Genomic DNA, 72,089 nt, shown 5'->3' with positions numbered 1-72,089 from the left:
TGCCATTATACAACTTTTGTACTTTTGAAGAAAATATATTTACATTTAGGCAAACTTTTTGATACTCTCAACAAGTAAATCAAGCTCCCGAAGCGCTAATGGGCTTTTCAGGAGAATATTTTGAAGACAAGTTCCCTCTCTAGGCCAACCAGAGCTACATATATCTTGCTATTGGCTAATGATTCACAGTACTGTCCTCTGAAACAGCAATAATTCCCACATGAATGTATGCTTCTTATATTTGTAGCGTAGATATACACCATGGAGGGCATAATTGCTTAGAAAACTGAATAGATTCACCAGCAAGTGCACACTATTGATAAAATATTTTAATATTTGATGGTTATCGTCCATTTTCTTTAAAAAGTTCAGCAGTTATCGTTTCCCGTCTTTTTTTTCCGGTTTCTTTAATCAATAAATTGGTACTTTGCTGACTAATGACTTGCGGCTCTATCGATACCATGCAAAACCAATTTCTTAAGACTCTAGAAGAGTGCAAAAGTGTGTTTTTTCTAATAGTGTCGCTAAAGTAAGCTGCTTTCTAAACAATTTGCAAGTACTACAGGTTCTGCCTTACATCGTAAGTGCGTGACGTATCTCTGCGATATGGTCACTTATTGGCAATTATGATTACTTTTAAGCAAAGTAATAGTATTCACTCATTGAATGTGGCATCAACGGCGCATGTTGCAGATTTTATTTGATAACATCTCTATCTTAATAAAATTTTGAGCAGAATTCTAAGACTGAGAATCCGCAAGTCGTATAAAAAGCCTACAATCGTTATGTCGCTTCTAAAGGTGAGTTTCAAATCCGCACTGTTCCACTTTTCTCTTTCGGCAGTGTGTGCCACTGAAGGTACAAAATGTGTTCGCAAAAAAGTTATTAAAAAAGCGCCAGTCTGTCAAAAAATGTTGTCATTTTTATTATCTAGGTTGAATATGCCCTAGTTGTGGCCTCTGCTTATAGGTGAAAATTCAGATATTTCGATTATTCCTGTCTTGTTGACACTGTTAGCGCCCCGCAACAAAGACAAGTGCGCTCATTCATCGCGCATAAGACCCGCCCTCCTCCTTTCGTCATTTTTTTCAGAGAGAAGAGGGCGGAAATCATGTCGTTGTACGTCTAACCTCCTACTAACGTGGCAAACAAAGCGATCAAGAAGTATTTAGAAGTGCCAGTTTAGCAGGAAAACAGAAAAGCAATGGGTCAGCTGGATATAGCACCCCAACCCTCAGTGGACTGTCGCGCTGTAATTTATCGACAACGAGGTCAGCTTCTCGAGTTTGCTTTTTCTTTTTTCTATGGTGACTTGTTTTTCAGAGATTCATTGCCATCTCGAAGACAAAACGTCCAAATGATGAAACAAATACAAGTACAAACTACAAAAATCATCTGTTCTTTGATGCTTTGACAAACATGAGGCCATAATGATGGGGAATTGTTCTCGAATCATCGTAGGATATGTCAAAGAGTGTCTAGCAGGTGTAATCAACGTGCTTCTAGAAGAATTATTCACCGAATGCATGGACGTTCGAGTGCTTTGAAGCCCACTTACGCAATTAAATGACATTGTTATAATCACACCAGTAAGCGGATTGTGTACATATCACTATTTGTCATCGCCATTGGTCAGAAAATAGACACACAAGTGAGGGCTCAGTGCAGCAGACATAGGGAGGCTTGACGCCAGTTTAGCAAAACAAACACAATCGGTTATGTCTTTATATCAGTATGTGGACATCCATATTCCGTGTGCTGTTTTACAACGTAGATGTACGGAAAAAAATCAAGCAACCTCATCGGCTGAGACATATGAAGGGAAGATATATCCTCGAACTGACCGAAATGAAAGCTGTCTTTTGAGAGCACTACATTACACTACTCACGGTTTCAAACGCCACATCAATTTTCTGTAGCATGGCAACCAGTATGCGGAATGGCTCGAGATAACCACGTCTTTTCGCGAAAAATATGGCCCCTAAAAAAAAACTTTGGCTCTTACATAGGCGTTTGAGTCAAACTTACGCCAATATAACCCGAACTGACAACAGCAGAAATGAAAGTATGAGCGTTATTTAGCCCTAATTCGTCTTCATTCATCACCGAGTGCTATACATGCCTGCTTCTCTATTCGGTGAGGACGTGTAACCACACCCCTGTTGTTTGCTACCTGCGTTTGAACTAATACTTATAACAGAGATCATTTCTTACAATGTCCTAAGGTGAAAAATTTACCATATGAATAGGATTACAAGGCTTTTTCATAGCTACGTAGAATTCGTTCCGTTTCAAATGTTGTCGAAACCTTTTGAAAATTTTACTCGTTCCCGCGTCAATTGCGAGAAGATTTCTCCATTCCGTGGTACCTACCAGAACGCGAAACCTCACCCCTCTCGTATATGACCTTTGTCAATTATATCAGCCCTGTACAGTCAATATCCGTTATATCATTTTCTCTCCGAACAATGTGTACCCATACACCGATGAAACAATCACTGCGACTGATGACAAATAACTCTTCAACAGTCATGCGCGAAAGCAAACGCTGACGCGTTGCGAAAGCGATAATCCTATTTGGCGCACTATGCACCCTGTAATGTTCTTTTGTGTCCAACACCGGACATGTTCTTAATATATTGTGCACTTGACAAATTGGTATTGCAAGAGTCCATCGAGTGTTTTCTACCTGTGCTTGCACTTCAAAATACCAGCAAAGGTCTTCTTTTTGCTAACCTACATACAAATGCATAAAAATGCGTAATTTTTGAGCACAATACTACAAGCAGGATGAATTATGATTGGTCTGCAATGTGGAGATGCTGGATGTCACCAGCCAATAACCCCGCTTTTTTCTTCCTGCTGAAGGAGGGTAATATATAAACGTAATAAAATAATGGAGTGACGTGACAAGTGCACTGTGGAAATGAGTGGCTAAAGGCTCTATTAATAAAGTTGTGGAACGATGATAGAGCACGAATGTCTCTTCAACGCCCTTGTTTCGAAGGGCCGCGAGACAGGTGCTTTATAGAGTATCGACCCAGCAGCGACCTCACTTCAGAAGTAGAGCTGCAGCCTGTTACCAGGATAAATAACATGAAAGTGATGAACATTTCTTAAGAACGCGATCAGTAGTGACTGATGTTTGAAGAGTTGATTGCTACCGACGAACATGGATGGATGCAGCAGTATTTGCTTTTGGTAGGCTGATGTGAAGTGTTTTTTCATAAAGTGTGTAATTCCTTGCATTGAAATAAAATATGGATAATGGTGAGTGAATCACCACATTTCCCACACAAGGGTGGATTACCACCAGACACAAGATATGAATGTGTACTTTGCGTGTCCTAATCTAGCCTTGTAAGTGTTATGTCTGTGTGGCTGACTTTGATACCGGCAGCCAGTTACCAAGGTGTGGCTTGATAACACGTAGTATATTTTCTGTTTTCGATATCCCATTTCCTTTGCCAATAAGCTCTGATTTGTCGTTTGAGAAATGGTTTTAGGTCAAGTGCAAGGATGACTGTAGATGTATTGGCAGTGCTTTCGTGAACGAATCTGCCAAGCTGGTCCGCCATTACGTTGCCTTAGATCTTGCGATGCCCTGGCACTCAGCCCTCTATGACAAGTTTCAGTGCGTAGACTATGTGTACAATAATGTGTAAAGCGAAACAGGAACTAAACTTTTGTGTTTTTGAGAGTTTTCGGAACTTTTACCAAGCCTAACGAACTTGTGTAAATTACTGTCTTCGGTTGTTTTGATTGCTTGATGTGTTTAACAGCCGCAAGTATCGCGTAGCTTCTGCGGTGAAGAGGCTTGTAATAGAATGCAGTAAGCCGGCTTCTGAAAAAGAAGAACCAACTGCTGCATACGATTCAGAAGTGTAAGACTTTGAGGCATCTGTAAAAGAGGTCAGTGAAATTGTATTTGTGTGGAAGTTCCAGGAAGTACGTGCAGATATGTGCTACAGGTGCACGTTTGATCACTTCCACGAAGCACACATCACATTCTATGACCTGCCCTTGCCACAACGGAAGAAACGCGGCAGGAGCCATCAGACACTGATCAAGATGTGGCACTCCAGTTTCCTCAGCGAGGCCTCTCACACGAAGCGAGAAGGGCTGTCGACGGCAACCAAACAGTGTGGAACTGAATAAGTCATAGATTGGGAGTGTGAGGGGTGCTTCTTATCGGCGGTCACCTTGAGGTAATACACAAAAAAAGGCACGTAGGTCCTCTGCAGCTGCAGCGACTGCTTGTTGAATTCGGCATAAAGGCTTTCTACAGGACAGCGAAAAGCACCTGTAGAAAGACGTATGCCCTCAATATGAACCGGGTCAACCATTTTCTGAGCGCTTGGTGCCGCTTCCTGGTAGAATATTGCCCCGTAATCTAAGAGCGAGCTTCTAGCACTTTTATAAAAATTTATCGGACATTTTTATCACTGCCCCATTGTATCCACGACAAAACCTTCAGTATATTCTCAACTTTCAGGCACTTGTCATTACGGTTTTTCATGTGAGATAGGACTGTCAACTTAATGCTGAAGTTGTGCCTATACATTTTTGTTCACTTTCCAGAGTCAATCGCGTTCAGTGAAGGGGAATGATCGGGTCAGGTTGGAGAAGTTTCCTTTTTGAAATTGAAACGCATGCGCTTATTTTGTGGGTTAAGCGTGATTCTACCCTCGTCTGTCCGTTTCGTAACTTTATTCAAACCGAGTTGAAGCTGCCGCTTGCACTTTGTGAGATAGCAGGATTGAAAACCGATCTGCACATCGTCAACATATGTACAAATAAACAAATTGCGTGGAATCATAGGATTGCAAAGGATTCATTTTTATAATAAACAGTCCAGACTCCTTGACACTCCAGACTCAAGACTCCTGGACTAATGTTCGTGACAAAACATTCCCCACCTGGGATACAAAAAGTACGGTCGGACAAATAGCTTTCGATTAAGCTCAACATGTTACCTCGGGAACTTTTATGTGAGAGGTCTCGCAGTCTGCCAAAGCGCCATGCGGTGTCGTATGTCTTTTTTATATCCAAGAATACGGAAAACAAGAACTGTTTTTGAACAAAAGCATCGCAAATTCGTGTCTCGATACTAAGAAGGTGGTCAGTGGTAAACCTGCCCTCGCGAAAAACACACTGGTAAGGGTCCAGTATGTTGTTTATTTTGAGAACATATAGTAGTCGGCGGTTATTCATCTTTTCGAAGAGATTACACATGCAACTTGTTAGGGCGATTGGCCTCCAACTCGCTACAGAGAATAGATCCTTGCTGTTTTTCATAATTGAAATTACAATGGCCTCTTTCCAAAAAGCAGGCGCCTCACCAGTAGACAATATGGCATTACACAGAGAGAGTGAAGTTTTTGGAGTTTCGGGAGGTAAGTTTTTCAACATCTCGTAAACCACGCGATCAGAAGCAGGGACGAATCACTGCAGCAGCCCAGCGATGTCTGTAGCTCAGCCAAGCGAAAAGGCTGGTTGTAAGCCTCATAATTTGTACACATGTCGTCTAGTTTCTGCTTTTAAATTTTTGCTTTGTTTCTTTGGAAGCCTTTACTATAGTGTGACGAGCTGTACACTTGTTCGAAGTGTGCACCGAGGAAGTTTGCTTGATCTTCCAAGCTGTAACCTTGTGTGTTTACGAGAGGGAGTGAATGTGCTTGTCGTCCTGCTATTCTGCTAATCATGTTTTATACTTTAACCTCCTGTGTATGTGAAGTTATGCCTAATATAAATGTGCCAACTTTCCCTTCTGGCCTGTCATGGCATCCTCTTGCCTTGAGACTTCATGCTTTTAAATATTCTCCACTGTCAGAGAGTCCTGAAGCAGCCTACATGTATTTTTTTGCTTTCTACGCTCACTTCGCCACTCACTATTCTACCAAGGGACGCGTCGCCTGGCGTACAGTCCAGTTTGTGGGATACACTTTGTTTCAGCATCAATAAGAAGTGCTTTCAAAAAGCCTACAGCTGCATCTAAGTTTATTTCACGTATGTCCAACCGACTCAAGCGAGTGGCTTCTCTGAACTTTTGCGAGTCCGCTTTGTCTGTCTGCCATCTGGGGACCTGTGGATGACCTTTGTCCGCTGATGTCTATTGATGGCCCCTCACCGACAGGTGAGGGGCCATCGGCAATGTACAAGAACCAGTTCGGGTATCTACCAGGTGATGGACTATCAGGTGAGGGGCCATCAGCGATGTACAAGGACCAGTTCGGGTACCTACCAGGTCCTCCAGCGTCCACGATGGCCACGTCCAGAAAGCGAATCAGACCTGATTGCAAGAGTGAGGCACTGATGTCTAATCACCGGCAGGTGAGGGTTCATCAGCGATGTACAAGGACCAGTTCAGATATCTACCCGGTCCTCCAGTGTACGCGACGGCCACGTCCAGAAAGCGGACGGAACCCGACTGCGACAGCAAGGACACTGATGCCTACTCACTGACAAGGTAAGGGCCATTAGTGATCTACATGAACCCGTTTAGATATCTACCAGGTCTTCCAGCATCCACGATGGCCACGACCACGAAGCGGATAGGACCCGACTGCGACAGCGAGGACACTGATGTCTACTCACTGACAGGTGAGGGGCCATCTAATGATGACTTCGAAGTTATAACGAGCCGAAAGACAAAGAGACGTAACAGCAGGGCCTCTTCATCCCCAAACACACCGAATGAACTAGCTCCGCGAAGGCCAGATGTCAACACCATTATGTTCGTTCCTACTACGCCCAGCGGCTACATGAAGCACCTCAAAAGGCAATCTATTTCGGCGCTGCTCGAGCGACTGGCACCAGATGAAATCATCAAAATCAGATTGAACCTGCGAAAGAATATCTTGGTGATTTTCGCATGTTCTAATCAACGCCACAGAGGTGGGTGGTATCAACGTTCGCTTATACATACCAATGAGCTCAAACATCGTCACCGGTGTGATCTACAACGTAAACGCTGCCATTCCCAACTCGGATTTAAGTGGCCTGGTCAAACCACCTCTTGAAGCAAGTGTCATTGTCAAGGTTGTTCGTTTGGGTACCTCACGCTGCGCGAAAGTCGATTTTACAGGCACCTCTCTACCTTCTCACGCAAAGTTGGGCCACTTCGGACACTCTGTAAGACCGTCCCTTTGTACCGAAGCCGCTACGATGTCGCAACTTCATGAAGCTCGGTCACGTTAGAAGCGTATGCGAAGGCAAGAGTATGTCCTTCATTCCGCCGCCACTTGTAAAGCCAGCGTTCTCAAGTGTTCAAGTTGCAATGTACCTCACGAAGCTTCCGCAAAAGATTGCCCGAAAATAAAAAAAAGACAGCTGTATTGAGGCAAATGATGAAAGACCATACATCGCATCGCGAGGGCGCCGCCACCGTTAGAGAAGAGCGCCGGCGGCGCCGACGTTCGTCAGGAAAATCCAATGTATCTGCAACCGCAGCGGTCACTCGACGGCCTTCTTCACCATCTCCTTCTCCACCCGGTATATACTTGGCTGGTATGAAGGAGAACGCTGTGAAAAGCGTGGTGCCTGCGGATTTCACTTTGCCTAAATTTCTAACGCCGCAGTCACATGAATCAACGATGGTCGATACCAACAAGACCACCGTGGACACAACTGACACAGTTTGGCCATCGCTGCCGAAGTCGCAGCGTCAAGCTGACTGACAGCGCACCTCGGCAATGCCAGAACACAAACCTATCCTCTTCAATCACTTCTCGGCGCACTTCAAGTGTTCGTCGGCAAGCTGAAATAACCGCACACTGAGGCCGTAAAACAGGTACTGGACGTTCTACGTCCACTGCTTGCAAGCCTTCAGTAGGCATCATAAACCGATGAACTACGGTGATTGATTGATTTGTGGGGTTTAACGTCCCAAAACTGCCGGTGATCATGAGAGATGCCGTAGTGGAGGGCTCAAGAAATTTCTACCACCTGGAGTTCTTTAACGTGCACCCAGGTCTGAGTACATGGGCCTAAAACATTTCCGCCTCCATTTGATCCCGCGACCTTCGGATCAGCAGCCGAGTACCTTAGCGACTATGCCACGGTGGCAGGGCACGACCTACCGTGAAACGTGACACGCCTCAAGTCCTGCGTCCACTACTATAGAATGCAGCAGTGTAGTTTAAGCCCACCTGTTTGTTGTTTATTTATGTTCTCTTCTTTCTGCCTCTCTCTTTTCATTCCTCAATCCCTTTCTCCCGGTGTAGGGTAGCAAACCGGATGCTTGACTGGCTAACTTTCCTGCATTTCCTTCTTTACCTTCTCCTCTTCCTTAGATTGATCGAAAAGTAGCCACTCCCGAAAGAATTGTTGATCACTTTCCATTGAAGCAGGCGTACAAGTGATGGCGACACAATGCTGAGATCTATGCATGAGTAGGTGTTGTTAGTAAGGCTAAAGTATGTTGTCCTTTCCTAATAAACAGACATGCACCCAAAAAAAGAGGAACTGTTCGATTTGGTGACCTCATGCATCGCAGCGAGAGTGGCCCCATAGACCATTACGTGCATTCTACTCACCAAGGGCCACATAAGGTTCCGGTAGTTCATCTATCAAGAACTGGAGTTCATGTTTTTCAAAACGGTACTGTGGAGGTATGAAAAGAGGGCCGATTGTGATATGTTTGTTGAAAAGAGCTGCTCGAACAGTCACTGCCTCAAGGAATGTTTGTAGTGGTAGATGTGTATACGTTACGCTCTGATCCATTATAATGGCTACACCATGAGATGATGCTCCAGCGTCATTTTGATCCTTTTTGAATATTACATAACGACGAAGGAAATTGGTGTTTCTGGAATTTAAGTGTGTCTGATTTACACACAAAACTTAAGGTAAATATTTGTGTAGGAGTTCTTGGATATCGCAAAGGTTTCTAAGCAGCCCTGTGACGTTTCATTGTATAATTTGTTTATTCATTATGAGTTTAAATGAGTGTTGTGTGTACTAAAGAGCATTGGGCTGAGTCAGGAGCCCTTGTCGGGCCCAGTTATGATGAAGTTTGACTTTCTGGCGTGCTCCGAAAAAGCCGCGCCTGCCCTTCAGCGCTGAAGACACCGTTGGACTTGCTGTGGTGCCCATCACCACGGACGAGGTGCTGGATACCCGCTCGTGGTTCACGTGCGTGGGCGCGGAAATCTTGAGCTATCTGTCAAAAATGGAGGTCCTGGGGCTTCAGGTCCGGATGCCTGCAGACCTTTTAGTGGCGGAAGAGCATGTGCTACTTCCGCAGAAGGGGTGAATGGCGCGGCCGCCTTTCCACTTTGTGTGGTACTTGCGGGCGCCTCGGATTTTAGTGGCACTGCCCCCTTTCGTCCTGCAAACGTAGACGCTTGCACGCCTCTCTGAACAAGATGTCTTTATTTACTTTGATTGTAAGTATTTCTTTTTTATGCTTCTATCGAGGACATGTTCGAGAGTAAGTGACGTGTCCATCATCACAGTTTGCGCAATGGGGAGTTTCTTCTTCACAGTTGTCTGAAGCGTGTTCGTGCGAACTACAATCTGCACAGGTTGGACGACCGTGGCAGCTCTGAGAGCCATGGCCGAAACGCTGGCACTTAAAACAACGTCGGGGGTTGTGCATGTAGGGTCGGAACTTTAACTTGAAGTAGCCTGTTTCAATATATTGTGGAAGTGCGCTTGTGCAAAATGTAAGAATTAGGTAGTTTGTCAGGGTTTCTTTGTTGTCACACATGATCTTAATTCTCTGTACATGCGGTACGTGCTGTTTTTTTCAGCCCTCGGAAAGCTTACTCTCTGTCAAGTTGATTAGGTCTTCATCAGATACTACGCCTTGGGAACTGTTCAGGGAACGATGTGGTGTGATAGATACAGGTGTGGTTCCAATAGAGGCAAGTTTTGTGAGGTTTTCGTACTGGGCCTTGCTTTGATCTTCAAGAAGAAGGTCGCCACTAGTCATACGTGTAGCCTGATAATCTGGATTAAGAGTATTGGTGAGCCATTTCGAAACGACAAACGGAGAAATTGTTCTTACATTTTTTTCTTGTGTTTCACAGTGAATCACATGAAAGCGCGGGGCAATTTCTTTTAGATTTAAGAAGACATTAGGTGTGGCTTCAGAGCGCCCCTTCTTGGGGGAGGGCGATCAGAGATTTTGAGGAATGGAAATACGGCCATAAAGTATATATAACTTCAGCTACCATGCCAACCGCCCACCATGGAGCCAAACATGGGTACGCAGCAGCACAATTGTCAAAAGGCTTGTCAGCGCCAGCTGTACAAAGCCAGTACAATCCTATAATATGTGAACAATAGAGGACGCATACCGTCGACGGTTAACCATCGGCGCCTGGAAGATGGAAGTAAGCAGACGGGAGGAGATGACAGAAGAGATTGAAACAGAGAAACACTGGCCCCGTAGCTGCATGTTTCACTGCAAATGTCATCGAAAGACAATAGTCTTGCGTGTGGAGAGAGTGACCAAAACGTTTATTTGATGCTGTGCGCGAGAAAATTGGTTACTTGTATTCTAGAAGCGTTGCGTTAGAGAGTCTCAATCCGTGCAGCGAAGGCGAACGAGTGCATAGAGGCACGTTAGACACGAGCACCATCTGGCAGTTGTCTTCAAAAGTGAAGAAAGGCGTGCGCACCCACGGAGAAAGATGCGCGCCTGTCTCGGAGGCGATAAGTTGTATAACGTAAAGCGACGGGCAGTTGCCACCACCATGTCGTCTTACCAAATCATTGGAAACACTTGCCTTTTTAAGCATCGCGTTCCACTGTCAGCGCAGCGTGATTGACGCTACGGTCCTTAAAATTAGTTATGTGTGCCTTCTCCAGTATAAAGACTCCCATAACAAATATCAACGTGTTGTTATGGTGCCTCAAATACGCACAATAATTGCTTCCTAATAGACAATTGCACAAATAAGAACGCTAAAACTTCAGCAATATTGGTGGGCGCTGCGGATGGGGTTGGCCATTTGGCGTATCGTTTAGTGCCGTTTGGGGCATTGTTACTACGGACAAACAGACAAATGTACGGACAGACAGCTCTGCCGCGGTGGTATAGTAGCTAAGGTACTCGGCTGCTCACCCGCAGGTCGCGGGATTGAATCCTGGCTGCGGCAGATGCATATCCGATGGAGGCGGAAATGATGTAGGCCCTTGTGCTCAGATTTGGGTGCACGTTAAAGAACCCCAGGTGGTCGAAATTTCTGAAGCTTTCCATTACGGCGTTTCTCATATTCATAAGGATGTTTTGAAACGTTAAACCCAACAAATCAATGAAATCAATCAACACCATCATGATAAATCAACAATGAAAAGGAAGGGCAGCGGTTTTAAAATTTTGCTGAACAACGTACTGAGATATTGAAGGACCTCCTATGAGTGACGGGTTAAAGTGCATCTCACTCATTTATTACACACGCGCTCATGTGCCACATAACTACGAGTTCCAGTATGATTATCAACGTACAAAACCTTTACTGGCAATCATTCAAAGGTTTTCATAACTTTGCTGGTTTTGTGTGAAAGCTTGTATGAAAATGTATAACAGCGTTTTTTGATGAATACTTATTTTCTGTCTTTTCTAGTGATAGGAATTTCGAATAAGATGAATATTTGGTCACCCCGCTTGATTTCTATTGCAAAATTTTCACTGTTATGATATCACAGCATGCAATGCAGGCGTATTTTCTCCAGCTACATTACATTCAATATTAAATGCACAGGCGTTGACGCGTTTCTGCACATGCTCACCTTGATAGACAAATTACAACGGGCGGAGCCAGCCGAAAATCGCAAGTCATGCAGAGAGGGCACTTGACGGCCTTCAGTGCGCAAAACGCCATGGGGTGTTCCGGACAAAAAGTTGCCTGGCTGCGGAAGAAACTGCATAATCTTATCTACCAGACGCGCTCACGTGCACTCTATCACGACAGAAATCAGCGGATAAATCATACATCCTGTACTTGTTGTACTCTCAACCCTTCATTCCGGTTGAAACAATACACATTGTGAAGACCGCTTCGCTCACTGAAGCAATGGCGTTTTTTTAAAGCAGCGTTTTCTTTGCATCAAGTCAAGTAGAATGATAAAAAAATGCGGTACTAGCCTACCTTTGTATGAAATTCTCTGTAGCTCCTATCATGTTACAGAGCACATACGCATGTACGCATACAGTAAATGACCATCAATCTCTCTTTCTTCTCCCTATTTCAATCTCCCCCCCCCTTTCCACGTGTAGGGTAGGAAAGTAATTAGCTTAGACTGATCGACCTTCCTACATTTCCTTTTATACCACTTATAAATTACCTAAAACGTTCATTCCTTCAGAGTTCTGATAGGCTTTCCGTTGTGGCAACTCATTCTTACACCGTGGTTGTGGTTTACTGCAATTTGTGTAGCTTGTCGAACGTGCGAGTTTTGCGTGGTTTATAGCTGCGACACCGGCGGTATGTGAACTGGAGCCCCATACACTGTCTGGCGATTGTTCATAACAGATGAGTCAAGACGATAAATGCTTGCTCCCACTTATTTCACCGCAGCATAGAGCCTGTCATTACCACTTCCATTAGGAATGCACAAGGAAAGCACGTCCAAAAGTTTGGTCGACAAAACTTCGGCGCAGGTTCCTAGTGATGTCTATTTGTGCTGAGGGGACCTACAATCTGTCACGAAAACACAATGAAGTCAAGCGTAGGGTAGCATTTTCTGCAAATGGCACTCAAACGTAGTGCTTCGCACGTTTGTTGTAGGTCAGATGCAGTGCACATTTGTTTACTAACCACGCATGAATAAAATTCAGCCTCCAATCAGCAACACCGAAAATCTACCTATATCGATGAAGTGGATGCTGCTGATGGAGAGAAGCTAAGTTCTGAGCTTTCTAATGCCTAGGTTGCACTCACCGACTTGTATAAAGGACAGACAGATGGAAGTACGAACGGGCGATAGCACGCGCACGCAGGCACGCACAGACCTGGACAGATGGTCTATATTTAAAGTAATGTGCGTTCTGTAGAAATCTGTGCGCACCGATGTGTTGCAGCTATATACGCTTCGACTGCACATGACGCATGGTCAGCTTGAAGCCAAATAAACATCCTGACGTTCTAAGGAGCTGCGCTCCTTAAAAGCCACTCTGACACGGTGTGTGGTTACTTTCGAGGATGTGTCACAAACTTCACGACTTTCTAGTTGACAAATTCTGTTGGCTCAAACTTGGTACAGTGTTTTGCTGACGCAAACACGAGAAGATATTATTGGAATGCTGACGCGACACAATATTCATCCCTCTGAAGCGGTGAAGAAATTAGAAGGCCTTGCGCATGCTATGTAAAATCAAATAGACAACACTGACCGCGTAAACTTGATGTTTCACAACAAGCAAGCTTCGCGTGCTTCTTGGTTTTTTTTTACGTGCTTGCAGCCGTGGTATCTTTTTAACCGCATTATCTTCTTTGTTCTGAGGTCTTCAACGTTGAAAACTCATTTCAGGAAGGATGCTCTTAAGAGTGACTGGATCATCTGCTAACGGCGATGCTAACAAGGCTATTTGCAGGGCAGTTACTATTAAGACTGGATAAGGGGTCCACACGAACAAGTGCATACTGAGGAAACGCTAACACTACTTGTGTCCGTGTGTGTGTGCGCCGCTTACCAAGTCTTAAAATCAATAAATACCAACTACACCAATATTACGTAAACTGACTCTTACTTACCTCGTAGGCGCACTTGGTATCAGCCATGACATCTGCATGTTGCACGCCCTTTTAGAATAATATGTTTTCGGTGTCAGTGCAAAACGTGCGAACATTTTGCTACGACCGTAGATCTACGCCGCCCTCACCAGCTTGCGGGTTATCATGATCCTTAGTTTCAAGAAACACTGGTGTGCTCAAATCGAAGACAAGGACACATATAAGAAAGGAGAGCGACAAGTGATCTTTTATGTGTACGTCTCTTCAGTTTTCGCTTACCTATCTGTCTTGAAATGTGATATAACTCACCGAGCCGCAAGTTTTACTGAACCACATTTCTTTGTTTGCATCTCTTTCTTTCTTTATTCTGTAAGAGAAAGTGAGCCCGTAAAAAAATACAAGCTCCCCTCCCCCCCCTCCCCCACAAAAAACGAATGCACACATGCGTTTCAACTTTTGAATTCTTTGACGAGAGGCGAGAGTGGACAAGTTAGAAGTTGTGTTTCCGAGCGCAATGTCACGTGTTTGCGTACGCTCTGTTAGGGGCTTCAAAGGTAGCAAAAAGGACGGAAAAGGCAAATGGTAATTCATGCCCGAATTAGGTACCACTTGACAAGCAGCATCTGCAGCAGCGGAATGAACGACTGTCCATTGGTTGCCACAGAAAGATCTAACGCTCGATATGGCGCACGTGTGCTTCAGAGGGATGAAGCAAAATAAACTTACTAGTGTGCTCACTGCATTTTAATGCTGAGGACTACGAAATAAGTCATGACTTAAGCAATGCGAGTTACGTGGCATTCAAGCTACTGCTTGCTGAAAACTCTGTTATGAAGGTCTTGTCAGCATGCCGCTGTCAAATATGAGGGAAATGGGAGAATAAGTCAATACTTCCGTTTCTTTTTTCAAAGAAAGGTGTATTACGTTTCACGACCGTTGATGGGCACAGTGTTTACGACGTTTTCTAACAAAATGACGAGTATATTTGCAATGAGCGAAAAATCGTAGCGCATGAAACCGATGACGATCATATCCACTGTAGTTGTGTTTTTCAATGCAGGATAGTTCCACTTGTTTTTGTTTTAGCAGTGCTTATTTTCTTGGTTCTCATGCTGTGTTTCACCTTTCATTTCGTTGTCATCCTTGAGGTGCCTCTCATGCAATTATAACTAATATATAAATGGTAATTCATTGCAATAATAGTACCATTTTACGAAAAAAAAACACTGCCCAAAGTTAACGAAAAATACTTTTACCTCATCTAGGTACTTCTTTTCTGTTCTTTAGTTCTTTCTATCGCAAAAAAGTTAGCCGAAAGATCTACATATTATTCTTGTGACTGCTTTTGTGGACCATCCCTCTCCACTCCTCAGAGCCAAATGAGTATTCGGGTGCTCTCTGCACGACTCTTTGAAAGGGATGACCACTGAACCATCGTGGACCACACAAGTGAAACCACAAAGCTAAGAGAACTTGATCTTGTCTCAGTTATACGGCATGACGAACCGGTGGCGCCAACACAGGCTGGCCGAATAATAGACGCAGAAATACACGCACCCACGTGGGCCATCATTATTTCCACTCCGACCTCCGGATCGCATGCTGCTGACCAAAACCGCAGGGGTATTCGCACGGGGGACAAATCCTCTCGGTACACAGGCGAAGCCTGGCGACGTCAGCCTGCTATGAAAATTCCCCACCCATACTCTCCCGCTCATGCGGATGAGGTGAACTGGGGTGGAGGCCACTGTTACCCGACTACCGTCTGCTGGCGTGTACCGCCCAATTCACCAATAGCTGACGACGAAACTGTCAGCGCTGTGCCACATTCTGCAGGAACAAATACCTCCCTGAAATTCCACTATATCCATCACTGAGTGATGTAGCTTGTCTGTGAAAAGGTCCCCGTCTCCTCCCGTGGGACGGGGCCACGTAATCCGCAATCCTCACTAGTACCCGGGAGGTTTATCTCGCACTTGAGTCCTCCTTACGCAGCAGTATTCGAGTATTAAGTGCCTCACTGTAGTTATAACTTTCACGAAAAACTTCACATTACAGTGCAAGAAGTAGCAGCCAATGAAATGCACGAAATTAAGGAAAATAGGAAGCATTTTTGGATTCGCAATGTCGCCAGATAAATCAAAGTGCTGGCGTAGAGCCAACCACAGTAAGCTTGGGGAGTGAAAATGTCACAAGTCCTTTAAAAGCGGATGGCTCGAATCACGTTAACAGTTCGCGGACCACTAAAATGTAATTTACTTTCAAAGTGAGCATTTTTTGGAACGAAAAAAGCATTACAGATCTCCATAATACTTATTTGAAAAGTTCCTGCCGAGCTGTCATTTGCGTATCGTGTCTCTTTAACTCTGTTTTAACTGTTTGAGAAAATGCGTGGCTAGTGCAAATGTGAGGCTAACAATACTTTCATTGCTTCCAAAGCATTATGCTTGTTCACAGGTCAAAATACAGAGTGCAACATTACTTGATATTTTCAGCGGATATAGCTTCATTCATATGTGATGGTCATGTTCATAGGTTCGAGAGAGAGAAAGAGAGATATAGATGCAAGACGATACAGAGAGGTAAACCAGACACACGCCCGGTTTGCTACCCTAAACTGGGGAAGAGATGAGGGGGCGAAAAGAGATAGGAAAGAGTGAAGAAAGACACACAATCACGAGCACACAAAGGGAGGGAGCACACAAAGTCTACAGGCGGTCGCTCAGGTTTGTTGTGTTCAAGTACTGTAGTAGCACGTTAGTCGCTTTTTGTGCTATTGAGGCACATGCCCAAATTCTCAGAATCACCTGCACAGAGTCCGGTACGTTCTAAACTATACGGAGCTGGCATCGCTGGGTGTCGTAGCAAAGGCAGCTGCACAGGACGTGTTCGATTGTCTTTTTCAGCTCCGCAGATGTCTCATGTAGAGGCGTCTGCCATACCAATGCGAAAGGAAAACGCCTTTGTGAATGCAACAACCAAGTAGAGGTGGCATAACAGTGTGGCCTCAGGTTTCTATTTTTAAGTTTTTATCATCCCAATAGGCTGGAGTGTTCATGAAAGTGTCGTTCATATTCCTTTTATTTTTTTTTTGAGTTTGCTTAAGTAGGTCACAAGCCCGTTCACAAGACAACGCAGCTAGTATATACTCAGGTGAATTGATGTAAAACAAACGACATGAGGTCAGATATCCACATTGTGATGAGCTGGTGCGAGAACGCCAAGGCAGCAACGCGATTTTTCTTTCCCGTTCGCGTCTTTGTAAGAAGTAGGCCACAACTCAAGCAAAAAAGTTTGCATGCCAAACGTGCCTACACACTTCATCCTATTCATTACTAAGCATTTATGTATACCCTCATAAAATCTGTGAAGACCGATGATAATCATCAAAAAGAACATACAAATATTATTGTGAACGTAATTACACTTCTCTGAGTCAATCAAACACCAACAACATAAATGAGTTATCAACGCGTCTATAAATTCCGATTTTAGTGTATCCACGGCCTAAACCGCATATACAATAAATCACTGCTGCTACCAAGTTCGGAATTAATTCTGAAGAGTGCGTACACGCTTCTCTTTATGCAACGTTTGCCACAGCTACAGCAATCAGGCCAACAAAAAGCCACTAACTGATACCGACTCACTATCGTGGCCGTTGATAAACGCGAACGAAGTATAGGCCATTGTTATAGTGCTTTCTTTGACGTGTGGATGCGCTGATTTCACATGTGGACAATGCTCTTATATATGATCACCTACAAGTGCCGCAGTCACATGCCTTATCACAGGGGCGTACCTCCATCACGCCGACAGATCCGCTAGATTGCTATTCGTTTCTTCTATTTAAAAGGGTCCAGGGAAACGGACCGCAACTGTAGGCTGCAAATATGGCGCAGTTGCGGTACATTCTTCTAGCGTTAGCCGCCGTTGCGTCAATTGTAGGTGCTGCCTCCCAGAACTTCAATGAACGCGACGACCAACCAAAGCTCTGGGCCCTCCTCGTGGCTGGTTCAAACGGCTTCTATAACTACCGGCACCAGGCCGACATCTGCCATGCCTACCACGTGCTGCACAACCATGGCATTCCCGACGAACGTATTGTGGTCATGATGTACGATGACATCGCCAATGCTACTGAAAACCCAACGCCAGGAGTGATCATCAATCACCCTCAGGGTAAAGATGTTTACCAGGGCGTCCCTAAGGACTACACGGGAGACACGGTCACCCCACAGAACTTTCTCGACATTCTCGAAGGAAAGAAGGTCAAAGGTGGCAGCGGAAAAGTTATAGCCAGTGGGCCAAAAGACCACATCTTTGTAAACTTCGCGGATCATGGAGCGCCCGGTCTTATTGCTTTTCCGAACGAAGACCTTCACGCCAAGCCATTCATGAAAGTCATCAAAAGAATGAACAAGCAGAAGAAGTTTGCAAAGATGACCATCTACATCGAGGCCTGTGAATCTGGCTCAATGTTCGACGGCCTCCTCCCTGGCAACGTCAACGTGTACGCCACGACCGCGGCCAACCCTGACGAGTCTTCGTACGCTTGCTATTGGGACGACAAGAGGCAGACATACCTGGGTGACGTGTACAGCGTGAACTGGATGGAAGATTCTGACAAGGAAGACCTACACAAGGAGACGCTTATCGACCAGTTCAACATAGTAAAAGAGGAAACAAACACCAGTCACGTCATGGAGTATGGTGATTTAAGCATCGGAAAGCTTTCAGTCAGTGAATTCCAGGGCAAAAAGGAGGCAAAGCCAGTTGTGCTACCAAAGATACCGTATGACGCCGTCTCCAGCAGGGACGTCCCTATTGCTATTCTGAGGAAGAAACTTGCAAGTGCGGTCAAGCCTCATGAAAAAAAGTCTTTGAAGAGAGAGCTGTTGCAAGCTCTTAAGAACCGATCATTCCTGAAGAATAAAGTCGCTGAGATCACCTCTTTTCTGGCTCAGCTTAACCCCGTAGACGGGGAATCGTTGCTCACTTCAAGGAGGCGGCTAACCAACTTCGACTGTTACGAGAAGACAGTACGCCACTTTAGCGATCGGTGCTTCAATCTTTCGAAGAACCCGTATGCTCTTGGGCATCTGTGGGTTTTGGTGAACATATGTGAGTCATCATACAATTTTCCGCAGATTGCTGAAGCTATGGACTCCGTATGCACGCACGCAACCACAGTAGGTATTATGTAAAAGAATTATTTTTAATGTCTATAGATGCGCATGCGGTGCAGCCTCTCTCTGTATGTGATTCTAAAGGGTTTTTAAGATATGGTGAGAAATTGTCATTATCATACTGCTTAATGTGGCATACTTTACTGTGTCCTCCACACTGTGTGACATACAATAAACATTGTCCTTAATGATTACCTCTTTATATGCGTCTTTGTTAAATATATGGCAAAACCAAACAGTTACTTCTGGATAACTTCCATGATCACTTTAACTTAAAATAAAGGTTACCTCCTTTCTTCTCAAACCACATCATCACAAAAACTCATTATATGCTGACGCACCATGATAGTGCTACAAAAGTTGGTTTGTTGGTACTTCAACATTTTGGTGCAGCCTACTCCGGGGCATAAACCATGAATGAAACGGTGCCTTGCTTAGTAAATTATTTCACTTCCTGAGCGAGTGGTTTGATAATGATTCGTTTAGGTTTAGCTAAATGGGCATAACTTCCTGTAGAAAAAGATTTTCATATCAATATTCACGCCCTTTAATTTTTATATCACAAATAATTGTTGCCAGTACCATAGCAATTTTACACGTTTTCCAATTTTCTTGAAAAAATGTTGATTTGGCCGCATTTAATACTACAGAACATTCGGTAGATTCGTATCTGTATCTATTTCAAATCTTCCCACCTTTTGTATAGTTTTCAAACGTGTAACCTAACTACTCACCTTCGTAATAGTGCATTGAAATGGGATATTGTAACCAAGCCTCTTGCCACTAACCTGAAATTCTTGCATATAGCTTTGGTTCTCACTGCATGCCTCAACCGCGCCGCAAGAAAACGAACGTCTGCGCGCGTAGCACCAGCAGTTTTAAACTACCCTAAAATGCACATGGCAAGGACAGCTGTCAATTGTCCACTACGGCGTAGGCATTCGGCCCCCTATGTGTCCGTAAGGCAATAATCGAGCTGCCCACTTTGTTGGTGCGTTTGCGATTGATGGTCATTAAGCGTTTATGATCGCTTTGTAATGGGTGGGCCTTTCAAATATACCCACTATTTGCTTAAATTACATGTTTTGACACCTTGTGCCATTTCGTGCCTCTGCCGCGTAGTATTGCGTAAGTCGCCCCGCCGCAGTGGTCTAGTGGCTAAGGTACTCGGCTTCTGACCAGTAGGTCGCGGGTTCGAATCCCGGCTGCGGCGGCTGCATTTCCGATGGAGGCGGAAATGAAGGGAGGCCCGTGTGCTCAGATTTGTGTGCACGTTAAAGAACCCCAGGAGGTCTAAATTTCCGGAGCCCTCCACTACGGCGTCTCTCATAATCATATGGTGGTTTTGGGACGTTAAACCCCACATATCAATCAATCAGTATTGCGTAAGATACAGAGACTGCTTTCCAAACATAACACTCATAAGGTAGTCTTTTGTTGTTGTCGTTGTTGACGTGACGTTTCAATGCTGTTTCAAGCAATATTTCGGCTCTGTTGTGGAAGACCTATTTGCTACGCAGATGACCTGCGTTCAACTCGCACTCACACTGAAGGTTTTTATCACGAATTTCAAAAAACATCGTTCTCGATCTTTGGCCCCAGACAATATTATAAGAATTCTTTCAAAACCAATCATATTGACGCCCATGCACACACAGAAATTTCTGCAAAACGACTCTTTAACGTTGTCGTGGCATGATATTTTCGTTCGCACCTAAATACTTGCCTTGGATATGAACTTTCATAATAATATTCGTAACGTCGAGCACTCGCAAAAAAGTCTCTATGTAATCTTTTTGTGACCACGAGGCTGCGGGTCGATGCGCTTAATGCGCATTATATTACCTATAGCACCATACAACTCAGTGCACCTTGCGTAAATAATTTTATATGGCCATTGCCATGATGCTGTTGCACTCGCTGAGGCACCTGGGGTTTTTCAGGAGCTCAGGGGCAGACGTCTTGACTGCCCAGGCGAACGAAACCACTGCATTCGAATTATCGTCGAGTATACTGAATTGTAAGCTGCGAAATTCTTTACCGAATATCCTGATTTTCTATTGGCTGCGCTGCGATTTTCAGGTGGGAGGTTGCCTCTACACCTGAGTGCAACAGCACTAAAACTACACACAATAACCACGTTTATAAAGCTGGCGATGACCAGAAAAGTCGTTTGAAACGCATTCTTCAAAGTGTACAAGCTCGCCCACTGATATATTCTTTTACTGAATGGTTCTCTTTTACTAAGGCAACACGGCTTTCGAAAGTTCTTGTGCGAGTCGGCACGGCGTTGTTTGTGAGTGTGAGTGAGTCGGCATGAACGATGCCTTAGAAACATTACTTGCATTTGTTCAAGGCCTAGAGCAGTTAAATGACTGGCAGCGCTGTTCATAAAACAAAATTAGGTCTGGTGATGTAATAACAAACTTCATGAAGCTCGATCACAACAATGGAAGGCACAAAAAATAGCGACGATTTGAAGCAGCAACCACGGTGCTTTAACTTCGCAAATCAAGGGTCTATAATAAGGCACAACTGTTCCGTCCTACCTTTTTTGTTTGTACCTGGCGTCAAATCTTCGCACCGCCGTGGTTGTCTAGTGGCTAAGGTACTCCACTGCGGACCCGCAGGTCGTGGGATCGAATCCCGGCTGCGGCGGCTGCATTTCCGATGGAGGTGGAAATTTTGTAGGCCCGTGTGATGAGATTTGAGTGCACTTTAAAGAACCCCAGATCGTCGAAATTTCCGGAGCCCTCCACTACGGCGTCTCTCATAATCATATGGTGGTTTTGGGACGTTAAACCTCACATATCAATCAATCGTCAAATCGTCGCCAATGCCAGTGCAACTGCTGGTGAAAACCACAAATTTTGAGGAGCCGCAGACAACGCTTTTTCTGCTTACTGGAAAGCTTGTTTTTTCTCTTCATTGAAGGACGGGTAGCGTTAAGTTGTTGGACACAATTCGTTATCTAACTTGCTGCTGACAAGACCCGATAAGCGCACAGAAGTTGGTGGCGAGGGGGGGTGAGAGGTACTAATCTTCTTGGTACACAAGCAAGTTAACTGCAGTTTACGACCAACTATGGTTACCCGCGATTAAGTGCGGTTAGCGTAAAACATTATTTGCCAATGTTGCACAGCGTCGCAACGTCCTCGGTAAAGGCGGCTCACGGCACCTTAGTAGACACTGCCATTTCTTCGGTTTACCACTAAGCCGAGGTTGCCAAGTTGGATTTCTCATAGCGATGATTAGGGTCACAGGCGCGGTCTCCTGCACCGTGTAACATGAGCGAACCGAGGTTATACAGAAGCGCATGTCATGTGGTCTGCCTGTGTACCAAGAATATAACATCTCAGAACGCGGACTCAAACCAGAAAGTCGGAAAGTAACTGCTCCGCCTGCGTCCCCGGTTGGCTAGTGCCCAATTTCTTATCATGACGTGGCTTTCAAAAATAGCCGCAGATCACGCAAGACGTTAAACATTGTATCTTTAACAAATATTGTCACGAGCAAAAACAAGACCTGCAGCCAGGAGTTCACCCGAAACAGAGCAACGAAAATGTTCTCTTCTTATTCGTAGCCCAAAACGGGTATGAGCCACAGCGGCTCGTTCATCAATGGTGGCATTACCCCCTCTCCTAAGAAGCATCGTCTCGATGCTGTACATGAAGGCAAAAAAAATGAGATGAAAATTTCCATGCAAGCAAAATGAATTGCGTAAGGCGGAATAACATAGTTGGTTGTGGAGCCAAGAGTTAAATGAGAAATATGAAAAATATGAAAGAATGTAAGGGAGAGACGAATAAAGTCAGTCACTCACTGGCGATTCAAAGCGCGAAAAGTATGGTTTCAGCCGTGAAACGTGAACGACTTCAGTTCGCGGGGTGAAACGGGAACGTCTCGAGGTGCCTTCTGGGAGAACCTCGTATGTGACGTCGCTGAGACATCGTACGACCTTGTAAGGGCCGAAGTAGCAGCGAAGAAGCTTTTCTGAACGGCCGCGTTGTCGGATAGGGGTCCACACCCAAACTTCATCACCGGGCTTGAAAATAACTTCACGGTGACGAAGATTGTAGCGGCGTGCGTCTGCGGTTTGGTGATGTTGGATACGGTGACGAGCAATTTGACGGGCCTTTTCTGCACACTCCGCGAATTTGGCGGCGTCAGTGCGGTATATTCCTAAGTTGTCCGGCAGGAGCATGGCGTCAAGCATCGTCGTGACCTCGCGACCGTGGACTGAGCGAAAAGGTGTGAAACCGGTACTCTCTTGAACAGCAGTATTATACGCAAAAGTTACGTAGGGAAGTATGGCGTCCCAGTTCTTGTGATTGATGTCCACATACATTGACAGCATGTCTGCAATTTTCTTGTTGAGTCGTTCAGTCAGCCCGTTTGCTTGCGAGTGGTAAGCCGTTGTTTTACGATGTTCCGTGCCACTTAATCTCAAGACTTCCTGCAGCATATTCGCGGTGAAAGCTGCCCCACGATCAGTTAGGACGACAGCTGGAGCACCGTGGCGTAAGACGATGCTGTTCACGAAAAATTGGGCGACATCTGCTGCGGTTGCTTTTGGAAGCGCCTTCGTTTTACAGTAGCGTGTTAAGTCGTTGGTAGCGACCACAATCCATCGGTTTCCAGACGAAGACGTGGGGAATGACCCCAGCAAGTCCATGCCAATCTGATGAAAGGGCGCCTTTGGTGGGCCTATTGGTTGCAGTAGTCCCGCTGGTCGTAAAGGTGGAACCTTACGTCGCTGACAGTCGCGACATGTGCGAACGTAATGCTTCACAGTCTTTGCGAGACGTGGCCAGTAGTAGGAGCGTTGAATTCGTTGCAGCGTGCGCGTATAGTCGAGGTGTCCGGACGATGGCTCATCATGACACGCACGTAAAGTGTCACCACGAAGCGTAGTTGGCGCAACAAGCAGATACATAGCTTGTGTAGGATGAAAATTCTTTTTGTAAAGCACTCCATCGTGGAAACAAAAGGAGAATAGCGAGCGTGCAAATCTTTGAGGAGGGTGGTAATTGCGTCCTTCCAGGTTGTCAATGAGCGGAATGAGCTCAGAGTCGTGACGCTGTTGCTCAGCCAAGGGTGTTGCTGATACGGCAGAAAGAAAAGTGTCGTCGTCTACAAGGTCAGTGTTGGCATTTTCGACCGGTGCACGTGAGAGACAGTCGGCGTCGGTGTGCTTCCGCCCAGATTTGTGGACAATGGTGACATCGAAATCTTGTAGCCGAAGGCTCCATCGTGCTAGATGACCTGAGGGATCTTTGAGATTTGCGAGCCAACAAAGGGAATGGTGGTCGCTAACTACCCTGAATGGACGGCCATACAAGTATGGGCGGAACTTTGTTATGGCCCAGAAAACAGCGAGGCATTCCTTCTCGGTTGCAGAATAGTTTTTCTCCCGCTGGGGATAACGTTGTGCTCGCATAAGCAATCACGCGCTCTACGCCATTATGCCACTGAACTAATACCGCTCCTAGTCCAACGTTGCTGGCGTCAGTGTGTAATTCCGTGTCAGCGCTTTCGTCGAAATAACCCAGTACAGGCGGAGCCTGGAGGAGGTTTCGGAGGGTGTCGAACGCATGACACTGATCGGGATCCCAAACAAACGAGACACCGTCTTTTGTAAGGTTGTTGAGGCGTTCAGCAATCTTCGAAAAGTTTTTGACAAAGCGCCTGTTATACGCACAGAGCCCTAGAAATCGGCGTAGGTCGCGCTTATTTGTGGACACGGGAAAGGCGGCAACAGCGCGGGTTTTCTCCGGATCTGGGCGGATGCCGGCATGGCTCACAACGTGACTAAGGAACTTCAGTTCTTCACATCCAAAATGACATTTCTCAGGTTTGAGAGAAAGCCCCGCTGTTCTGATTGCCTGAAGTACTGCATGAAGGCGTTGGACGTGTTGTTCAAACGTGTCAGCAAAGACCACGACGTCATCAAGGTAAACAAGACATGATTGCCATTTGAGCCCCGTGAGAACCGTATCCATCATTCTTTGGAAAGTAGCTGGCGCTGAGCATAGACCGAAAGGCAACACTTTAAACTCGTACAGGCCATCGGGAGTAATAAACGCCGTCTTTTCGCGGTCGCGCTCGTTCACTGCGATTTGCCAGTAGCCGCTGCGCAAATCCATGGGGGAAAAATATTTAGCGTTGCGTATACGGTCCAACGAGTCACCTATCCGGGGTAGAGGATAAACGTCCTTTTCGGTGACCTTGTTCAGTTTACGGTAATCAACGCAAAAACGCAACGTACCGTCCTTCTTCTTTACTAGCACAACATGCGAAGCCCAGGGACTGGTTGATGGCTGGATGACGTCGTCCTGAAGCCTCTGCTTGACTTGGTCACGTATAGCGTCTTGCTCTTTTTGCGACACCCTATAGGCGTGTTGTCGGATGGGTCTCTCAGTGGGTTCCGTGATGATACGATGCTGAGCAAGTTGTGTCTGTTTGACCTTTGACGTAGTGGCAAAGCAGTCTTGAAATGAGCCAAGTAAACGCAAAAGGCTTTCTCGTTGTGACGAAGGTAGTCTCTCGTTTACGTCGAAAGTTCTCGCAAAGGCCTCGTCAGGGTGGCTATTCGATGAAAATAAAGCTAACGTGGGCGAACCATCGGCATCGGCAAGTTCTTCACAATATGCAATGGCAGTGTGTCTCGTTAGGTGGCGATATTCGTCGCTGAAGTTCGTGACCAGCAGGTGAACACGCCTATTGCTAGGCTGAATGATTCCTCGGGCAACACAGATTTGTCGTGAAATAAGAAGAGACAAATTGGCCTCTGCAATTACCGCGTCAGGCATGTACTGTCCCAATTCTACTTCGACAAAGAGGCTGCTTCGAGGTGGGAGAGTCAGAGAATCGTCGGTAACACAAAGCGCTCTTTTCCGGAATTGTGTACTGTCAGTTGCAGCGCACAAAGGATCCTCGAACGACACAAGTAATTCACGGAGGTCGATGACGGCGCTGTATTCACAACAGAAATCCATTCCTAGAATGACTGGCCGAGAGCACACGCGCAATACGAGGAAAGAGCCCGCAAATGTCGACGTACGTATACGAATGCGTGCCGTGCACATACCGGTAGGCATCACCAGATGGCCCCCTGCCGTGCGCCACTGGGGTCCTTGCCATGGTGTGGTAACCTTCCTCAGTTCAGATGCCAGTGCGGCACTCATTACGGAATAGTCTGCGCCGGTGTCGACGAGGGCGTTGACAGCATGATTGTCGACAAAGACGGCGATTTCGGCAGAAACGGTCTTTCTGCGGTCAAAGAACACTGCAAAACCGGAATGGTCCTCGTCTGGTCGTTGCGTCGAATGAGGGTCTTTTACAGTTCGCCGGGCTGCGACTTCACCCCCAGAAGTCGCCGTTCCTAGTATCCCCTGCGGGGACTCGGTGACCGGCTCCTGAAAGGAGCGGAAGACGATGAGGGCAAACTGGGTGACGTAGACCAGCGAGGTGACGGTGATCTCGACTGGTGGCGCTGAACAGTCGAAGGTGTTCGCTGGCCCGTGAGATAGGCTTCGAGTTCGCGGGGGCGCTCACCATAGCGCGGGCATCGAGCATCAGGATGGAAGCCGCGGAGACCTAGTTGCCGGTATTGACAGTTCCTGCCGGTATTGCCGGTATTGACATGACCCGCTTCGCCGCAGTGATAGCAGAGCGGACGGTTATCCGAGGTGCGCCACGTGCTTGCCTTGCCACCACTTTGTCTTGAGGTAGACTGCAGATAGGTGGGTGTGCTCGGGAACCTTGGAGAGGCGGGCTCGAAGCAGTGGCGTGGAATGACTGCATCGCCTGGTACCTGGGTCGCATAGCAGGACCTGTAGCCGGTGGCACAGGAGATTGCATTGCCGCTGCGTATGTCAGGACTGGCGCCTCGGGGATCGGTGGTGTGATTGGGGTCAGGGGGGTGACAGCCTACCGGACTTTTTGTCTGATTACATCCGCGAGGGCAGACACAGGTAGATGGGATCCCACCACCTGAAGCTGTCGCAGTTCGTCCCGAACAATACTTCGAATGAAGTCTGCGAGGGCCTGTCTCTCGCTATCAGAGCCGATAGAGTATGCGGTGGCCGGGATTTCGCGTTCGTATTGTGATGACCGCTGCTGCAGCGTACGTTCCATAGTGGTCACCTCACTGATGAACTGGGCGACTGTCGTTGGTGGATTGCGCACGAGCCCAGCGAAAAGCTGTTCTTTTACTCCACGCATCAACTGCCGCACCTTCTTTTCCTCGGGCATGGCAGGATCCGCGCGCTTGAAGAGCGGAAGCATGTCCTCGACAACATGGATACTCGTTCGTTCGGCCGCTGGTTTCTGCAGGATATGGTTTGTTCAGCCCTCTCCTTCCTCTCGGTGTTCCGAAAGGCGTCACGAAGCTGACGGCTAAACTCTTGCCAGGTTGCAAACGAGCCCTCGTGGTTCTCGTACCACGTCTTCGCAGAATCCTCCAAGTAGAAGTAAACTCGGCGCAGCTTGCGAACATCATCCCATTCGTTGATACTGGAAACCCGATCAAAGTGGTAAAGCCAGTCATCAACATCCTCGAAGATATCTCTATGGAACGGCTTTGGTGTCTGTGGCGCATGAAAAACATGGGCGAGAAGAGAACCATGGGCATCGCTGGTTTGGACCGCCTGGCTTGTCATCGGAGTTGCCATCTTTTTGGGTGTCGATGTCAAGGGACCAAATTCAGGGGGTAACCCACGCAGGCGGCGGCTGCTTCTTGCTCTGGGAGATGTAGCTGTCTCCACGATGGCCGACACAGCCGAAGTACACGTACCCAGCACCTCCACCAGTAATGTCGCGAGCAAAAACAAGACCTGCAGCCAGGAGTTCACCCGAACCAGAGCAACGAAAATGTTCTCTTCTTCTTCGTAGCCCAAAACGGGTATGAGCCATAGCGGCTCGTTTATCAATGGTGGCAATATTTGGTAGGAGATACGGTAATGTAAATAGAAAACAATAATTGAAGGTTTTAACGCCATTTTGAGTATCGCTTGGCTTGAATGTTCGTTGGTACCATTAAGTTGTGTGCAACATATAAACGAATGCACAAATCCATTCTTTTGCAATAGTTCTTTCATGGCTACCTGTCTCGTCAAAGCATTCGTCATGCCTTCAAGTAGCACGAGCGCCAACACTAGTTAGCTGCCAGTGCGATGAAATTCCATGGGCTAATTGATGCCACACAGCAGATGAAGTGTTCCGCACGTGTCGCTTTAGCTACCAGTGGCGTTGAGTCATCAGGCCACAATTACACGCGCCGGCATACCCAATACCATGCCTGGTGCTATAAAGGCCGTCAGAACACAATCAGGAGATCATGAAATGTGTCATTCGAAGTTTGTGAGTTCGGACTCAATTAGAAACGAGCGTTTTTACGACCGCTTTAGTTGCAATCTTCTTATATCACAATGGCTGAACCAGGGTTGAAAAAGTACAAATATTTTGTAATAAAGTTTCATTTCACTCTGTTATGCCTAAAATTAAAGAAGCTGCTCGAACACTAGTATTCGTTCTCTGAAAATATTGGTCACGCCTGAAAAATGTCTGAATTCGTTCTTTTTGCAGCTAAGATTTGCCAAGATTTGCCTCTGCCAGAATTGCCAAGAGGCTGTCATCGGCAATTACCCTATTGGAAAAATTGCCATGGTGGATACTGTAAAACATGGTGGGCGTAGTGGAAATAATAGTGGGCATGGTGGAAATAATAGTGGGCATGGTGGAAATTATGATGGCTATGGTGGGACGTAGTGGAAAATATGGTGGTTATGCCGGGACATACTGGGTGGTATGGTGTACAGATGATGGGTAAAGTTGAAATGATGGTGGAAAGCAGAGGCTAGATAGTGGGCAATAATGGGCCACTCTGCCCACCATTGCGATAATGCTGGGAAGCCCTAAGCATATGGTGGGTGGTGCTTATTATGGTGGGCTACATGGTGTACCAAGCTGAGAAACTCTTCCCACCATTGCGATAATGCTGGGAAGCACTAAGCAGATGATGGGTGCTGCTTGTTATGGTGGGCCACATGGTGTACCAAGCTGAGAAGCTCTGCCCACCATCACGATAATGCTGGGAAGCAGTAAGCAGATGATGGGTGGGCTTATAATGGCAGGCAAATTATATAGTGTACCAAGCTGGGATCTGTACACTACATGTTCTACCATCATGATTTCCACCAAAGGTTAGGCCTACTGACCGAGCCCGTACAATTGTGTTATCCGTGCTTCCGGGTTTCAGAATACACGATTACGACGATTAAGTATGACAGTACAGCGCAGCCATATGACATCAATTAACCTAAATGAAGCATATTTCATTGTGTATGCTGTTCGCTCAAGAAGCAACAAACATCGATGCGACGCAATTAAAGCACTCCCAGAGAACGTAATTTAGTGTCTTCTCACCGACAGCCGCCGGTCGCACTCGCCGGCACTTCTCTAGCTTTAGTACGAGAACTCAGACGTGGCAATTCGTGTGCTTGGTGAACCATTATGATAGCGTAATGTTTCCGGTACACTGCATTCGTTTTGGCCAAGCCGTTATGTAGTTGTTGCTTTAGCGAAAGAGCAACAGCATTGCGCTGGCGCGACCGCACTCTACATTGCGCGAAAAGCATCCCAATACTCAATCAAATAAATTAGGCGGGCGTATCTATGAAATGAGCCTAGAAGCGTCATAAAGCGTGAGCAGATGTCGCCCTTTAGAACGAGCGCGAAACGGATATTAAACTTGGCAGACCCCGCCGGTAAACTGTTGCTGCTCCCCAGTCCACTTGGTTTTTTTTTTCCTTTAAGTTGTGAATTGTAAAAAAAAAATAGCGCTAGTGCCAATAACATAGTGGCAATCATTACTGGGCGCAGTTGCTTGTGTTTAATAAATGTGCAATTTTTAGTAGCAGGTGTAGATCTTGTCTATGTTGTGTACACGACAAACATAAGTTGAACCTTAAGTTTGTACGCAAACTAAGTATTTAACACGCAACCACCGTCATGTTGGTGTGGCGCAGTGGTTAGCGTCTTCGAATGGGAATCCGCAGGTTGCACGTTCGATCCTCCGTGGCGCCTTGTTTTTTTTTTTTTTTACGGGACGGGTGTTTTTTTATACCGTTTTTATAGAATTCTTTTTTATTTTTTGTGGCAGCTCGTCACGGTGATTCTGACGTCATTTTGCGCTCAAGTGTTGCCGGCACTGCAGCACCCACCATACCCACCATGCGCCATGGTGGGTGTTTCCCACCATTCACCCACTACATTAATCCACTATATTGGTGGGTGGTGGTTTCCACCATGCCCACCATTCGTTTTTTTCCGATAGGGTACGCTTCATTGCGGGCACTCTGTGGCACTTACTTGGCTCACAGCCGTGTACTTTTTTTATTACGCACGTTTAAAGACCTTAGGTGGTCGAAATTTCCGCAGTCCTTCCTTAGATCACTTCCCATATTCATATTGTGGTTTTGGGCCTTGAATTCTGGGCACTAATGTCAGTTCGCGCTCGTCCAGTGTATCAATCTTCTCTTGTTTTGCGTGTACCTCTCGGTGTTTTAGCAGCACGCTCTCTATGTCGACCTGTCACAGGTGTTAGCTCACGCTCGTCCTGTGTATACACTATTCGTGCGATCTTTTTGCTTGAGGAGTGAGCAACAAGTTTTGAGCATTGTCCCTTGAAACATCGCAACTTTTTGCTACAGCATTTGTTCATTTGTCCATGTGGAGCGAAAATCCACAATAAATGATCAACTGCCTCCTTGCAGACGCAATTTACTTCCATACTTTACCGTTCCTTAAGACAGAGATCTGTCACATTTTTCAACACATTTCTTCGTCCCAATGTTTATGAATTTACGCCCAATGTATATATAGCATCTTTAACAAACACTGCCTTATATTTCGGAATTTTGAGTATCAGATAACCTACCTTGGTTTGGGCGTAGCACAGGTAAATGTTTGATAAAATAATGCGGTGACGACAGATAGCAGTCACGTGTTTGTTCAATAGTCACTGATTTTGCTGGCGCCAGGGCATCACATACGAAAACGTCGCTACAACTGGCGTTGTCCGAAGGCATGTGTCCTTTTCTTCTTGTACATTTGTGGTTTTCTAGCTTGCTTTTCAAGTATTTTCTGAGAGCGCAGCCACCGTGTGGCTCAGTATACTTTTATTCATAATTCTTTGCAGTGGTTGGAAGCTAGCAAGCAATGACAGGAAACTAGCACAAAGAACAACATTCACTAATACTAAACAACCTGATTCATAAATGCATGTTTTTTACTTAGTATTTTTCCTTGAATCTAACTATCTGATACGCAACACTGTTTGAAACACTGATTCGCTGTGCATGCGGAGGTCACGGAGGAGCCTTAAAACTCTTAGTAATGAAAGGAAAGTCTTCATAAGAAATTTCATTTACAGACTTGCTAATCTGTACTCAATTTATCAAGAGTTTTATCAGCGTACACAAACCATTCTGTAAGGCTTCTAAAAATTACGATAAGTACATTAGTCGTCGAAAATTGTGCGATGACCGAGTCCTGCTTTCTGCCTCAGCGGCTAATAATTTTATCAGTTGATCACCACCGCATTCATGTTTCTTATTTTGGCAAAACCATATTAAAACAGCTCGCTCAAGTTTTCGATGATTAACTACGCTGTTTTCTTACGAAAGCTATCGCTTTTTCACGCATTGTAGTGCTGCTCTCTTATAAAAGAAAAGAGCTCGTCTAACTACGCTGATTCGATGGCTGTGACATACTGTCTGCCCGAAGAGGATTACAAAAAAAGGCTGTAAGGACCAGCACAAGACATCCACTTTCAACGGGAATTCGCCAAATTCTTCTCTTGCGTCAAGATTTTTGCAACAGTATACATTTAGCAGCACAAACAAATAATTTCGTCGATGCAAGACCAAACACTTAGCGGACCTTAGCTTAGATTGGCCCAATGAAAGTGAAGTTCCCCAAGCAATACTGACCTATTTAATCTTTTTACATTTGCACAAGAAAGCGGCATGAAGTTAAGGAATTATTAGTAAAACTCTTTTGGCAACGATTCACGCATTTCCGCCGCCAGAGTGACGTTCATAATTAATGAATTGTACTAAAAACATGTATGCAATTTCAGTGCTTCGGTAAGTAGCGTAATTTTTCATTGTCTGCGTGGTTCAGCACATAGCGCCTTCAGAGAATATTTGCACATAAAAGCTACCGTAAGCACAAAAACATGCACTCAGGCTTCTTATCAATATAGGTTGGATCCGGAAGCTATTGCCACAGATCTTCATTTTACCGCACTTGTTAATTACGAAGCCGCAACTCCTGATAATGTTTTGGGGTAAAGAGGCTGAAGTAACCTATCGCAAGTGTGACAGCTTTTCTGTCGGACAGCCCTTGAAAGTCTACTGACCATCATAATATACTAGCGGCTGTAAACAATCACTGATACAGTTAAATTCCCTTATACATATATCCCAGTCAATCTGAACTTAAAGGTCATTCTAACAGATGTAAACGTCACGGCACAGCCCTGTTTAATTCCTGGGACGGGAAATGACTCTCCTGAGTACCCCTTTTCAACACCTTCTCTCAAACTAACGTTTTCTTCTTGCTGTTGTACTGGATAATTCGAAAACGTCAGTATGTACCACGGCAATTCAAACTGGGAGTGCCTGGGTTCATCTCTCCACACAGAGAACGGCCCAGAGGGAACACAATGTGCTGCAAAGCGAATCCCAACCAAATTTATTATAAATTTGCTATAAAAACGAAAAGGTGCACATATCAGGAGATGAGAAACTGGATGCTGCGATGGAGCTCTTAGTCAACCTGAAAACAGCGCTCATATTCAAGCCCCAAAGAATCACAAGCAAGAGAAAGTTGCCGATTCCATAAAATCTTGATTGCGTTAACTTCGCCATGTAAAAAATGTGTTTCGGAGCGTAACTAGCACCACATGCCCCCAGGACATGGCTCACTGCTTAACTCAATGCATGATGCTGCTTGCTTAATGCGTATCACTGAGTCACCAAATCATCACCGCCGCGTTGGCTACATTGTTAGAGCATCCACTTTCAATGCGGCAGGTGTCGGGCTCGATTCCCAATGATGACCTGTAACCCACACGCTTTTCCCAATAAATAGAGGAGTACACGAACCTGGCATTCGGTTGTTTCTGGGTACACGTCTTGAAAGGTATATCCCCATAAGGTTCTGCGAAGGTCCTTGGGCGTACCTTAACCAACCCCAGCCTTGATGAAATAGTCGAGCATCCACCGATGCTGTGGAAGACAGAGAATTGTTGCCGCCAGGTGCCTACTGTTTAAATAGGTAAAAGATCACTTCTGGCCTGGTGTTGAGCAAAACGAAATTGCAGTCGACAGGACGCCGACCAAGAGGACGTCAAATATACAATAAAAGACGTTTAGGTTTCCGCGTGGAAGCCGAAACGTGTTTTATTATATTTTCACGCCCTCTCTGTCGGCGTCATGTCTTTTTCCTTCTACTATACCATTACTTCCCGACAAGACAAGATTTCGTCCAGTTCTCGACTTCGAAATTATAGTCACTACGAAGGACACCCACCACGCAAGAAATTGGTGGCGTGGAAGCGCCAGATCTAAAAGTATGGTCATTTTCTTTGTTTCTGACACTAAAGAGTAGTTGCTCTTAATATCTTATAATAATATCAGAGCTGAATTATTTAAGTCCTCTCATTAGAGCACCCTGCCAGTAATGTAAACATCACTTATCTTTGAGCAATTTTGTATTCCGCATTGAATTTAAATTTGTTAACCTTTACTGTTAACACAAACCGATTTCGAGGCTGTACCACGATGCATCTTGCGTGTTCATCAATTTGTGAAAGCAAAATGTGAGCTATTGCACATATCTTAAGAATGCGAAGTAGTGATAAGCAAAAAGCAACCATATCTGTACAAGCAAAACAAAATGACAACAACGCCATTCAGCTCTATTGATGTAACGTTTACTACAGTCGTCACAACCAATGTTCAAGATAGCTATATGCTGAGTACGACTCATTGTCTCACCAAACGGTAAACAGTCCCTAATCTTGGATTATTCTTACAGTCTTTCGCACTGTCTACTGACATCTTGTTGACTTGCTCGAACAATGCTGTTTTTAACGCCAACCTGCGATTGTAGGGCTCACGTGGCTTATCGAATGCGTATAAGGTCATCAGGTCAGGAAGTAAAATAGCTGACAAGCCATGTCTGCTGCTCAAAAAGCTCTGACGAGCCTCAAAGATATGCACACAGTAGTAATGGCCCTGTCGTGCTACAACTTTGTAGTGTTAGTCGCTTTGGGGTCCATGGTCGCTGCTTCCCGCGAGAAGTCTGAGAAAGATGAGGACAAAAATAAGCTTAGGCTCTGGGCTCTCCTCGTCGCTGGTTCTAACGGTTATGACAACTACAGGCACCAAGCCGACATCTGTCACGCCTACCATGTGCTACACAACCATGGCATTCCCGACGAACGCATCGTGGTCATGATGTACGACGACATCGCCAATTCAAGAGAAAATCCCACGCCAGGTATTATCATCAATCACCCTGAGGGTAATGATGTTTACCAGGGCGTGCCCAAAGACTACACAGGAGACCAGGTAACCCCGCAAAACTTCCTTGACATTCTCCAAGGGAATAAAGTTCAAGGCGGCAGCGGGAAAGTTATAGCGAGTGGGCCCAATGACCACATCTTCGTTAATTTCGTCGATCATGGCGCACCTGGTGTTATTGGGTTTCCGAATGACGAGTTGCATGCCCTACCATTTATAAAGGTAATCAAAAGTATGGAAGAGCAGAAGAAGTTTGCGAAGATGACCATCTACATCGAGGCCTGTGAATCTGGTTCCATGTTCGACGGCTTGCTGCCTGACAACGTTAACGTCTACGCCACAACTGCAGCTAACGCTGACGAGTCTTCGTACGCTTGCTATTGGGACGAAAAGAGGCTGACATTCCTGGGTGACGTGTACAGCGTGAACTGGATGGAAGATTCCGACAAAGAAGACCTGCACAAGGAGACACTCATTGAACAATTCAACATAGTAAAGGAGGAAACTAACACCAGTCACGTCATGGAGTATGGTGACTTGAGCATCGGAAAGCTTTCAGTCAGCGAATTCCAGGGCGAAAAGGAGGCAAAGCCAGTTGTGCTACCAAAAGTACCGTATGACGCCGTCTCCAGTAGGAACGTCCCTATTGCTATTCTAAGGAAGAAACTCGCAAGTGCGGTCAAGGCTCATGAAAAGAAGTCTTTGAAGAAAAAGCTGTTTCAAGCTCTAAAGAACCGATCATTCCTGAGGAACAAAGTTACCGATATCGCACTGTCTCTGACTCGAGATAACCCAGATGACGTGGTCTCAGTGCTAACTTCGAAGACGCGACTAACCAAGTTAAACTGCTACGAAAAGGCAGTGCGTCATTTTAATGATCGGTGCTTCAAGCTCTCGAAGAACGCTTACGCTTTCGAGCAGTTGCGAGTTTTCGCGAACATGTGCGAGTCTTCATACAAACTCTCGGAGATTATTGAATGCATGGACTCGGCTTGCACGCAACCAACTGTAGTAGGCATTGTGTAGAAATATTTTAGTATTAGAAAAAAAGACTTGACTTACATGAACTCTGCCACGCTTATTTTTTGGGAAGTTGCCAAACTGCTGTACAATACTGTGACACTACTGGCAACTCCTGAGATTATGGGTTGTTGCGTGTGCGCGTTCATTGCTCAATATATCGATAATTTTATATCACTATGGCGCCACACAGCTGGCATAAAACTTGGGGCTGTTTATGCATGTTATGTGCCTTACACATTACTGTAGTGCCATCAAGTTTTTGTTTGGGTAACAACGAAGGCGCTATAAAATATTTGAAAAGCAACATCATTGAACTGCCTACTTCAAAATCCACGTCAGTGGTACAATGTTTACGGTTCTCGACAGGTGATCCGCAAATGGCCCATTAGATCTCCGCCATGGCGGCCGCATTCCGATGAAGAGCAAATGCTAGACTTTCTTGTACGGAGATATTGCACTCCTGGCTAACAAAAATAAAATGTTCAAACATTTGTCAGCTCTTTGCAACAGCTTGCCTCATAATAATATGGCACTATTGGCTCACAAAAACCTATATTTTACTACTGCAACTAGTTCTACTACAACTACTCTTAATATTAGTAGTCGTGTTGTTACTCTTAACATTATTATTATGCCAGGGAAACCACAACATCGAAGCTTCATGTGAAATTAGATGTCCCGAGATTGTTCAGAGTCAACACACCGCCTCCTACTATCTTCCACGAAACAAAGAAAAAAAGCTGGCATTGTTTTTAGGTATAGTATTGTTCATCTAGGAATATACAAGTATTATGTTCAAAATATTGGTGAGATGTTTAGAATTTTTCTTTCTGCTGTTGCTGATTCTGAGTTTGATCAGAACGAATTCACTACATTCCTCCCATAAGCATTTTCTCAGGTTTTTTTTTCTTGTTTCCATTGTGCCACGACCGCTTGTGAGTGACCCGATGATATGAAGCAAACGTGTCAGTATGTGTTTTCAAGCTTGGTGGCCTCCAATTCAAAAGTACTCACATTTAGGTCCTAAAATCAATAGCGCATAATACATAGTGTCAGTTTCTTGCGTTTATATCAGGCGCTTGCGATTTTATGTGATACCATCCGACCATTAAACCTGGCACGTTCTGCGGCCTGGCTGGAACGATAGCACTAATACTAAACAATTACTATTTTGGAAAAAGGTGAATTCTTGTGGCGATCATGTCAGCGATCCTGCAAAACACAGTTGAAGTGACAGCTTACAAACGTGTTGAATGGGTTCATTTTAACAACCACAGCGCTTCTCCGACTTTCACCCTCGAAACGGCCAAAAGATCACTAAACAGAACGTATCAAAAAAACTGAACAAATGGGGATTCTAAAAGTTATTGTGGTAGCTTTGCAGCACAGATTATTTTTGGTATGATTGGCGTTGTCTGGAGGTCAGAATTATGTACTATCATTTATTTATTACTTGAAAGAGTTGCGTATTATTATAGAAAGTCTCTAAAACAGCCAAGCATTGAAATGTCGATCACTCGGTAGTTCCTCGGAAACGAGAATTTATTTCATATATGTGTATTTCAGCCTTGCGAGACTTTCCCAGGGTTCTAGTTGGCAAACCCTACAATGACAAAACAAGGCACCGTGCACTGAGCAGGAGGATCAGTTGTTAGTAGCATAGAAATGTAATTGAGGAATTCGTAAATTTTAACGTGGCCGGGCAAAATATTTTTTGTTCTACATTGTGGAGAAATAAATTAAATAATCAATAACATAGGCTGTGTTCTAATTCTTAGACAGCACGTAGACAGTATACGCAGACTGCTTAGAAGACAGCACCGAGCCCATGCTGTCCAAGAATTGAAACAGTTCTGGAGAGAGAGAATAAAACATTTATTTGTGACAGAGAAAGGAATGTCGGTGAGTGGTATCCTTAGTCCGGGATCCCATTGGCACGGGCCGCTGTCCTCGCTCGTCTCACGAGGGCCTCTTGTGTCTTCGGATCCGAGCAGGACAGAGCTGCCTCCAACCCAGCAGAGTTGTGCTCGGTTCTGGGTTGTAGAGGTGGATTGTGTGGCGGCTTTTACGCGACGATGCAACACCTCACGCTGAGAAGAAAAAGCTATAATAAAAAAACGTTACAGTTGTACTTTCTGACCTATTTGGTGTTCAAATCAAAAACAAATAAACGTTACTCACATTGGGCAGCTGGGAAAGAGTCTGCTTGTGTGCAGATGACCATGCCGGTGAGATTTGATTTATCTGAGCGACTCGCTGGGCCACCATCTTGTTTAGACAGTAAAATAGCCTGAATCGTATTTGTCTACGATGCGGTCATCTCGAAGCTGTCTATTTTGCCGGCTACGTGAAAATTAGACATAGACTAAAGATGGCAGCCGTTCATTTAGCTGTCTATTTAGCCGTCTATGGTGAGTATTGAAACACACCCATAATATCGGCTATGTAAACACTAATATTCATCTGATTATGATCTCCTGCTGATATTGGTGGCCGTCAGCCCCTCGGGCGTCACTAAGGAGAAGCAATTAGAATAGAGCAAGCAAATTTAATCTGCAGGCACAAAAAATGTTTCTATTGGGGCAATATCAATGAAATACTCTTTTCTGCAGGGGAGAAGAAATATTCAAGTGCCCGAAACCTCGTCTTAATGGCTTTTACAAAGAGCAGAACATGCTTCTTCTTCTTTTCGTATAAATTAAGAACCAAAAATCTTTATTTAAAGATGAATATTTCGATATATCAGAAGTGTGTGCAGCTGAAGAAAAGGCCAGCCCTGCGCGGAAGGCGCAGTACAGTCATAGTGAAAGCTTCAGAGCCTTTTCGAAACACTCATTGGGTAGTTACTGCATGCACACTTGTTTGATACCCACAAAGTCAGTATTCATAAATTTATTTGGGTAGTAGGCCAGCGTTCCCTATGCTATTTTTTGTCATTCTTCAGAGAAGCGTGGTATATTCGCTTAACACTTGCAAGGAATTTTGTGCCAATTGCTCATGCAGGGGCTGACGAGAATGAGGAAATATGGCTGAAGTGGGTATGCGTCACAGTTAATAGGGGAACAAGAACAAGCTTTTGTGATGGGTTGGAGCATTGGACGGCCCTACGCTATTCGCACTGTGCGATGACTGGTTGTTCTTTCACTGTTTTAAAATGCTTTATAAGTCGTATTAACGCGATTGCTTTCCCGACATCAAGCCTGCCTAAGGCAAGTTTGTCAACAAGGTACAAGCACCGGCATAACTCAGTGGTAAAATACTGGGCTGGTACCCAGCGGACCCGGGTTCGAGCCACACAGTGTCATTGATGCTAGGTCAAGCATGCTTAAGTTTGGCAACAAGGTACAAGCACCGGCGTAACTCAATGATGAAATACTGGGCTGGTACCCAGAGGACCCGGGCTCGAGCCCCACTGTGTCATTGGTGCTAGTCTTTTTCTACTTTCGCATGATGTAGTTACGGACACCGGCGATGGCGGCGGACAACTGTGCATGACCCAAGTTGTGATCTCATAACAGCTTTCGCTGTGAAACTAAGACAATGGAAGGCACATAAACCACATAGACTGATGCTGACTTCCATCTCGTTCATTTAAAATCATGACCCTTGGTTTATACAAGTGGACATGTTATCGTCCACTCAAGATGCTTCATGGGTTAACAACAAAAAACTGTATTTCTTCGTCGCATAAATACACAATTGGCATACCTAATCTCTTAATACCAGATTTCCTAATGTTAACTATCTATATTATACTTTATTTTTTCATTTTGCAGGACTGAAAAAGATCGCGTCATCAAATTGTGGACTGCATTAACATTTGTTGTAATGATCTGCAATATGTCCGCCTGAATGGAGTCTTGTAGTCGAAGAAGGCTCGTGTATACTATGATCTACAAACCTTGATCTGTCTGAACAAAGTATTCTTTGGCTTAATAGAGTGGTAGCTTGAGTGCCAAAGGTGCAAATATCAGTGTAACGATGCGCATGTTTTTTTCACAGCATTTTTAGTTTTAGTTGGTCAGCTTAGCGCGAATGTACGCTAACTTGCATGGCGCGGGAAAGAACACTTAAACTTAAATCTGTTGCCAATTTTCATACGATTGTGGGAGAACTTGCGAATGTATGGTGTGAGCAGCGGTCTTCAGTCATCGTAATACTTTTGTAGGTCAGGTTCCTTTTCCATAAAGCTGTAAAGCTGATTCACAAACAACCTTGGCAAGCAAAAAGGTAAAGCCCGCAGCATGATAACGTTGCAACTTATTATTGAGACTATCTGAAGTGGTGTGCCGGCAGTTTCTTTTTAGTGCAGATTTCACACGACATCGCAAGCCCGCTTTTAACAAGCTTAACGTGCGCACTCTCATAAGACAAAAAAGATGTTCTTTGTTATGGTCCCTGCATATAATAAACATGGCATTTGCAAAAAGTTACCTTGAGGTGTAAAAATTGCATCCTCTTGTTACTTTGTCTCTCCCGGATAATGCTTTCACCATGTGATTCAATAGTAGAAACTCTATCAATTATCCAGATGACTTTCTATAGTCAGCGCCACGGAACTTCACACAGCGTGATTCCCCGGCAGCTTCTCGGCGCACGCACAAGAAACGTCATACTACGTAAACGTGGACTCCGAGCCCTGAGCGTGTCCGCTCGGTGCGGTTGCCATGAAGCGTTGCTTCGACGATCATTCAAAAACAAAAAAACAAAAGTGAGCTCGTGAGCCGGGAACGACTAGCAATGCCTCGCCAGAGAGGAGAGCGAGCCGAGACACGAGTAGCGTCGGACGTAGCCGATCGAGCTCCTGCACCGAATCCCGCTTCCCTCTACATGTGGCCACTGCCCATTCACTTGTAACTTAGTACGATAGAGTTTCCTTCTTAAAAATTGAACTTTGCCTTAACTCCATCATTCATCCATCACTGACATGGCGCAGCCGATGACAGGATGTGAATCGACCGAGCTGCATGCGGAAGGGAAAACGACGTCATGAATAGGAGCGACACCATGCGTACATCGTCACGGGACTCAGTGGCGACCATCATCGAAAGCCTGCTTACGACCCTCGATAGCAGCATGATAGCCAACGCTACGAAAAAGCAACTCGTCGACGAGCTGAATATACGAGGTCTACGATGTTCTGGACGAAAGGACGAGCTCATCGCATGACTTATCTGGGACAACACTACTCGCCAAGCCCGGGAGCCGACGAACTCTTCAACGAACGACCAGGCTTCCTACGACTATGACAGGCAGGCGCACCTGGAAAAGCTGTCTGCCGACAACGCAAGGCTTCACGAAGAACTGAACAGTCTGCGAGCAGAGCTCAATCGTGCGACCACGTGTGAACAACGTGAGACATTATACAAGACAAGTCACAACGCTTCAATTCCAACGGAGAGGGTGATGACTCCAATCCACGGGCTGCACCATTCCGTCCCTGCTGATACGACGATGTCCTCGAGTTCGACATGGTCACCATCACTGAACGACGGCACCAACCAAGACGCGGCACGCCCCGCCGTGCCGACCGTTTCAACGCACGAGGGAGAAACATCCATTGCCCAGATCCTTGCAGCGCTTGTGAACACGCAGGCCCAGCTCGCCAACACGCTGTCGAGAGGTCCACCGATGACGAGCCCGATCAAGATGGATTCCACAAGTAATACTTCATTCTCAGTCCCCTTGTTTATTTATTAATTTATTTATTGTACCCTCAGGGCCCAAGGGCATTACAGAAGGGAGTGGAGATATACATAACATAACCAATGTAAAACAGCAAAGAAAAAACTCACAGCAGATAAGTAAGTAAAATAAAGTAGGCATAAATGAAAACAATCTATAAGGAAAAATGTATACTAACAATAACCTTATATATACACACATATATACTACATATATAAAAACATATATCTGTACACACACAAACATTTAGAGAAGAATAATAGTTTTACGAAACATATTTTTATAAGTTATATAAGCGATATAATGGGGAAGATCATTCCAACTGACACAAGTTCTGGGTATTTATGAGTCATGAAAACATCTGGTGTGACATGATGGAACTGCAACTATATTGCGGTGATCAATTCGAGCTTATATGTATGATGGCCTTGTTAATAACTTCTGTTTCAGATAGCTGTTGTAATAAATTTTGTGAAAAAGACATAATGAAGCTACTGACCTGCGACGAGAAAGAGGAGGGAGTGACAAACTTAATTTCATGGTGGTTACGCTGCTTGTTCGGTGATAGTTGGAGAGTATAAAACGGCAGGCACGGTTCTGCACAGCTTCTAAATCGGAAATGAGCGATTCAATGCCAGGGCTCCAGACAGATGCAGAATACTCTAATTTTGAGCGAACCAGTGTTTTATAAAGTAATAGTTTTATTGAACTGGATGAATGAGAGAAGTTCCTGCGAATATACCCAAGCATGTGGTCGGCGTTATTTATGATATAATGAATATGAGATTTCCAAGACAGGTTAGAAGAAATGTGAACACCTAGGTACCTAAGGGAGTACAGTTTCAAGAAAGACATTGTTAATGTGGTAAGTGGAAGCTGGGCTAGAATTTCGAGAAATGTGCATGTGTTTACACTCATTAATGTTTAGTTTCGTGTTCCAAGTGTTGCACCAGTCCATGACCTTGTTAATGTCGGATTGAAGGCAAGAGACATCGTTATTGTCGTTAATTTCGCGATAAATAACACAATCATCTGCAAAAAGAATAACTTAAGAAGAAATGTAGTCGGTAAGTCATTTATATAGATTAAAAACAGAAGGGGCCCGAGAACGAACCCCTGAGGTACACCAGAACGGACTGGTAAAGGATGTGAGTCAAAGTTGTTTGCTGTTACGAATTGTGAGCGGGAAACGACGTTTGATGGGATGCCGCAACAACGTGCTCACGAATGGTTTGGACAAATGGAGACAATCGCAGCACTCGCCCACTGGACGCCATCGCTCACGTTGGTGAAAGCAACAAGCCGCCTGATGGGACCTGCAAGGATTGGCACAGTGCCTACGGCTCGCAGCATGACAACTGGGAGCAATGTAAGGAAGCGCTCATTCTCCGATTCAAATTGAAGCTGACAATGCAGGAGGTCCTCGAACTGCAGACGAAGCAACGCCTTCAGGGCCACGAAACCATCGTCGAGCACGTGCTCGAAGAACGCCACTATGAACAAAGCGCTGTACCATCTAGCAGAGGAAGAACGAATTTCCCTCATTCTCAGCGGCATCGAGGACGGCACATGGGCCAACCCACTGGCAGCACAACTTCGTGACACAGAGACCGAACTCATTAACAGAGCGTCTTTGCACGACGCGAGGTGTCGTGTGACCGTGTGTGCCGAGAACGATAAGAAGCCGACATCGTCAACAACAAGCCATGGTCAGGTTTCGAACCAACGGGTGCCAGCCAACAGGTCTGCCAACATGCCGACGGCCAACTCGCGCAGCAGTTTCTTGGAATATCCGCGCACGCGGCCCATCTCCGCTGGTTAGTGATTCAACTGCGGCGACATCGGTCACCTGTCGCGTGATTGTAGCAAGCCAAAAACTCCAACAACGATCAGAGCGGACGATAAATGAGCGAAGAGGGCCAACAGCAGCCACGGATTTGGGACTACGTCACCTAGGCAAGCGAACTGTTTTTTTTTGCATTCGACGGGTGGCACATTATCAATAGAGTTCGGTACTGCTAACAACCGACCCGTCCGTGTGTCCATTGAGTGGCGCCAACTTATCCATCATGGGTGTCAATGCCTTGACTGACGAGATTCCCACGCACGCATGGGTATCGCACGAGGACATTGAAGTTCTCAATCGCAGCATACGTCTAACTCTCACTGCGGCGATCGATGTGACACTGGGCACCACGAATGTGCGACTCGAAGACGTCGTGGTAACGGAACCTCCCAGCGGCATCAACCTGATTCCGGGATCGGACTGGCGACGAGTCGCAAAGGTCGACGTAACGTTTTAACGTCCAACAATGTGACGATCGCCCCAGTCGAGCCCACCGGAAAACCTTCATCGCCCGAAGTGCCACTCCCGAAACAAGGCACGCCACACCGAAACGGGGAAGCGCTTATCGCGACATTCTGCCGGCAATCGGGTCAGAACGTTTCCAAAGACGAAAGGTTCGTGCGCCTCAACACGAAATGTCCGCACCTGACGAGGACGTCATGATTCTAATAGAAAACTCCACACGGAGGGTAACGAAGGACGCTACCGAGGCAGAGAGCGAACAACTTCGCGCAATTCTGTTAACGCATCACCAAGTGTTTAGCTCTAAAGGCAACACTTTGGGCGTGTGCCCTCACACTGAACATAGCATCGAACTCAGAGACGATATACCCGTGTCATCGAGGCCGTATAGGTGCTCACCGTCTGATCGCAAGTTCATCCATGAACAGGTGAATGACTACCTGTCCAAAGGCATCATAAAGCCGAGGGAAAGCGAATATGGTGCTGCAATGATAGTCGTCGACCAACCGCACCACCCGACAACTCCACGAAGAATGGTACACGACGATCACAAGCTCAACTAGAAAACCATCAACCCTTCTTATGCCATGCCTGTTATGGAAGACGTGATTGACGATGTTATGCGTGACGGATCGGTTTGATTCACTGTGTTAGACTGGTGTACACTGGTTCTACGTTGGGAGCCACAACAGTGAGGGAGGCTTAGGATTTCCTGAACGAAGCACTAAGGAGAGTCGTGATGAAGGGTTCGAAAATGGATCTCCCGAAATGCCAGTTGATTCAAGACAAAGTATCTTTCCTGGATTACATAATCTTCGCCGAAGGAAGAAGGATGAGCACTGGACGAATCCAGAGTTCCCGCTTTCGAGAAGTTTGAGCCGCATCACAACGCAAAGGAACTCTACTCCTTCCTGCAGTTCGCTGACCACTACCAAAAGGTCATAGCGGAATTTCCTAAAGTCCCGCACAAGCTAGAGCAGCTTCTGGCGAAGGTCTTTCCTTTCGTGTGCACCGACGCTTACGAAGAAATCATCAACGCCGTAAAGCACGCCCTGAAGAACACGCTAACTTTGACAAGCTTCCGCCAAGACTGCCCTACTAACGTTCATGTCGACGCGTCGCCAACCTTGGTGGGTGCGGTGCTTTCTCAAACTAAAGACGGAAAGGAGCAAATCATGGAGTACGCCAGCACATCACTTAACGAGCACGATCGTGGTATCCACTCTAACAAGCTCGAGTGCATGGAGCTCCACTGGGCAATCACTGAGAAGTTTTCGGTCTACCTGAGAGGAGGCCATCGTTTCACAGTGTTCACGAACAACTTCAGTTAGTCATGCGTTGTTCAGGAGGGAGCCAGCAACCACTGATTCGGAAGATGTACGCTCGACTTAGCAGATTACACGTTCGAAGTCAAACACAAGCCAGGACGCCAGAACTTTGCTGCTGACGCGCACACGAGTCAGAATCTGCAGAAGATTTCGACCAGGGCGTTTCGACCCGAGACCTCCACTGCAACGCAATAGTGGCTGGCAAACACAGTCGCCTACACGAGTTTCAGGAGAGGGATACTGATTTCACAATATTTCGGGAGGAGGACAAGAACACATTTTCAGATTACGAGATTGAAAACGACATACTGGTGGAGAAATCTCTCGAAGGAGGACGGGCTCACCAGAGGATGATCAATCCCAATGCCCTCCGAAACAGTGTGATGATTGTTTTCCACGACAACAACGGCCACTTAGGCATCGAGAAGACAAGAGATCTGATTTAGCGAAAGAACTGGTGGCCATCAATGAGAAAGGACATATGCGAGTATGTTAACTCCTGCCACACGTGCCAGAATACCAGTAGCCTGCACGACACGGAATGAAGGTTAGCTCAACCCAGGCGATATCCCTGCTGAGCCAAACGCAGTAATATCCCTGGATCAGATGGGTCCTCTAAACTAGAAGGGAGACCACATACTCGTGTGTACCGATCACGCAACGAGATAGATACATGGCCACCGTGACTTTACCGAGCACCTCATCGACGCACTATCTTGACTTCATGACAAACTGGTAGATTCTGCGATTTGCAGTTCCCTGCGTCATTATTACGGACTAAGCCAAGGAATTCGTGAACAAAAAAAAAACGAACCAATTCCATCACAGATTGGGAATCATTCATCAGAACTCCTCACCGTACTGGCCACAATAAAACGGACTAATTGAGTGAATGGTCGCGACATTGAAGCAGGTGGTACGCAAGATGCTAAGCAACAAGGACAAATGGCACAAGGAACTACCCCGAGCGACGCTAGCAATCAACGCCACGAAGCATTGTCACAGCGGCCACAGCCCATTTCGGCGCATGCACGGCTACGACCATGCACGGCTACGCCACGAGAGCTCAACCTCGCCTCAGTCGAGACAGACATCTATGAGTCTCATAGCATGAACGACTTGGCAAAGGGACGCGCAGAAACGAGGGAACAGCTACTGCAGAGTCAGTGCAAAACAACAATCCGATACGACGAGAAGCGGTGAGCTCCGAGGTTCACATCGGGCGACCTCGTCCTGCTTGAGTTGAGCGCTTCAGGTGCACCAGATCCTCGTTATGAAGGTCCGTTCCAGATAACGGCCCTTGCTGGAGAAAATAGGGCCGAAATCCAGAGAGTAGCCCACACACCGGGCAAGATCAACCGAAAAATTGTGAACGTGGAGCAGTTTCATAGACATAAGGAACCACACCTAGAAGTTACGGAACCATCGCTATCGAACGACACGTGCGCTTGAGGACAGGCGCAATTTTCTGGAGGGCCGTGTCAGCGCCACTCGACTTCACACAGCCAGATTCCCCGGCAGTGCCTCGGCGCCCGCACAAGGAACGCCACACTACGCAAACGTGGACTCCGAGCTTTGAGCACGTCTGCTCGGTGTGGTTGCCATGAAGCGTTGCTTCGACGATCACTCAAAAAAGAACAAAAATGAGCTCGTGAGCCGGGAACGCATAGCAATGCATCGCTAGGGAGAAGAGCGAGCCGAGACACGAGTGGCATCGGACGTAGCCGATCGAGATCCTGCACCGAATCCCGCTTCCCTCTACATGTGGCCACTGCCAATTCACTTGTAACTTTTGTACATTACAGTTTACTTCTTAAAAAACGAACCGTGCCTTATCTCCATAATTCACCTATCATTCCATAAATATTGGGGAATAAGTGGGGTAAACTATTGCGTAGGCACCTACATAATAAAAAATACGGAAAACATTCGAGTCGGCGAGCATTTGCCGGCAAAGCACTAAAGAAGCCCTACAGCACGCACAGCACTAAAAAGGCATTATATGCTATGGAGTAGAAAAGTTCCACGACGTCGAACGAGAAGGAAAGACAGGCGGCATCCCACTCATGTTCAGAAGTTCAAGTATACACCTCACAGCAGTGGTAAAATGTCTAGCTAATGACGAGAAGTTTGCTCATCATGAGCTGAATGAGTGATTCGCCGATTAGCATCACAACACCATTAGGCATGGTGTTCTGATAGCTGTCTGACAAATCACGTGCATTAGCCCATTGATATGGTTAGAACTTGTCTACAGGTTCTCGCATTGGTGCATCGCTAGCGGTAGCCGTTGGCAGGGAAGATCTCGGAAATATTTCGTATTCCTGGTTTTCTTCTTCTGCCCTACTAATGGGAGGGAGAAGCTTAAGAAATCCAAAAGACAGTGAGGCGAAGTGAATGGACATTAGATGTAGCTTTCAATTTCAGTGAACTGGCTGTCCCATAAACAAAATTCAGTTAAGTAAACAAAAAACTAGTTTACTTTATGTCTGGCTTACACTGACGGCAAGGCGTCTTATCGTTGAAGTTAAATACTTTGCTTTATAAAAACACGCTTTATAGGCTGTGACGTAGTGTCAGTTTTGGACCCAGGACCACTCAGCAAGGAACTGAATAAAACACGAGCGCATAGACACACACACCAGAATATATTTACAGGGAACATAACTATGAACGAGTAACACCCAAAGTAGTAGAAACACGCAGTCTATAGCTGTACTCAATGTGTCTCTAAGATGGAAAAGTCTCGCCGTGCTTTGATGTGGCTTGCGAGTCACCGGCGCCGATTACTCGTGGGCTCTGTGCCGTCTGCCACGTTGCCGTCCTCAACGTGCGTCGGACCACGCCGTGACACGGCCTTCTGCCGCAGCAGCAGCAGTCGGTAGCTGATTGGTAGCTCCGCAGCAGCTCTCCGCCATCACGCTCGTCTCAGCAGCGCACCGGGGTCGCGCCAGCCACCCGGAAATGCAGCAGGAACATCATGCCCGCAGCAACCAAAAGCCACAGGCACTCTGGACAGAAGCCAGCACCGCGGAACCTCACCTAGTCCCTGGCCTGTCACCCAGCCGGAGTACAGGCCTCGTTCACAGGATGTCCAGCTGTCCGGAACGGCAGCCAGAACCGCAGTGGATCGCCTAGTCCCTGGGCCAGTCGCCCAGCCGGAGTCCAGGAACGGTAGAGCGCCTAGATGCCGTTGTCTAGTTCCTCGGACCGGACGTCCAGCCGAGAACTGACTCCTTGCACGTGCTGCCTCGAACCACCACACGCACCACGCGCACACTTTTTTCCTCTTCGTCCCCGCACGGCGAACACTGAATTCTTTTTTTTTCGCGCCTCTGTATTATGACAACCCCCCGTTTAAGAAAGTTGTTTACAACATTTATGACGTGAGGAAGAGGCGCTAAAAATGTCGCAAAGTTCTAGATAATTCACTAAATGCCCTTCAACTTCGGTTATGACCGACACCTGCTCCACTGGTAAAAGTTCGCGTTCCTCGTTCTTTTTGAGCATGTTCATGTGGAAAATTTTTCTTTTTCCACTTATCGCGAGAACGTAGTCGACCTCATTCTTGCGCTCGACGACTTCAAATGGACCTTTCCATTGTATGAGCAGTTTGTTGGTATCTGTCGGCAAAAGAAGTAACGCTTTATCCCCTACGCTTAGCTTTCGAGGACGGCTTTTGCGATCGTAGCAAGTCTTTTGTTTTGCGCGTGCTCTTCCCAATTCATCATGCGCGAGCTTGCATGTTTCTTCCAGGCGGTTTCCAAGGTCGACCAAGTAGGTATAGGTAGTGCGAATTTCACCGTCGATGTCTTCATTGCTCCACAGCTCCTTTAGGACCGTCAGTGGTCCTCGCACGTGACGACCGTAAATTAGCTGAAAAGACGAGAAGTCCAAGCTCGCTTGCGGCACCTCTCTGTAAGTGGAAAGGAGTGGGGCGAGGTACCTGTCCAGGGATCGTGGTTTTTCCTGACACATCCTCTTGAGCATCATCTTCAGCGTTCCATTAAACTTCTCAACGAGCCCATTCGCCATGGCATGGTAGGGGGTCGTTCGAAGAAACTTGACGACAAGAAGACGGCCCACCTCTCCCATGAGTTTCGCTGTAAAACTTCTTCCTTGGTCGGTAACGATCTCCTTCGGTTAGCCGACTCGAGAGAAAATCTCAATCAGTCCTTCAGCTACATGCACAGCATCAATTTCAGGGAGTGCAATGGCATCCGCATATCGGGTGGCAAAGTCGATAAGAGTTAAAATGTAATGGCTGCCACGGTCCGACTTCGGTGAGAACAGACCGATTAAATCGACCGCAACACGCTCAAAAGGCGTACGAATGACAGGCAAGTTTCCTAGAGGCGCAACGCCAATTTTGCCTTTTGGTGTCGTTCGCTGACACTTATCGCAGGACTTCACGAACTGTTTCACGTCGCCATGCAGATCCGGCCAGTACAAATCTGCTAAAATACGATCTGTCGTGCGCCCAATGCCTTGGTGCCCTGCCATAAGACTTTCATGGCCGACTTCAAGGATATGCTTCCTGAAGATCTTCGGCACGACGAGCTGGCTAAACGTCCTGCCTGTCACAAGGTAGTACTGTCGATAAAAAAGTCCTCCTCTTCAAGAAACGTGTAACCGTGACCTTTCGGTGACTTAAAATCTTTACCGACTTTAGCAAACACGGCTTTCAATGTTTGGTCGTTCTGTTGCTCTTCAGCGAACTGGTCTTTTGTTAGGTAGCACCATTTTATTTTTAGCACGGAAAATGGTGTTATTTTGTCCTCGTGAAATTTAACCGTAGCGGAAACATAGTGAGGACCCTCCTCAGCTTCCATGCTGCAGTTTCGCGTCGCATTGTCGCTCTTTTCGACTGTAGGAGGCTTCCACTTATGATCCGGCTTGTGAGGATCTCTTACACCTGGTAGGTTGCCAAGTACCAAATCATGAAGCGGCTTGTCCATACAAATGCGGGTATTTCTCCGTTAATGTATGGGGTGTTCACGGAAATCTTGGCCTTTGGTACTTCTATGGTAAAACCATCAATTAGTAACACTCTGCTACTCTTCCCGGTCAACCGTTGTTTTGGCACTGTTTCTTCGGATAATTGAAGTATTACTGCCCGTATCTCGAAGAACCCTGACTGGTTTACCCAACACTTCGCCTTCAACAACTAGCATTCCTTGTACCAGAAATACTCGTATCCTTTCATCCAAACTTGCATTAAGAGGGTCACGTTCCTTTCCTTTTTTCCCTCCGCCAGTGTTGTCACTCGAGGAGAAACCATAACGGTTCTCGTACACTGCACATGCGGAACTTTTTTCTTTCTGTGCCTTCATGCTCCAGCACTCGTCGCTCTTGTGGCCAATTTTTCCAAATACTCTACACTTTTTCGCTTCTTTAGCTGGGTTCCTACATTCATGTGCTTGATGTCCGAGACGCTTGCACAGCATGCATCTTGTCGGTGGTTTCTTGGGATTATTAGCAAGACTCTTGAATTCTTTGGAGTCGTCTGTACCCTTTCACAGGTTTGACAGATTCTGCGTTTCCATGAAGCGGTCAGTAGCGTCAGCTAGCTGTTGGAGTAACTTGTACTCACGTTCTTTCAAAAATATTCTTAGTTTTGGATGGCAACAGCGGAGAAACTGTTCGGCGAGCATGTGGTATCGAAGGCCATCGAATGTTCTGGGCGCATCCGCCATGTCAACCCAGTGGTCGAAGTACCCAGAGAGTCTCGCGGCTAGCTGCCTCCCGGTTTTTTCATCTTCTGGTCGTGGCTTGCGAAATTTTTCTTGGTACCCTTGCACAGTGAATCGAAACCTCTGCAACAAGGCTTTCTTTACTTTCTCATGGTTGAGAGAATCTGTGGCAGTCATTCGGCCAATTACTGTCAACACTTCGCCACTCAAACACATGCTCACAGAATGCCCATTTCTCGTGTGGCCAGCCTTGTCCTGTTGCCACACGTTCAAATTTTTGCAAGTATGCGTGCAAATCATCACGTCGCTCATCGAACAGCGGAAGCAGTTTATGTGGATTCAGTACTGCAGAGGAGCTACTAGGCTGAGCCATAGAATCAGAGTCAGCTGCTGCATCTACCCTCAGAGCTCCTTCTTGAAGCTTTAGCTTCACCTCAAGAATTTGCTTCGCTTTCTCGTCTGCTTCCCTGCTCGTCTCTCTCTCAGCAGCACGTTCATCTCTTTGCCTCGCCTGTTCTGCCTCAACCCACTTACGCAATTCTGCACCACTCAATCCTAGTTGTGCTCCAACAGCAGCAAATCTTTCTGTGTCCATCATCAAAACAAGTTTTGTGAATGTGCATTCGAGAGATGATAACTTCCTTCGACGTTCTACCAGCGGTATCCTGGCAGGCTCGCCAGATTGGGACGTAGTGTCAGTTTTGGACCCAGGACTACTCAGCAAGGAACTGAATCGAACCACGAGCGCACAGGCACACACACGAGAATATATTTATAGAGAACGTAACTATGAACGAGTAACACCTAAAGTAGTAGAAACACGCAGTCTATAGCTGTACTCAATGTCTCTCAAAATTAGAAAAGTCTCGCCGTGTTTTGATGTGGCTTGCGGGTCGCCGGCGCCAATCGCTCGTGAGCTGTGTGCCGTCTGGCTTGTTGCCGTCCTGAACGTGCGTCGGACCACGCCGTGACATGGCCTTCTGCCGAAGCAGCAGTAGTCGATAGCTGATTGGTAGCTCCACAGCAGCTCTCCGCCACCACGCTCGTCTCAGCAGCACACCGGATCGCACCAGCCACACGGAACGCCAGCAGGAACATCAGACCCGCAGCAACCAAAACCCACTTCCACTCTGGACGGCAGCCAGAACCGCGGAACCTCGCCTGGTCCATGGGCCAGTCACCCAGCCGGAGTACAGGCCTCGCTCACAGGATGTCCAGCTGTCCGGAACGGCAGACAGAACAGCATTGGATCGCCTGGTCCCTGGGCCAGTCGCCCAGCCGAAGTCCATGAACGGTAGAGCACCTAGATGCCGTTGTCTAGTTCCCCGGACCGGACGTTCAGCCGAAAACTGACTCCTTGCACGCACTGCCTCAAACCACCGCACGCACCACGCACACACTTCATTTTCCTCTTCGCCTCCGCACGGCGAACACTGAATTCTTTTTTTTCCGCGCCTCTGTATTATGATGTATGCTATTCCATTCATTCTACGGTTCCCACACTGCTTGTAAAGTTTATAAATATGGTCACTTATGACTTCATTGTATTTACTGCGTGTTAGCTTCATCAGAATGAGTGTATTATAAAAAAAAATCAGGAGCTCCGCAACTTGAGTGGCATATGCGTACTGAATATTTTTCGTTTTGATGGCAATTTTGATTGCAAATTGAGGACATACATTCTTTGCCTTCCCTCCAAGATTAATAACATGTTAATTCCTCCAAGACAACAGCAAGTATATCTCTATTGCAAGAAGGGACACCTACGAATGAAGTGAAACAAGTCTGAAATATTTACATAAAATAGTTGCAGTGAAAATGGGTCCCAAAAAAGCCTTGTTATACATGCGATTTGTAGCATGGTCCTACCCTGCGCCTTCAATAAGTGAAAGTCCACCCCATTAGTCAGTTCTTTATTTTTTCGAGCGTTATGATCAAATTGTCGAGGAAGTAAAGGTATTGCTATCACAGCTCAGAACAAGTGGGATCAATATGACCGCCAACCACCACACAGCATGGCGGAGGGAGGCTCGTATGCGCGGGAGACTCTACAGACTTTCGCATATACAACTTCAGACACAATGGATACGTAGTCCCTGCGCCACATTATATACAATACTGAGGTTATGTCATGGGTACAATGCTAACGCACACTGACTACGAAAATAAGTTGGCTGGAGAGTTTATGTTATTAATGTGAAATGAAGGCAGTGTAATAAAAAGCACAAAAAACAATTCCTTCTTAGTGAGCGAGCCCTGTGGAGCTGTCATTATGAATGAAGAGCCAATGGCGTGTGCAGTACAAACCACGGTGCTTTGAATGTCTCAAGTGAGGTGTGAGCTTCATAAACAGAATCCGTTTCTCCTGTGACAAGCCTTTCACTCAAATATGTGGTCACGCAATAAACTAAGCGCCTGCCAGAGCATTGGTTTTTCCTTTGATAGGTAACATAATCATGCCTTTGAGTACGGGCTAGCCTGTGTCTAATCCCCATCACGTTGAAGCACCTGAGTGTTTTTAGATACCACACTGGTATTTAGTTTGGCACCACAGAAGGAAGCAGTGTGAAAAAGGCGAAATCAAACAAAGAAGAACCAAGCAACCGCTTTAGTTTGGCACGTTTGGGCAAATTATTACTGATTTAGCATTATGCCTACGGGCAAATTGTAACTAAAAAGAGTACAGTTTGGCAACCTCGAACAAACAAATGAAATATTTAAATATACGTCATTACACCGAAACGTTTGCGCCCCACAGTGGTACACGTGCTGCATTTCCGATGGAGGTGGAAATGTTGTAGGCCCGTGTGCTCAGATTTGGGTGCACAGTAAAGAACCCCAGGTGGTCGAAATTTCCGGAGCCCTCCGCTACGGCGTCTCTCATAATCATATGGTGGTTTTGTGACGTTAGAACTCGCAAAAATATTTATTAAATAGTTAGTGGTACACGTGAAGGAGCAAGTAACCTATTTCTGTCTGAAGGTCGCACACTTTTGCAGAGATTGCAATGTTTAAAAAATCAGTAGGTTTTGAAACAAAAGGTAACGTTTACCGTTGTAGCCATTGCAAAGCTCAAAAATGGTAAAGTTAGGAGATTCAGCTTATCAGTGGCAGAGACACATGAAAGTGGAAATATGCACTTTTTCAAGTGTTACCGTAATTATTCAGGATGTGAAACTCGTTACCTAGTAAAAATAAATAATTTGACAAAGGACGCATCCTTCGACTAATCCTGTCTTTACCCTCCTATAGAAATATTTACTCGAGACAGCTTTAAAGAGGGCTCGCTTTTCTATCTGTCACTGAAAAATATAAGCGCTCCCTTTTGAGGCATATGTTTAGTGCTGCTTATTGAAGGGCTGATGTCACATTTGAACAAGGCTCTTTTGTGCGACAAAATGGAGTTGTACTGCTCAGACTGGCCCTATTGTATGAACGTGCTTATGTCGGGCTGGCGCTGATGACAGCTGAAAAGTCGTCTCTTCTACTTAAAAAAGCTGCTGAGAGGCTATGAAGATGCACACAGCAGTCATGACTCTGTCGTGGTGTCTTCTGTTAGGTTTAGCCACTTTGACCTCAACCTTTGCTGAGAGTAGCAAAAAATCGACGAAGTATTCTTACGATAGTCAACGAAAGATTTGGGCTTTGCTCGTGGCTGGTTCAAAAGGTTACAGCAACTACCGACACCAAGCCGACATATGCCACGCTTACCACGTGCTCCACAAACATGACGTTCCTGACGAGCGCATCGTAGTCATGATGTACGATGACATCACCAAGGCCCAAGAAAATCCAACACCAGGAGTGATCATCAATCATCCCAATGGTACGGATGTTTATAGGGACGTTCCTAAAGACTACACAGGGGACCTCGTCACCGCGAAAAATTTTATTAGCATTCTACAAGGCAAAAAAATGAAAGGCCGCAGCGGGAAGGTCATATCGAGTGGCCCGAAAGACCACGTCTTCCTCTACTTCACGGGTCACGGGGCACCTGGTCTTCTAGTATTTCCCAACGACGTTCTGCACGCTCAAGCCTTCATGAATGTGATTAAAAGCTTGAACAAAAGGACGTTCGCCAACATGATCATTTACATGATGCTCCCGAATCTGGTTCAATGTTTGATGGCCTGTTAACCGCCTCTTATAACGTCTATGTCTTAACCGCGGCTAACCCTTACGAGTCCTCATACGCTTGCTATTGGGACGCAAAAAGACAAGCGTACTTGGGTGACTTATTCAGCGTCAGCTGGATGGAAGATGCTGACAAGAAAGACCTGGGAAAGGAGACGCTCTTCAGTCAATTCAATGTGGTGAAGAACAAGACCTACACAAGCCACGTCATGGAGTACGGAAACAAGCAGATCAGAAAACTTTCTGTCAGCGAATTCCAGGGTAAAAAGAAGCCGAGTCCAATCATGCTACCAAAGGCGTCAGATGATGCTGTCCCAAGCCAGGACGTCCCCATTGCCATCATAAGGAATAAACTGGAAAGGGCAACTGACCCTAAAGAATTGAATTCTTTGAAAGCCAAGCTGCGCCGAGCCCTAAGAAACCGATTATTCCTCAAGAATAAGGTCGCCAAGATTGCCTCTTTCGTTGCCCGAGGTAAGTCAAACGAAGCCGACATAGTACTGACATCCCAGCGGCAGCTTACCAAGTATGCTTGCTACGAGAAGGCAGTGAGCCAATTCAGTGAACGGTGCTTCGACCTCTCGCGAAATCCCTACGCCTTTCAGCATCTCCGAGTTCTCATGAACATTTGCGAGTTGTCATACAGCAGTTTGAACCTTACTGAAGCCTTGGACGTGTTGTGCACGCACCCTAATGTCGAGGATATTGTCTGAATAAATATTTCGAAGATAGCAGCATTGCCTTCCTTGCAGTGTTTACTTCAAAGTCAACAATAATGTGACAGCTTAACTTAATATTTCTAAATGATTAATTTAATGCTGCTCACTTGACGCGGGAAAGCTTGCATACGTCCATTGTTCTGTGTTTATTATGCGTAAGCTAAGATATCGTGTTTCATAAATAACGCGGTGTCTACCTATTGTATTTACCTCAGCAGTCTCTGTGTCTTGTTGTTCAAATACAAGGACTTAAGAAAACTACCTCGCGTCGCCTTCTTGTACTGCGTATTGGCACTTTGGAGAGTGCGAATACGCTTGATCAGTTTATGGTGCTCACTGTATTTCGGCTGAAATCTAAAAAAATAAAACATTTTCGGAGCACGCCTTAATATGTCTAATAAGAAAAAAAGTGTACAAAAGGAAATAGCCATAATAGTCTTTTGGACAAAATTGGTTGCTCTAACCCGTTTATGTTACGTGCAGTCACAGGCAAAAACATTGGGCACATCCACTACTTTCTGTTAGGTGCAGTCGCAGAATGGTCTGCTTGTTACCCCGTAGCAGACTTCACGAGGACCCGGAGTGGTGGTAGATGGTGGAGTTTCCGTCTACGTTCAGCTGAATAATTTCCGCTGATCTCACTGGGCTGCCGCAAATTGACCAGAACGTAGTTTTGAGATATTACGGGCGCATGTACGTGTCCCGACAGCAGTTCAAAAGATATCGCCAGCTTCCCAAACTGTCTTACGTGGGACTGTTGATCAGTGACGTGTGCATCATTTCTGAGATGGTCGTTGAAGTAAGTTATCCCTATATTAGGAACTGCAAGAGAGTATTTTAAGACAAGTTCCACCACACCAAATTTATCGACCAATAGATAGAGAGAAAGATAAAGAAAGGTTTAGTGAAAGGCAGGGAGGTTAATCATAAAAGAATTTTCCAATTTGCAGTTCCGTACTGAACAAAGGGCAATAGAATGGAAAGGTGCGGGGGAAAAAGAAAAAAGGAAAGGTTAAAACAAAACAAATTGCGTGCACACTGAAGCGCGGGAGTATCATAGTCGTTTCGCGAGTTCGGTTAACCGCAGAAACTTCAGGAGCACGTTCGTCGCTTTCTAGCTAGACGCTCGAACGTGGCGGTACTCCAAAATTGACTGCTCCGAAAGCCCTTGGTCATCAATTCGAGCTAACTCTGCCGAGAATAGTCTTTGGGAGCTATACTGAGAACAGTCGCAAAGAACGTGTGAAAGATTTTTCTCACTGCCACAGTGATCACACGCAGCACTGTCTGCCATTTTGATTCGATGAACAAAACTGTTTGTAAATGACACTCCAAGCCACGAGCGGCATGTGATGGCTAATTTGGATCGAAAGTGTCTGGATGGGATTTGAACTTCAAGTGAAGGATACAGACGCATTAGGTGGCTATGCTGAAAACAGGTCCAGTTCTGCATGGAATGTGTTATATGACGTGACAGCGAGCGAATCTTACGTGATGCATTTGTTCCTGATCATGGAATAGATTCGTGCACGCCCCATTCATGGCCATTCCTTGAATACTTACCGGCACGTTCACTGCTGTCAATACCTCAGTGGCCTGGAAGCCACTGGAAAATCATTTCATGCCATTTGCCTTTGAAATGCTGAAAAATTTTTCTTATCTTCAATTAGAGTTTATCTTGTGCATCAAGACGCAAAGCTGACGACACACACTTCAAGGCTCATTTCGCTCCACTTTTGTGCCCCATGTGCCCCATTTTTGTGGTGAGTTTAATTTAATCTGTGAAGTACACTGCGGAGTGCTGCAAGCTCCACAGCTGTCAATGTGGTCCGTGAGACAATCTGAAATAATACATTTCGACTTGCAAACGTTCAGTGTTCTGTGCTTATTATGCGTAAGCAAAGATATCGTGTCTCGTAAATATCGTGGTGTATATCTATGTGTATTTACCATCTCCACAGCAGTTACAGCAGCTCCACAGCAGAGTGCTGCCAGTGCTACGAAGTGCTGCCAGCTCCACAGCAGTCAATGTAGTACATGAGACAATCCGAAATAATACATTTCGACTTTTGCTTTAAAGTTCACGGCTCCTGCAGATTCCTCAGGAGTTCTTGAATCATCCATGTACATGTGGTCTGCGCATTCCTTGTGTAGCATCAGCAGGAACAGGGGTTTTAAAGCTGGTGACGATAGCTCTATGATGTAAAACAAACCTTGGTACTGTCACATGAAGGTAACGCTGATCCAGGCATCAAGATGGTGTCAGAATTGTTCAGAATTGTTTGAGAAGGCATACAGTCGATTGGAATGCAGTTTCGGTAAGGCGAAATTCTGTTGCAAAGCAGGCACAGGGCCGAATCTCTGGAAGCCAAGCTAGGTCTGTTTATCGAGCAATAGCTCACTTTTGCTAGCGTTGTGAAAAAACAGGAGCACTGGTTTGCAGAGAACCAACTTTATTACAGGTCTTTATTTACACAAGGATATTACCATTTGAGGCTTTTTACGAGACAAGATGGCGATGGTGACGGATAAAGCGACGTGACAGCCTAAAAACTGTCGAGACTGTGAATATATTCACTATCACCATAATACAAGAGTTCACATATGACTCGAGCGCTGACTAGAATACACAAGATTGATCCAGAATTTTGCCGACAGACAACACCGCTGAAGCCCACGTGTTCTTCGACACACATTTTTATTGTTACCAAGTTAATACAAATATATATTACTGCGACAATATGGAACTCACAAATGAAGAAAAAAAGGCTCTGTCTGCGAGGTGCGAGTCTTTAATTAACTTGGCCTTTCGTCTCCATTTTACCCTTCCAGAGATTGTCTACTCATTCGCTACGCTATATTTTATGCGTCAAGTGTGACTTATTTGCGCGTCTTGTGGCCGAAATTTGCTCAAAATTTGTAGCGATCGAACCCCCCCCCCCCTTCAAATATAGGACTAGTGGCGAATTCTCTATGACCCAAGGCCGCAAAAGCTTGTGAGAATCCGGGGTCTTTGTTAACAACAATCAAAGTATCTGGAGCTTGTCGAACATAAAAACGAGGAACGGTGCGTGATATGGCCATCTTCATTGCGTTTCCCTGCGATAAACGGGCAATGTCAACACGAACAATCTCTTTAAACGTAATTCCCTTAAAATCCGGTACATCTAAAAAAACGCCTTTGTATTTTACGTTCGCGTCAAAACCATAGATCTGGTTTCTTCGGGAGAAGACAATTCCGTTGTGCCCTGTGGGCAAAGATGCTGGATTTCACTTGGAAACAGTTGCGTATGTGCAGACACCTTTTGTCTGTAGTGCGTCTAGTTGGAAGACTGCTGAGGACAACCACTTTCAACTTGTACACGGTATTCAGGTGGCACCTGATGTCTAAGGAGATACTCTCTATCATGAGCCCCCACCCCCTCTTTCAACCCTGCCCGTCAAAATGATAGATTAACAGATTAAAAACGTTGCATTCTAAGCCTCAAGCTAAAAAAAAGGCTGAACAGACAAAAACCAGTAGTTAGTTGTCCCCACCTAAAACGTTAGTCTCTTTCGAGCTCTTCGAGTACGTGAAATTACTTGATTCGATCGTCAAAATCTAGACAGAAGCCGACATATGGAAGCAACACAGTGGGATAATCAGGTTTAACAGTGGAAGTGCCTCAGACTGTCTGGCCGACATTTTGATTGGAGGACCTAACGGGGACATGCGCCACCACCATGAGTTGACGTCATCACTAACCCCTTCAGAACTAACATGCCAAGGATGACGCGGCGCCTTTGAAAAAGATAGGCCCTCCTATCGAAACGTCGGCTAGCCAGTCTTAGGAACTTCCACTGTTAACTCGATTATCCCACTTGATTATATCGCGTAGCCCAAACCCATTGCGCCTTTGTGGCTAGTGTCAGTGGTGACTGCCTGTGGTTTCTCAAGACACACGTATTAATACTTCTAAAGTGGAGTTGTAAAGGGCACCGTCGAGTTATGTACATTACAATGATCCTAATTCTCAAAGCTCACAGTGTAAACTTTCAAGTATGGTCACCAAGAATGGTGATATTTGTATACTCTATATTTTCCTAGGAAAAATAGAAGTGAGTAGCAGGTTGAGCCATAAAATATTGCTGCATGTGCTGCGCTTGGCCACGCTTCCATTTCGCTAATTAAGCAGGACATCAGGTCTCCCTTAGGTAATCACTGACGGCAGCTCGCCGCCGGAATCGATGGGAAATCACAGCAAAATTTTTATTTGTTAATGTGACACACTTGTACATGGCAAACCTCTAACAGCACCTCAATGTGCTTCTCAATGAAACCAACTCATATATTCGACAAGCGTGAATTCCAGTCAATTATCGCCGTTTTTTAATATCTTAATCTTAGTAAACACACGCATATGGAAGTAACGTGAAGTGAACGAAAGACGCTCTTGCGATCTGTGTGTCCAAAAGCCATCGTCAACCAATTATCAGTCTGATATTTTACAAATTAGGCCACATCGCTTGCAGTCATTTTGAGAGACTGTTAAGCTCGCGCACAAGATGAAGTGTTAGCCAGCGCTTCATTTGCATGTGTGCAAAGTGGAAACGATGCCCTCAATATCAATCGTGGTTTCCGTTCTTTCGTAGCGACTGCTTCGTACTGGCAGACTTGAATTCTGCAGGTCACATGCGAGATTGAATTGGACGGCAGCCAGCTTGTAAATATGTCGGGTGCTACGTGACTCCAAGGTATAAAGAGAGAGAAAAAAAACACTTTATCGGAAAACGGCAGAATCTTGCCGGCGTTATCTTGCAAAAAGCTTAGTACTACGCTCCACGCCTTTGCTGCGAGTGTTGCTGGAGAACACTAGCAAGATTTCTCGCGCGACAATAATCATCGGTATGAACGCGGGCAAGGGCGGCAACGTAGCAAAATTGATAAAGCACAGGTTGTGTGATTCAAAACTTGTTTTCCTGTATTTTCATTCACAGGAACCAGAAAATAAATTGCATTATAAAAAACACGAGAAGAACGCAAAGGTTAAAACACAGAAAAATACAGACACTGCGTCAGCGAGTCACTTTTAGGAAGCAACAGCTGGTAAATTTTTGCGGCATTTTTTTTTTGTTTAACCCATTGATTCAGCTGCCACGTCTCGCAGCAAAGTTTTCGCCACAAAACAGACGATAATTTGACAGCAGCAGCTGTGCAAAGAATGGCTCAGGGTTTCTTGCAACGCGATATAACTCGACAACAAATTAGTTTTTTTTTTACTATAAGACCTAATTGCACTTTAGACAATACTGAGAAAAACACACTATTTTTCTACTGACAATATGGTCGGGCCTGCTCAAACAACTTTTTTATATGCGAAGCATTTCTCAGTGAACTTCGACGACTTTGAGCGTATCTATCTATCTACCTATCTATCTATCTATCTATCTATCTATCTATCTATCTATCTATCTATCTATCTATCTATCTATCTATCTATCTATCTATCTATCTATCTATCTATCTATCTATCTATCTATCTATGCATCCATCTAGCCGCCTACGACTTTTAGCTCTCCTGGCCGTTTCGATAATGCTATCGATACCAAATTTGGTATGGCATAACATGATTGTATGAAGAAGATCGTTCATTAGTCATAACATGATAATCATGACATGTATGCCATAAATATCATGATTTCAATTTCATGGTCTTGCAGCTCTTTCGGTGCTTTCGTTCAGATGACATTTTGCAAAACTGGTATGGTATGGCATGATCGCATGGTGAACCCAAGCGACAAACCCTAACATGAAAATCGTGGCATGCGAGTCGTTTAACAACATGACTACATGCCGCGCTCATGCTGCGCTCGCGGCCGTTTCGCTAGCGTCCCATATACCTAATTGGATGTTACAGTACGTGAATGAACGACAAAGCACATCATGTTGTTGGTTCAAACATGATAATCATGTAATGCGTGTCATGTAACAATATCTCTACGTGCAACACTGATGATACGTTTGCGGCCGTTTTGCTAGCTTCACATGTGCCTAAATTGGTATCACGTCACGCCAATTATTAACGAAGGTATGCGACTGGTGCAAGCATTATAAGCATGAAATGCGTGTCATATGAGAACTTGACTACATGCCACTGTGAAGGCGCCAATGCATTTCGACTTTACGTGGTGCGCGTGCTCGTCGGCGTTGCCACGCCAGGCGCACGCCGCGCTGCGTTGTTTTGACGCATGCACGTTTCAGCGCGTCCACCGTTCCTTTGTCACGAAAAAAAAAGGAATGGCAGCATATCCATGGAGTGAATGATGGAGAGTGGGGCGAAGCATTCGTCCGTTCATTCTTTCCTGCTTCCTTCCGTCCATGCGTCCGTCTGTGCGACCGTCCATGCGTCCATCTGCCCGTCCATGCGTGAGTCTGTTCATGCGTCCATCCCTGCTTTCGTCCATGCATCCGCTTCTGCGTCCATTCATGTGTCCATTCATGCATCTGTCTGTGTGTCTGTTCGTCCATCTATTCAACGCTCCAAGTACCACCTACTCGCTTCTTTTCATCATATATTTCCTATAGAGAAGTACCGCCATCCAGCGGACATTCCAAGGACTAAACGAGAGCTGGCACCCGCACACTTTCTTACGGCTTGCGCTTCGGGTCTACTTCCCACCTTTAACCACCTCGATTTCATGGTGTATACTAGTTCACTGTATTCAAAGCACTGCGGCCCAACGCTCGCTAAACCATTCGAAAACTAAGGTTACAGCCAGCGAGTATAACGTAGCAATCCTTTCTTGTCAGATAGTTCTCAATGTACAAAACAATGGCTGCTAATGGGCATCGCAGAGTGCGCGTTAACTAAAAGCTAAATGCTCCTGTCTCTCATTCCCCCCTTGCAGCCATTGGCATGTACATTGAGCACTATCTTTTATTGTTCAACAACGCACAGAAGAAATATCTCACCGGCACCACCTTCGAGGTCAAAATTTATACTTGTTGCACACTACGACGGCTACGAGGGACGAACGGGTGCCGCTATAAGGACCCTCGCCCCTTAAAGGGAGACGCAGTGTGGTCTGGAAAACGCATCGGCACGAATTGCAGCATGCCGCATTCACACCGGTTGCCGTCGGGCCACGCCGACGGACGCTGGTCGCGCCGGGCGTCAGACTATAGAGTGCTCGCGTTTTGCTATCGTAGCATCGCAGTGCCCAGCGTGCACGCGCGTCAACGCTACACTAGATTATATTGGGCCATTCATCATGCAAGCACAGCCGTTTTGCTAGCTCCACATACATCAAATTCAGTGTTACGTGACGTCAATGAATGACGAATTATATGACCGGTCCAAACATGGTAATTCTGACACGCGTGTCTTGTAAGAACATGACAACAATCCACACTCATAGCATTTTGGTGGCCGTTTCGCTAGCTGCACATGTACAAAATGTCACAGGATCAAGTCGCGGCTGCGGCGGCTGCACTTCTGGTGGAGGCGGAAATGTTGTAGCCCATGTGCTCAGATATGGGTGCACGTTAAAGAACCCCAGGTGGTAGAAATTTCCGGAGCCCTCAACTTCGGCGTCTCTCATAATCATATGGTGGTTTTGGGACGTTAAATGCCACATATAAATCAATCACATATACTAAGTTTGGCATGACGTTACGTGATAGAGGACGAAGGTAAACGACACATCTCAACATGACAATCATGACACGGAAGTCATGTGCGGCATCATTTACCTCCATTTCGTAACGTTGTGTTGATTTTAAAGTGGCATATCAACATTTCTTTTTCATGGTTCGCATATAATCGATTCTCTGTGTACGTGGGATCTCCCAATATTTTTCCGTATTTTCTTCTCTAAATATAACATATCGATGTTGCGGCTAAAGTGTCGTCATCATCATCATCATGATCATCATATCATCAGCCTGACTACGTCCACTGCAGGACAAAGGCCTCTCCCATGTTCCGCCAGTTAACCCGGTCCTGTGCTTGCTGCTGCCAATTTATACCCGCAAACTTCTTAATCTCATCTGCCCACCTAACCTTCTGTCTCCCCCTAACCCGCTTCCCTTCTCTGGGAATCCAGTTAGTTACCCTAATGACCAGCGGTTATCCTGTCTACGCGCTACATGCCCGGCCCATGTTTATTTCCTCTTCTTTATTTCAACTATGATATCCTTAACCCCCGTTTGTCCCCTAATCCACACTGCTCTTTTCTTGTCTCTTAAGGTTACACCTACCATTTTTCTTTTCATTGCTCGCTTCGTCCTCAATTTAAGCTGAACCCTATTTGTAAGTCTCCAGGTTTCTGCTCTGTAGCTAAGTACCAGCAAGATACAGCTGTTATATACCTTCCTCTTGAGGAATAGGGGCAAACTACCTGTCATTATTTGAGAGTGCTTGCCGAATGTGCTCCACCTCATTTTTATTCTTCTAGTTACTTCAATCTCGTGGTTCGGCTCTGCGGTTATTACCTGCCCTAAGTAGACATACTATTTTACAACGTCAAGTGCACTATTACCTATCTCGAAGCGCTGCTCCTTTCCGAGGTTGTTGTACAGTACTTTCGTTTTCTGCAGATTAATTTTAAGACCCACCTTTCTTCTTTCCTTGTCCGTAATCATGAGTTGCATTCGTCCCCTGAGTTACTCAGCAATGCAATGTCATCGGCGAAGCGCAGGTCACTAAGGTATTCTTCATTAACTCTTATCCCTAACTGTTCCCATTCTAGGCTTCAGATAACGTCCTGTAAGCACTCTCTATTATTTCTCTATTAATTAATTTCTCTATTACCTGATTGATAGTATGAATGTGGTCAATCGTTGAGTAGCCTGTTCGAAATCCTGCTTGCTCCTTTGGTTAATTGAATTCTAATGTTTTTTTTTACTCTGTTAGCAATAACCTTTGTAAATAGCTTGTATACTACAGAAAGCAAGCTGAGCGGCCTGTAATTCTTCAAGTCCTTGTCATCTCCTTTCTTATGAATTAAGATGATGTTAGCGTTCTTTCAAGACTTTGGTACTCTTCCCATGAGGAGACACCTCGTAAACAGGGTGGCTAGTTTTTCTAACACAATCTGACCTCCATCTTTCAGCAGATCTGATGTTACCTGATCCTTACCAGCAGCTTTGCCTCTTTGCATGCTCTCCAAAGCTTTTCTGACTTCTTCTATCATTACTGGTGGGGTGTCATCTGGGTTACTGCTAGTTCTTATAGTATTAAGGTCGTGGTTGTCTCGGCTACTGTACAGATCTCTGTAAAACTCCTCCGCTATTTTAACTATCCTATCCATATTGGTAGTTATTTTGCCCTCTTTGTCCCTCAGTTCATGCATCCGACTTTTGCCTATCCCAAGTTTCCTCTTCACTGCTTTGACGCTTCTTCCGTTTTTCAGAGCGTGTTCAATTCTCTCCGTGTTATACCTTTTTACATCACAAAGCTTACGTCTATTAATCAACTTCGAAAGCTCTGCCAGTTCTATTTTGTCTGTTGTACTTGACACTTTCATGACTTGACGCTTCTTAATCAGGGTCTTCGTTTCCTAGGAAAGCTTGCCAGTGTCATGTCTAACTACCCTGCCTCCAACTTCCACTGCACAATCCTTAATGATACTCGTCAGATTATCATTCATTGCATCTACGCTATAATTGGTTTCCTCACTAAGAGCCCAGTACCTGTTCTGAAGCGAGACTCTGAATTCCTGCACTTTCCTTCTCAGTGCTAGCTTATTGATTGGCTTCTTGCGTATCAGTTTCTGTCGTTCCTTCTTCAAGTCGAGGCAAATTCGAGACCGTACCATTCTATGGTCACTGCATCGTACCTTGCCAACCACTTCCACATTCTGCACGATGCCTGGGTGGGCACTCATTATGAAGTCCATTTCGTTCTTATTTTCGCCATTAGGGCTCCTCCATGTCCACTTGCGGTTTTCTCGTTTGCAGTAGAAGGTATTCAAAATCCGTAAATTATTGCGTTCTGCAAATTCTACTAGTAGCTCTCCTCTGGCGTTTCTAGTACCGATGCCATAATCTTCTACTGCCTGGTCTCCAGCCTGCTTCTTCCCTATCTTTGCAATAAAGTCGCCCATCACTATAGTATACTGTGTTTTTACCTAAAGTGTACATAGCTAAAGTGTACATAGCCAAAAATCGTCAGTCTTTTGGAGTGAAAGTGGTATTAGGCTCATATAGATTGATTGATATGTGGCTTCTAACGTACCAAAGCCACCATATGATTATCAGAAACGTTGTAGTGGAAGGCTCCAAACATTTCGACCACCTGGGGTTCTTTAACGTGCACGCAAGGCTCACATATATTGAAACATTGCATTAATTTATTAAATAGGCGTAAAACTTGTCGTATTCACGGTATATCAATATTTTGCAATATAATTGACATCTTACTTGTGCTTCCACCGGTGAAGCGCTCCGACGCATTGGCGTAATGGCGAATACTAGACTTGAAGAGTGAGAGCACTTTGGTGGCAAAAGGCGCACTATTCTGGACTGTCATCAGTGTTTTCTTGTTTCTGGTATCTATTGAAGGCCTTGAAAAGTGATCCAGGTAGTTTTATGTCATGTCATTTCTCACCACTTCTTCGTTTTTAGGGAATAAATAGACGCCCACTATGGTTACTTCATGCCTATTTTATTTAAATATACCGGGTTGGAGTGAAAGGAGGACAGCATACTGTTACACTAAAGCCAAACAGAATCAATAAGTTGTAAGAAGAACTAGGCAAGTCATCCTCTTACTCTTTACAATCGAGCTTCGTCATTAAACATCATGTCCTTCTGTAGGTGCCAATTCGCGCTAAAAACGTCATTGTCGAACGTAAACGTGATTACAAAGAAGCTAAGAAACAAACAAAACATTTTCAGTGGAATCATCTTGGGGTTTTTCACCACGTTTGTGTGTGCGGTGTTGGTTGAATGAATGGCTCACTTTGATTGAAACATTTGGAGTATTTGACTCATCTTTTATTTGAAACTGCCTTTTTGGCCTCATCTTACAAAAAGGAATAGCCCCATTTTGATCATAACTGTTCTAGAAATTTAAGATACATAGGCATGCTTCACGTTTCACAGACATTTAGCCTAATTACGGTTTCTGCATTTGGCTCTTTGCCCCGCCACGGTGGTCTAGTGGCTAAGGTACTCGGCTGCTAACCCGCAGGTCACGGGATCAAATCCCGGCTGTGGCGGCTGCATTTCCGATGGAGGCGGAAATGTTGTAGGCCCGTGTACTCAGATTTGGGTGCACGTTAAAGAACCACAGGTGGTCAAAATTTCCGGAGTCCTCCACTACGGCGTCTCTCATAATCAAATAGTGCTTTTGGGACGTTAAACCCTACAAATAAATCAATCAATCAATGCATTTGGCTCTTTAAAAAACGCCTCAAATGTGAGATTCTTAGTTAATTAAGTCAGATACGCTATCGATGTCGCGTTATATGCTAGCGCAATATTATCATGTATCCATCATCTCCAAAGACGTTGAATGGCGATCAACGGAAAACGTATAAGGCTTTCCAGCGTGTGACGCAAGATAGTATCAACGACATTTAACTAATTTTATCGTACACCTAAAATGAACAAAAATATTCTGTATGCTTTGTTGTCTTCAATGTATGTTGGATTTGTCAGGTTGTGTCTAGAAAAACAGATTACACCATCTCTCGTCATGTGCACATACCATGGTGTTATATTAGCTTACTCTTACAGCGGGGTACATACAAAGCAACGGGCGCTAGCACCTACACTGACGGCGGCACTGCACAGGAGAGGTATCTGGGGAGGCAGAAAACACGCCGTGACGAATCGGTGTTTCCTGCTCGACCATGCCAATCGCTGCAAATGGGCAATGAGAGACAGAAGACCGCCATTGAAAACAGAAACCCACAGTCCGCTTGTAGTCATCGCACACGCTACAGCTTTTTTTATTCTTCAACAACGCACAAGAAAAATCTCCCACCTGCACTACCTAAAAGGTCAAGATTCAGTGCTTATACATTTGGTATGGCCAGTGAATGGTCGTGCAGCGCGATCAGTCGGTTTTTTCAACCAGGAGACTTTCTCGCAGATGTTGCCTACATGGGCATTGCGAAGCGAGAGAGGGGGGTGTAGGGACAAGAGAGAGGGTGAGGGGACGCGCATGCGCAATAAGGGTGGTCACGCCGCACACCAGACTGAGCTCGACCGTAAGACACTTCACATCTAAAGGACAGCCCTTCCAAAATGTTCCTTGCTTTTCCTCTTTCTTGCAGTGTCAGTTGTAATGTCAGCTTGCGTTGACTATAATTCCTACTGCCACACTCGGCGTCTATAAAACAGATTTTGTTATTCACTTGACGTACGGTCACGCGTTTACCAGCGTATACTATGCATTGATTGAAAGGAGAAGAGCTTAACACATATGCGCACAACGTTATCTTCAGCCTCTGCTGTTCAGTTCCTATTGTTGTAGTTTTGACTCGGACAGATCCACTAAAACCGACATTGCTAACAGCCACCAGATTTGCGGCGATAAGACGCAGTGATCTTGAGCAATCGCTCCTTGCACTTCTTGTGCTTAAAAAGAATGAACGACGTCGTGTCTCATTTCGTGAGTACATTTGGTCTCGCGGTTTTTTCCCATACCAAGAGTTCCGAAGGTGACCAAAAGCTCATTGACCACTACCATCTGCTTACTTATTTAGCCAGCCACCAACATCTGGGCGCCGTAGTAGTCGTCTCCTGTCGTAGCCGAATCGGACTTAGGTGGCAATTTTGTGTTTTCGAACAGCGTCACACTTACAGATGTCATATGTCTAAAAAATAATTACGATCTTTTGTATTTTATTAGGTTTGATGTTTTAGTATATTTTTAGTGTTAAGCCTAATTAGGTTTGTAGAAAGCGTCACCAAGATTGTTTGCTCATTTGTACATCTTCATCGTTATAAAAATGTTGCCCAAACTACCCATTGCTGAGGTGCCATGGTCTCCGTTAAGCCCATTAGACCCTTTTTGGTCATGACTCTTAGCACTGCGAGTTTTCAAAAAACTTATGTTTCCAAGTCTCAACTTTGCATAGAACAAAATCAACACAGCTTGACATCAGTGTATGGATCACTATATGACGAACACTCTTATGAAGTAATGTCCTAACAGAACAATTGGCTGACGGCGTGTGTATCCTGGAGCTCCCATTTCGACAAGTGGAGTTGTCCTTTTCAAGGCTGCTTCTGATTTCCTCAAAGTTTTTTACCCTCTCCTCAAATTGGAAGGAGAAAGAGAGAGCAAGTGCGAAAGCGAGGCTAGGCGTGGAAGTTTTCACGATTATTTTCTATTATAAAGCAAGAGCAGAGTACACTTAAAATTTAACGCAGTAGTCTCAACAAGACCGCATCGCAGAAATGCCGATGCCAATGTTGTGTGCGATGTAAGCAAGCGCGATGTACTATTAAACGCGAAAGGATAAAAACCATGTCTCGGGCGCAGATCAAGCTCAGAAGCTCTGCATTGCACTCAAGTATCGCACTGTTTGTCTTACCGAGAGAATGCCAGAAGTGGTGGCTGTATTGCCTATCCGATATTATGACAACCTAAACAGTAAAAATATCATTGCAAAGACTCAGCAAGGTATAGTCCCAGGTACCTCAAACCCAAACGTATGAGTCGATAATTGCTATGCATCTTATAAACCAAATCTTTTTCATAAAGCTGTCATCTTTGCCCTAACGTAAATGCCAGCGTAACGCCAATGCAAAAGCTTTTGTCTTCTGTGGTAAGGTGAAGGAATGTCCGCAACAGCACAAGGTACATGTCGATTTTTTTCGTAACTTTTGCCTGAATGGAAAAAAATATAATGACAAAAACAGCATGGGCTGTTTCCTACATGCCTCAGATGTAAACGAATTTTACAATGCGTGGGATCAGCCAACATTTCTTTAAAGTATGTATATATATTATTTTCAAACATTGTCCCTATGAAAATAGACCTGCTTGAAATAGTCTATCCCAATGCTGTTCAATCCACATATCACTTCAGTTTTTGACACGGGAATGTCCACTCTCAGCCACCATCTTTTTCATGAACACCTGCACCCATGTGACTCATCCGTCTTATTCTTTAGACCTCTGTACTTCAGTGGAAAATATACGCAGCTCAAAACTTCCAAAACAAAAGAGGGATTTTTAACAGCAGAAAAAATCACACATCTGTCATCTCTGTCTTGCTGCCTTTCCTTGGCGCTTGTCGTGGATATATGAACGCGTGACAGCCTCAAAGGTGTTGACAAAACAGACAGAATACACACAGACACACACATACACAAATATATATATATATATATATATATATATATATATATATATATATATATTTATATATATATATATATATATATATATATATATATATCAAGCCAAACTTCTGATATATGCACCTAAACAAAACAAAGAAAAAACAAAAAACAGATGGTCCTAATGCGCAGCCTATTGTTACGGCATATTGTCGGCTAACAGTATTGGTGCGCTGACATCACGCTTGAAAACTCTTCTTTTCTACGACAACGTTCAGTATTCGACAATACGTGCCCAATTTTCTGCTCTTATCTACGTCAGTTAAGAAGACACGGCACCTCAAAACCGCTTCGGCTGGTCAAGAAGGTGTGGATTGGTTTTTTTTTGGTGAAGATACACTTGGAAGTCATGGCCGTATCGTGGTGCCATTTTCTCTGCTCATCCGTATTAGCCTTCGCGTTTGCTGCTGTCGCACAAGCGACAAATCGTGCTTATAACAGCGACCCGAAGCTTTGGGCTCTCCTCATAACAACCTCTAAAGGTTACGACAACTACCGCCACCAGGCCAGCATCTACCATGCGTACCAACTGCTGTACAAACACGGTATTCCCGAGAAGCGCATCGTGGTAATGACGTACGATGACCTCGCCAATTCCAGTGCAAACCCGAAGCCAGGAATAGTCGTTAGTCGTCCCTTGGTTATGATTGTTACAAGGGCGTCCCCAAAGACTACACAGGCGACCTCGTCAACCCGCAAAATTTCCTCGAGATCCTCCAAGGAAAGAAGGTGAAAGGCGGCAGCGGTAAAGTTATCGCCAGTGAAAGCACGGACCACGTCTTTGTGAACATCGTGGGTCATGGAGCGCCCGGTCTGATAGCGTTTCATGACGACATACTGCACGCACGAGTTTTCGTGGAGGTCATCAAAAAAATGAAGATAGAGCGGAAGTTCGCAAAGATGGTGATCTATGTGGACGCCAGCGAATCCGGTTCCATGTTCGACGGCCTTCTTCCCAACGATGTGAATGTGTACGCCGTAACCTCGGCCAACAATCAGGAGCCTGCCTACGCTTGCTACTACGAGGTATACAGAAAGACATTCTTGGGCACCGTATTCAGCGTGAATTGGATGGATAATTCTTGGAGAAAAGACTTACACACGGCGACACTTCTCGATCAGTTCACTACGGTAAGAAAGGAAACTAACGCGAGCCATGTCACGCAGTTTGGTGACCTCAGCATTAACACGCTTTCTCTGAGCGAATTTCAGGGCCCCGCCAAATTAAATCCATACGTGACAACGAAGCTTTCATATGACCCAGTCCCCAGCGGGGACGTTCCCATCGCCATCCTAAGGCGAAGACTCGCAAAGGCTTACTACGCTAGCGATAAGAAATCTTTGATAGATCAACTGCGCAAAGCTCTTTTGAACAGGTCATTCCTGAAGAATAAAGTCGATGACCTTGTAACATTCCTCGCTCGTGATAACCCGCATGAGGCCGACCTGTTGCTTAACACTAGGCGGCGGCTCACCAACTTCGACTGCTACGAGAAAGCAGTCGATCATTTTAGCGACAGGTGCTTCAGCATCTCGAAAAACCCCTACGCCCTTGAGCATCTACATGTATTGGTCAACGCGTGTGATTCATCATACAAGCTTTCGCAGATACTTGAAGCAATGGACTTATCATGCACACACCCAAATGTTGCAGGCATCGTGTAAATAAATGTTTCCTAAACTCTCAGTTTATTTATTTATACGTTTCGCTTCCAGTCTGCTAGAAAGACTGCTAATCGAGTATGAGCTTAGGTTATAATTCGTTGTTACCTCACCGTATTTGTTTCTTTTGTGCGCATATTTGGATATCTTTATGCTTAAATACTGAACTGTTACAAAATAATCTTGTTCGTCTTACTTTGCTTGAGAATGCGTATATTACTTAACGTTTGAAGAGAGTGGAAATGGTATAAGACTGTTCGCTTTTTCTTTGACGCACGGTGACGAAGCATGCCGATAATGATGAAAACAAGAATTTAGAAGATACATTTGCAGTAGCGAGCACGATAGAATAGTTATGCTGATAACTGAAATAAACCGAACAGAGGAGATGCTGGCGGTGGTAACCTAGCCGACGCCCTCTTATAACGCGTCGTAAATTTTGGTACCAACAGCCGAATTGACCCTCTGGAGTACACACGTAGCCAACAACAAACAAAATTAAGTCAGCCTCAAGTGGTACTTAGCAGGAAGGAAGAGCCGTGCTAGGTGGCAATCCCTGTTTGCATTAGGTTTCTAAAGACGATAGTATTTCTTGGGGACATTCGACGCAATTGCTCTGATCTGTTTGTCTGTCTTTCTGTCTGTCTCTACATTAGTCTGTTTGTCCACCGTTACCGCAAACCGGGTACTCTAAATGGCACCAGCCGATACCTTGAACGGCTGACC

At 45.4% G+C, this 72,089-nt stretch overlaps 3 protein-coding genes across 3 annotated transcripts; all 3 read left to right on the top strand.

The window, feature by feature from the left end:
- Positions 1-17,456: 17,456 nt before the first annotated feature.
- Positions 17,457-19,068, top strand: LOC119178106 (legumain). Its single transcript, XM_037429265.2, has one exon. The coding sequence runs from the start codon at positions 17,579-17,581 to the stop codon at positions 18,890-18,892; it is 1,314 nt and encodes a 437-aa protein (XP_037285162.2). The 5' UTR covers positions 17,457-17,578; the 3' UTR covers positions 18,893-19,068.
- Positions 19,069-34,124: 15,056 nt separating this feature from the next.
- LOC119178389 (legumain) lies at positions 34,125-35,984 on the top strand. Its single transcript, XM_037429592.2, has one exon. It carries the CDS (start codon positions 34,162-34,164, stop codon positions 35,494-35,496), a length of 1,335 nt encoding a protein of 444 aa, XP_037285489.2. The 5' UTR covers positions 34,125-34,161; the 3' UTR covers positions 35,497-35,984.
- A 7,263-nt stretch (positions 35,985-43,247) lies between these two features.
- Positions 43,248-71,366, top strand: LOC119177858 (uncharacterized). Its single transcript, XM_075867211.1, is given in 6 exon segments — positions 43,248-43,469; positions 44,404-44,812; positions 54,067-54,600; positions 54,603-55,348; positions 70,036-70,336; positions 70,339-71,366. Coding segments are annotated over 6 exon segments (3,240 nt in total).
- The last annotated feature ends 723 nt before the right edge of the window (positions 71,367-72,089 follow it).

The sequence above is a fragment of the Rhipicephalus microplus genome, chromosome 1 (assembly GCF_043290135.1).
Source record: "Rhipicephalus microplus isolate Deutch F79 chromosome 1, USDA_Rmic, whole genome shotgun sequence".
Classification (NCBI taxonomy): Eukaryota; Metazoa; Arthropoda; class Arachnida; order Ixodida; family Ixodidae; genus Rhipicephalus; species Rhipicephalus microplus.
Note: the sequence above shows the minus strand (reverse complement) of the source record. Positions and strands in the feature narration are given on the sequence as shown.

Bases quoted from the DNA above. Each gene is read 5' to 3' on its own strand.
- LOC119178106 (XM_037429265.2), top strand. From the start codon at position 17,579: ATGGCGCAGTTGCGGTACATTCTTCTAGCGTTAGCCGCCGTTGCGTCA.
- LOC119178389 (XM_037429592.2), top strand. From the start codon at position 34,162: ATGCACACAGTAGTAATGGCCCTGTCGTGCTACAACTTTGTAGTGTTA.